This window comes from Pristiophorus japonicus, chromosome 14 (assembly GCF_044704955.1).
Source record: "Pristiophorus japonicus isolate sPriJap1 chromosome 14, sPriJap1.hap1, whole genome shotgun sequence".
In the NCBI taxonomy this organism is placed as follows: Eukaryota; Metazoa; Chordata; class Chondrichthyes; family Pristiophoridae; genus Pristiophorus; species Pristiophorus japonicus.
Genome location: NC_091990.1, coordinates 21,694,815 through 21,766,903, shown reverse-complemented (window position 1 = coordinate 21,766,903; position 72,089 = coordinate 21,694,815). Strand labels below are relative to the sequence as shown.

Sequence of the window (72,089 nt, the reverse complement as noted above, 5' to 3'; positions counted from 1 at the left end):
CCATGTTTTTATGGAATGTGCGAGGTTGCAGCCCCTATTCCTGATCTTTGGGCACTCTATGAGGAGGGGAGTGGGTAGATCCGAGGGCCTCCTCGTAGGACTGCTCCTGGGCACGGCCAAGGGTGCCATCAGCCGGTCCAGGCAGTGGGCGGTCGCGGGGGTCGTTCAGCCCGACCTCCTGCCTCTCTTCCGTAGTTACATCCGAGCTAGGGTGTCCCTGGAGATGGAGCACGCGGTGTCCACTGGTACACTCGCGGCCTTCCGCGAGAGGTGGGTGCCGGAGGGACTAGAGTGCATCATTACCCCGGCAACCAAATTTTAATTTGATTTTATATGTTTTAAAGTTTAATTTGTTTTAGTGCCGGGTTTTAGTGCCCCCCCCCCCCTTTTAGCCAGGGGGCACTTGTATAATTTGTGGTTTTAGTGCCTAAAAACCCCCCCAAAAAAAGCAAATAAAAGGCGCTTGAAAAGTGTTTGGAGTGTCCCCCTCCTTTAACCAGGGGGCACTTGAACTAATTGTTTAATTTGTTTCACAACAAAATAGTTGTAGAGCTGTTGGACAAAGGGGCACTTGTTTGAAAGTTTTTGGAGTGTCTCCCCCCCTTTAATTAGGAAGCACTTGATTTAATTGATTTATTGTTTTACAGCCAAAAAGAGCCATTGCTGCTCAAGCACGTGGGGCGATCTCGTCCGAACTGACCCCCATCCGGATGGAATTCCTCATCGGCGCCAAGCCCCGAAACCTCCCTCGGGAGCCGGCACCTCACAACTTAAGCCTCCTCCGGGAAATTCCCTCCGTGCCTTCCAGTTCTGCGCGGAGGAGTTTCCTGTACAGGCTGCTCTTGCACACTCTCCACCTTGCCATCCTCATCTGCCGTCCGGACACGCCATGGCGCACCATCTTGCCGTCCGGAGGAGGCGGGGGTCCCCAATGGAATGCTCTACGTGGAAATCTTCCCCTTATTTATTAGGGACTTGGCCTGGAGGGTGTTGCACGGAGCAGTCCCGTGCAATAAGTTTTTAGGTCGGTTCACGGGCTCCCAGGCCGCCTGCAATTTCTACGGTCTAGAGGAGTCCGTGCTCCATGTTTTTATGGAATGTGTGAGGTTGCAGCCCCTCTTCCAATATCTGAAGGGGCTGCTCCTCAAATTCTGGTTGCACTTCAGTCCCATACTCCTAATCTTTGGGCACCCTGTGCGGAGGGGAGCGGGCAGGTCGGAAGGCCTCCTCGTAGGACTGCTACTGGGCATGGCTGGGGGGGGGCCATCAGCCGGTCCAGGCAGCGGGCGGTCGAGGGGGTTGTTCAGCCTGACTGCCTGCCTCTCTTCCGCAGCTACACCCGAGCCAGGGTGTCCCTGGAGATGGAGCACGCGGTGTCCACCGGTATGCTCGTGGCCTTCTGTGAGAGGTGGGCGTCGGAGGGACTGGAGTGCATTATTGCCCTCGGCAACCAAATTTTAATTTAATCTTAATGTCTAAAGTTTAATTTGTTTAAGTTGTTGGTTTTAGTGCCCCACTCCCCTCCTCTCCCGCACCCGTTTTAGCCAGGGGGCACTTGTATAATTTGTGTTTTTAGTGCCCTCAAAAAAAACCAAGGGGGCACTTGAAAAGATTTTGGAGTGTGACCCCTGCCTTTAATCAGAGGGCACTTGATTACTGATACAACACAAAATAGTTGTAGAGCCATTGCTGCTCAAGCACGTGGGGAGATCCCGTCCGAACTGACCCCCGTCCGGACAGAATTCCTCATCGGCGCCAAGCCCGGAAACTTCCCTCGAGAGCCGGTGCCTCACAACTTGAGCCTCCTCCGGGAAATCCCCTCCGTGCCTTTCAGTTCTGCACGGAGGGGATTCCTGTACGGGCTGCTCTTGCACACTCTCCACTTTGCCATCCTCGTCTGCCGTTCGGACACGCCATGGCGCACCATCTTGCCGTCCGGAGGAGGCGGGGGTCCCCAATGGAGGGCTCCCTCCCCAGGAGTCCTCCCTCTATTTATTGGGGACTTGGCCTGGAGGGTGTTGCACGGAACAGTCCCTAATAGGTTTTTAAGTTGGTTCATGGACTCCCGGGCCGCTTGCAATTTCTGCGGTCTGGTGTTCCACGTCTATGTTGAATGTGTGAGGTTGTAGCCCTTCTTCTAATATTTGAAGGGGCTGCTCCTCAAATTCTAGTTGCATTTCAGTCCCACACTCCTGATCTTTGAGCACCCTGTGCGGAGGGGAGCGGGAAGGTTGGAAGGCATCCTCTTGGGACTGCTCCTCGGCATGGCTAAGGTGGCCATCAACCAGTCAAGGCAGCGGGCAGTCGAGGGGATCGTTCAGCCCGACCTGCCTGCCTCTCTTCCGCAGGTACATTTGAGCCGGGGTGTCCCTGGAGATGGAGCACGCGGTGTCCACCAGTACGTTCGCGGCCTTCCGCGAGAGGTGGGTACCGGAGGAACTGGAGTCCATCATCACCCCTGGCAACCAAATTTTAATCTGATTAAAGGTTTTCGTTAAAGTTTTAAATTGTTAATTTATGGGTTCTAGTGCCCTTGTCAAAAGGGGGCATTTGATTTAAGTATCAACAAAATAGTTGAAGAGCTGTTGCACTGTGAGTGACATAGCCAGTCATGTGATGTTCACAAGATTCAATAAAACCCCAGTTAATTGAGCTCAGGCTCCCCATGATGAGGTGGGCTGCTGTGAGCCTGGTGTATGAACTGGGAGTGTTCAGTTTCATTGTTAAATCTTTGCTATTAAACCAGCTAGTTCTTACAGCTAATGTGTAGCTATGAATTCTTAAGCAAAGAACCCATGAAGCAAATACAGTACACATACAACACTCAGATGCAAGGTAAAAAAATGGTTTATCTTAAAACAGCAGCCATCACGACGGTGCACTGCATCTCTGGTGCTATTTAAAAGAAAAGAAGGACTTGCATTTATATAGCACCTTTCATGACCACATGACATCTCAAAGCGCTTTACAGCCAATTAAGTACTTTTGAAGTGTAGTCACTGTTGTAATGCAGGAAATGCGGAAGCCAATTTGCGCACAAGAAAGCTCTCACAAACTGCAATGTGATATGACCAAATAATCTGTTTTAGTGATGTTGATTGAGTGATAAATATTGGCCAGGACACTGGGGATAACTACCCTGCTCTTCTTCGAAATAGTGCCACGGGATAAAAGTTGAAAACCTCAGTTTAACGTCTCATCTGAAAGACAGCACCTCCGACAGTGCACTACTCTCAGCACTGCACTGGAGTGTCAGGCTAGATTTTTGTGCACTGGAGTGGGACTATGAACACACCACCTTCTGACTCAGAGGCAAGGATGCCACCCACTGAGCCACAGCTGACAACTCTTTAACACCTAAATCCTTTTAGTAAAACAGATTAGAAGGCAGTGCCGCACCTACTAAAGGGAAGGCCTTTTTACAGCATTCTGGATAGTAAAGCAATGGAAATTGTTGAAACAAGGTGTGCACTGAATAGTTTCATTGCTAAGGCCAATTGGAACTTGCAGATAAAGGACACTGAGCCCTGTTTCTCTTTAGTTCCACTGGTTCTAAAATTCTGCCCCCATCTCACTTCTTGTCCCAACTCAGCCTCTCGCCCCCAGTATAAAAATAGCAGCTGCTATGCAAAATGTTGGATGCTTTGCAAAAATTCCTTTAGCGATCCCACATTAATTTTAAACAAGTGCTGACCTGACTGGCAAGTCCCTTTCTTGCACTTCCCACAGAATGTGCTGCCACCCACTTAAGCTCATTCCTTCCCGGCATTTAGAAACCGTGGAATTCCTCGCTCTCTCTGTCTGCTCTTCCTCCTACAAGGCTTGTAGAAACCCAACCTAATAATTGCAGCTTGATTTACCTCTCTCAACAGCAATTTGCTTTTACATTGGGGGGGCAATAGTCAATACTGAGGAGGACTGCAACAAATTACAAGAGCACATTAATAAAGTTGCAGAATGGGCATATAATTGGCAAATGAAGCTCAACAGAGATAAATGAAAGGTATTACATTTTGGTAGGAAGAATAGGGAGGTCACTTATTACTTGGAGGGTGTGAGTCTGGGTGGGGTAGAGGAACAAAGGGATCTCGGAGTACAAATACACAAATCACTAAAGAACATAAGAAACAGGAGCAGGAGTAAGCCATTCGGCCCCTCGAGCCTGCCCCGCCATTTAATAAAATCATGGACTCAGCTCCACTTCCCTGCCCGCTCCCCATACCCTTTATTCCCTTATCGCTCAAAAATCTGTCTATCTCCGCCTTAAATTTATTCAATGATCCAGCCTCCACAGCTGTTTAAACTGACTGAAGACCTGCAGTGTTGTTGCCAGCCCATCAGCTCGCTTTCTTAATTGAAAATGAAATTGAGTTATGTGGAGAGACTGGGGAAGCTGGAATTGTTCTCCTTACAGCAGAGAAGGTTAAGAGGATTTAATAGAGGTGGTCAAAATCTTGAAGGGTTTCGATAGAGTAGATAGGGAGAAACCGTTTCCAGTGGCAGGAGGGCCGGTAACCAGAGGACACAGATTTAAGATAATTGGCAAAAGGGGAGATGGGGAGAATTTTTTTTAAATGCGGGTTGTTAAAATCTACCTGAACATTGGTGATATTTGAAACTTTGCCGCTCTGGATTTTCCACTTCCCATTTACCTGAATAGAAAGCAAAATTAATTCCAAACTTCACTGACACGCACTTGTGCCTCTGCACGAATATGAATGAACCTCCAGTCAGTGTGTGATGAGCAAGCTGTGTTTACAGGTATTATGGACTCAGTAGGGAGTTTCCGAGCAGGCCCAGTTCTTGACAAGTTCACTGGCCTTCTGCCATATTGGGTAGTCGGCACGTTCATGCTACAGTGAAGTATTTCCACTTACGGGAAGTTATGTGAAACTTGTATAGGACCTTGGTTAGACTACGCTTGGAATACAGTTCTGGTCTTCATATTACAAAAAGGATATAGAGGCACTGGAGAAGGTGCAAAAAAGATTTGCAAGGATGATACCAGAACTGAGAGGTTATAACCAATGTCCCCTGTAATTCCTTTTCTTGGGTGTGCAGCCCCTTTAAGTGACTGTGCAGCCCACACTGTCAGCTATGGCTCAATGGGGAGCACTCTCACCTCTGAGTCAGAAGGTTATGAGTTCAAGTCCCACAGAGTGTGTGTGTGGGGGACTTGAGCACAAAAATCTCGGCTGACACTCCATCCAGTGCAGTGCTGAGGGAACACTACACTGTCAGAGGTGCTGTCTTTTGGATGAGACGTTAAACCAAGGCTCCGTCTGCCCTCTCAGGTGGATGTAAAAGATCCCATGGCACTATATCGAAGAGGAGCAGGGGAGTTATCTCCGGTGTCCTGGCCAATATTTATCCCTCAATCAACACAACAAAATCAGATTATCTGGTCATTATCACATTGCTGTTTGCTTGTGCGCAAATTGTGTCCACATTACAACTTCATTGGCTGTAAAGTGCTTTGAGACATCCGGTCGTCGTGAAAGGCGCTATATAAATGCAAGTCTTTTATTGAAATTTTCGCGCATGTGCGGTTATTCCAATTGAAAAGCGGGTGAGCCGGCTGAGCGAGATCTCAGACTGACACACAGCCGCGCGCCCACGCAGCTTAAAGGGAACATTGGTTCTAACTATCTGGAAAGACTGATAGGGCTGGGACTATTTTTTCTCTAGAAAAGAAGCCTGAGGGGTAACAATGGAGGTCTTTAGAATTATGAAGCATTTGATAGGGTCTGCTTTTGGATTAGTTCAAATCTATAGGCCATCAATATAAGATAGTTAATAATAAATCCAATAGGAGACACTTCTTTACCCAGGGAGTGGTTAGAATGTGGAACTCGCTGCCACATAGAATAGTTGAGGCGAATAGCGTAGGTGTATTTAATAAACACGCGAGAGAAAGGAATAGGTTATGTGACAGGGTCAGGTGAAGAGGGGTGGGAGGAGGTTTGTGTGGAGCACCGACATGGACCAGTTGGGCCGAAAGGCCTGTTTCTGTGCGGTAAATTCTATGTAATTTTTCCAAATTCAAATCCTCCCTCACTGTCTTCTTTTGAAGGCAGTAACTCTTGGCTGAGGTACAGATCTATAGGGGCCACTCACACTTGCTCGAGGCCCCGTCAGTGAGTATTATCAGACAATACAACTGACGCCAAATGCTATCCTCATCGCAAGCGCATTTTCTTTTATATTTATTCATGGTATTTGGGTGTCGCCGACAAGGCCAGCAATTATTGCCCATCCCTAATTGCCCTTGAGAAGGTGGTGGTGAGCTGCTTTCTTGAACCGTTGCAGTCCGTGTGGTGAAGGTGCTCCCACAGTGCTGTTAAGGAGGGAGTGCCAGGATTTCAAACCCAGCCACAATAAAGAAACGGTGATATATTTCCAAGTCAGGATGGTGTGTGACTTGGAGAGGAGCATGGAGGTGGTGGTGTTCCCTGCTGCCCTTGTCCTTCTAGGTGGTAGGGGTCACGGGTTTGGGAGGTGCTGGCAAAGAAGCCTTGGCAAGTTGCTGCAGTGCGTCTTGTAGATGGTACACACAGCAGACACAGTGTGCTGGTGGTGGAGGGAGTAAATATTTAAGGTGGCGATCAAGTGGGCTGCTTTGTCCTGGATTGATTTCCAGCAAGGGATCACTGAAAAGGCTATTTTTATTTTCTGTACCTTCCCTATCTCAGGGGCGCTGAACCAAGCAGCAGTACTCCAACCAATGGTCCAGCGCTGATTGGCTAACTCAGCACAAAGCATGGGGAACAGATCTGCTGGGCTCAGTAGCACACTGGCCGCTGAATTTTGACAATGAGCGATTGTGAGGCACTTATCTTTGTTGAAAGTACTTTTTTTAAAAAAAATGCAAATCTGTAGAGTTGAGGTAGAAGATCAGCCATGATCTTATTGGATGTCAGAGCAAGCTCGAGGGGTCATATGGCCTACTCCTTCTGTGTTAGTTTGAAAATTTGAATTCAGTTTTAAAATTCTGTGAAATAAAAAGTTGGTGAAAGTGACTATGGAGCTAACGATTGTCGTAAAAGAAATCCAACTGGTTCACTAGTGTTCTTTAGGGAAGGAAACCAGCCATCCTTACCCGGTCTGTGCCTATATGTGACTGGGAATCCCTCAGTGAGAATCATACCCCTAGACAAATGAGCTGCACAACAACCCAAGCACCTCACCCACCCATTCCTTCAACCACCACCTGCCTCACCTGTGGCAGAGACTGTAGACACCGTTCATTACCTCACCCAAGTGACCGTGTGTTGACCTAGCCAGCAGGCGTCAGGAGGTTATAGCAACATTAGGAACAGGAGGCCATTCAGGCCCTCGATCCTGTTCTGCCATTCTATTAGATTATGGCTGCTGTGTACCTCAACCCCATTTACCCACCGTTGTTCCATATCCTTTGATGCCCTTACCGGACAAAAATCTATCGATCTCAGTCTTGGAAAACTTCAGTTGACCCCATCTCCCTACATTACTCACAAGTGACTACACGTTCAAAGCACTTCATTGGCTGTAAATCGCTTTCGGACATGAGGTCATGAAAGAGGTCTTTCTTTTATACTCATTGGCCTGCATAGAGGGTCACTTTAACCTGCTCGTCTGGTGGGAAACGAACAGGATGGGATGGAGCTTAGATTTCCTACTCCCTAGTTTATCCTTTTTGAATTTTGTGAGTCTGGAGTTTTGTACAGGGCCGTTCTTAGTAAATCGTAAATCAGAACAATAAAATCTTGTGACAGATGGGAAATAAAAGGAATAAGAATTTAAACTTTATATGTGATCTCTGAGGCTCCATGCTACACACCTGTGTGAGCGAAGATGCAGCGGCCTGGGAGCAGCGTGGAGGCATGTCACTTCATGGAGCAGTGCGAGCTGGTGCAGGAGAGCGACGGCAGCGAAGAGTGACGTCATCAAGGTCCAGGTCGGAGATTGGAGCGTGGGCAGATACAGCAGGAGCAGCGAGAGATGGTGGAGGGATGTGATCAGGGCCCAGGAGAGGATTGAGTTCGGGGCCAGGGGCCCAGTGGCAGCACGGGCCAGCCCGCACTGTGATGTGTGCGCACTAAGTCCGTGCAGTAGAGCAGGTCTCCAGTCGTCTTGGATAACCCTTGCCACTGGACCAAGACCTAGCTCTGTCAAGCCCATGTGGTGGCTGGTGTGCAACGGCCACCACACGTTAAAAAAATCCATGCAAAGGCATCTTCCATCCTTCAGTAGTTCAGGACCTTGAATATTAGGTCCTGCATTGAAACACCTATGAACTCATCCTTTTTTGGCATGGAAGCAAGTCATCCTCGTTTTGAGGGACTGCCGATGATGACGATAAAGATAAAAATGTTCTCATAAATTCCTTGTTATAAATGGACAATGGGACTGGCCAAACCCGTCCTGTTACTATTGAATCTGCTTCCACCGCCCTTCCAGGCAGCGCATTCCAGATCACAACAACTCATTGCGTAAAAAAATATATTCTCTTCATCACCCCCTCTAGTTTTTTTATCATTTACCTTACATCTCTCCACTCTCCTTCAGATACTGGCTGACCTGCTAATATACAGGCTGTGTAACCTGGATAAAACAGACTAAGTGGACAACCAACCCAGTGCTGTTTGTGGGATGTCGCTGTGTGCAATTTGGCTGCCATGTTTACCTACATAACAATTACCGCATTCTAAAAATAGCAAGCCACTGAGATAGGTCGGGATACATACATTGGGTGATGTGGTAAGGTGTGATATAAATACATGCATTTCATTTTTTTCTTTTTCTTTTTATTTCAGGGCGAGGAATTTTTTGTTCTTCCTTTGTAGTGTATTTAAAGTTTCTTCTTGTGTCTATTCAGTCACCAGGGAGATCAGGGGAAACGTAAACAACAGAGCTGCCTCAGATCGCTAACAGCGCAATGCCTTTTTTTCAAGATGAAATACAGAGTGCGTGAGTGTTTTGTGATTACTGTGGCTGCCTTACTTCCTTGGTTACTGAATGGTGATGGCTGTTTATTAAGTAAATATACATGTGTGAAGTATATTGATCCGTGAGGATAAATACTTGAAGGGGGAAATTTGCAGGGCTATGGGGAAAGAGCAGGGGGAATGGGTCTCATTGGATAACTCTCTCAAAGCACCAGCACAAGCATGATGGGCCGAATGGCCTCCTTTTGTGCAGTGTCACTCTGTGATTCCAAGGCGTTTCCATTAAAATCCAAGCACACGGCTATTCATAGTGCTTCTATTCTGTATATTCCATTTCATTTATACTGTGTAATGTGTCTGAGGAAATGCCTGAATTTTCTTATTTTTTATATAGCTTAACTATTTTTCTATCTTTACTGAGAACGAATATATTTAGGCTAAAGCGCTGTCGCAGGGGCCCCACCTGGGGCAAGTCAGTGATGTCTATTGGACGACACTGTCCTAGCAGAATGATACACACTCTTCTCAATCTTCCTCACTGCAATGCTTCATCTCACCTCCAACAAGCTCCCCGCAGGAGTGGAGTTAATCTACAGGACAAGCGGGAAATTGTTGAACCTTCGTCGCCTCCAGTCCAGAACCAAGGTTGTTCCAACCTCTGTCATTGAATTACAGTATGCAGACGACACTTGCGTTTCTGCACACTCGGAGGCCGAACTCGATCAGCTCCGATGGACGGGCCACATTGTCCGCATGCCCGATACTAGACTCCCTGAGCAAGCACTCTACTCTGAGCTACGTCATGGCAAGCGAGTCCCAGGAGGGCAGAGAAAATGCTTCACGTTCACCCTCAAAGCCTCCTGGAAAAACTGTACCATCACCACCCACTCTTGGGAATCCCTGGCCCAAGACCGCTCAAAGCGGAGGAGAAGCATCCGAGAAGGCGTCCAACACTTTGAATCTCTTCGTCGGGAGCACGCGGAAGCCAAGTACAAACAGCGGAAGGAGTGTATGACAAATCAAGCACCCCACCCACCCGTCCCTTCAACCACTATCTGCCCCATCTGTGATAGAGACGGTAGATCCCGCATTAGTCTCATCCGTCACCTAAGAACTCATATTAGTGCGGAAGCAAATCATCCTGGACTCCGAGGGCCTGCCTAAGAGAGATATGTGACTCCAGTCCCACACCAATGTGATTGACTCTGACCTGCCCTCTGAGGTGGTCACTTAGTTGTATTAAATAGAAAAAGGCCCAGCACCACATTCTCAGAGCAACTAGGTGATGGGCAATAAAAGTCGGCCTGCGTAGCAATGCCCACATTCCGATAATGAATATTAAAAACTAGAATCATAGAATGTTTACAGCACAGAAGGAGGCCATTCGGCCCATTGAGCCTATGCCAACTCTCTGAAAGAGCACTTCAGCTAGTCCCACTCCCCCGCACATTCCCTGTAGCCCTGCAAATTGTTTCCTACAGGTATTTATCCAATTCCCTTTTGAAAACCACAATTAAGTCTGCCTCCACCATCCTTTCAGGAAATGCATTCCAGATCATAACCACTCAGTACGTAAAAAGGTTTTCCTCATGTCGCCTATGGTTCTTCTACCAATCATCTTAAATCTGTGTCTGCTGGTTCTCGACCCTTCCACCAATGGGAAGAGTTTCTCTCTATCAACTCTGTCTAGACACCTCTTTTGAACACCTCTGTCCAATCTCCTCTCAACCATCTCTGCTCTAAGGAGAACAAACCCAGCTTCTCTCATCTATCCACCTAACTGAAGTCCTTCATCCCTGTAATCATGCTTGTAAATCTTTTGTGCACCCTCCCTCTAAGGCCTTCACATCCTTCCTAAAGTGATGTGCCCAGAATTGGACATGATGCTCCAACTGAGGCCGATCCAGTGTTTTATAAAGGTCAATCACAACCTCCCTGCTTTTGCTTTCTGTGCCTCCATTTAAGAAGCACAGGATCGAGTATGCTTTTTTAAGTGCTTCCTCAACCTGCCCTGCTACCTTCAATGATTTGTGCACATATACCTCCAAGTCTCTCTGTTCCTGCACCTCCTTTAGAATTGTACCCTTCAGTTAATATTGCCTCTCCTCATTCTTCTTACCAAAATATATCACTTCGCACTTTTCTGCGTTAAATTTCATCTGTCACATGCCCGCTCATTCCACCAGCCTATGTCTTCCTGAAGCTTATCACTATCCTCCTCACTGTTCACAAGTTTTGTGTCATCGGCAAATGTTGAGATTGTGTCCTGTGCACCCAGCTAATAAGATATTGGGCTACATAGACAGGGAAAACCCAGCATTCAAATTGGCCTCAGCCCCATGGGCTAAGGAGAGGGAAAACCAGCCAAGCCTCCTGTCCCAATCACATTCCAGTGACTCCTTTGGAAACTGCACATGTGTGTGTGAACGTGGGCTGAGGGCAAGATTGGCTCGACTGTGATGCTCCATGCGGTCGAATAGCTCACCAGCCTCTCACTGCCGAGGCCCCCGCACAAGGAAGGGCCATTTTGGGCGAGGATCAAAACCGGAAAGCGCTGGAAACACTCAGCAGGTCAGGCAGCATCTGTAAAGAAAGGAAAATGTTGATATAACTCTTTCAGGTATAACTCTTCATGGTGTCAGCTGTGGCTCAGTGGATAGTACTCTTGCCTCTGGGTCTAGAAGGCTGTGGTTTCAAATCGTATTCCAGGGACTTAAAGATAAAATCTAGGCTGACACTTCAGTGGCAGTACTGATGGCACGCTGCACTGTCGGAGGTGCCGTTTTTTAGATGAGATGTTAAACCGAGGTCTCGTCTGTCCTCTCAGCTGGATGTAAACGGCATGGACTGGTTGGGCCGAATGGCCTGTTTCTGTGCTATATATCCTATATTTTATGCAAACGATCCCGTGACATTATTTCGAAGAAGTGCAGGGAAGTTCTCCCCTGTGTCCGGGGGCCAATATTTAACCCACAACCAACAACACTAAAACAGATGGTCCGATCATTATCACATTGCTGTTTGTGGGAGCTTGCTGTGCGCAAATTGACTGCCGCATTTCCCACATTACAGCAGTGACTACATGTCCAAACATATTTCATTGGTTGTAAAGTGATTTGGGATGTGCTGAGGTCGTGAAAGGTGCTGTAGAAATGCAAGTTCTGTTTTCCTTTTACAGCTGTAATTGTGATAGAACAATAAGGAACTGGACTAGACCGAACTATGTGAGCTTTGCACCTACTGCAGATCAGTGCAGCAGGAATAAGCCCTCCGCTCGCTCCCAAGACTGTAAATGAATTTAAGCAATGAACTTCAGCTGTATCTCCACCTCCATGGGAGACCCACGCTAACCCCAGGCTTTGCAAGCGGCATAATTCAATGCTGAGAGGCACGCAACTGGGTTGCCAAGAAATGTTACACTTGAGTCAGGACTTTGACACACAACGCGAGTGATTGTAATTGGTCCGTTGGAATTCTGTTTGGGTCAGGTATGCGATAATTCAGTCTCAGCTGGAAAGGGGAATTCTTTCGCATGAGCTTTCAAAGAGACCTTTTGTTTCAATTTCAACAATAGAAATAATGCAGCTAGTTTGTAGCCCTCTGGACTCCCCATTGGAACCTAGAAGGCATCTCTCGGTTTCCCTCTCATCTCCTCTTCTCTCACAAAGGCGTTATCTCTTGCTGGTGTTCAATGGTCACTAATACCTCACCGAAATGACCATCACTCATATTTAAGATGAGATGGAGGGAGTGCTGTTCGGCTATTCAACCATCGGAAGGGGATTACAGCCAAGTCCAACCCTGTCCTCATTTGACAGCCTCTTGTCAGTGCATAGCAATCAGGAGCTGGGACCCTAGCCTACTTTTGCTCTCGCTAGCCCCAGGGCACTGAGTCCAATTGCAGCAATCTGGATCAGCTAATTCAGCGCACACCAGGCACTGATCCCGGGACTTTATGGTCCTTATGGCTAAGTACTACGCTGAGAGGCTCCTTTAATTATCGGGCCATTGGAGACTATCTATTTTAAAAAATTCTTTCATGGGATGTGGGTGTCGCTGGCATGGCCAGCATTTAATTGCCTGTCGCAAATTGCCCTTGAGAGGTTGGTGTTGAGCCGCCGCCTTAAATACAACTGAGGGCAGAGGACAGTTAAGAGTCAACCACATTGCTATGGATCTGGAGTCACATATAGGCCAGACCAGGTAAGGATGGCAGGTTTCCTTCCCTAAAGTGAATCAAATGGGTTTTTAAGACAATCTGGTAGTTTCATGGCCACCATTACTGATAATAGCTATTTATTCCATATTTATTTAATTGAATTTAACTTCCACAGCTGCTATGGTGGGATTTGAACTCCTGTCACTGGATCATTAATCTAGGCCTCTGGATTACTGGTCCAGTAACATAACCACTGTGGTACCATACCCTTAAATATTAGTATTTATGTGTGGGGGTGGTCTTTCCTCAGACAGTTTCTGTAGGAGCAGTGCAGATACGTGATGATTCTCACACTAGAGGAATTTCGCACCCCCGGACAAGTTACAGGAAAAGCTTGCTCTCTGTCAGGGAATCCTCTTCTCAGTTACAGCCCCCAAAATCCCTCTGACCATCACAACCTCCATTGTCTCTCCTTTGAATTTTCCTCTCTTGTTCCTCCAAAGATATCGTCCTATACACTTGTTCTCTTCTGCATTCTCACTGCCTTAAAGTCAAGATTTATTACGTCCTCTCTAAATCTAATCCATTCTTTCTCAGGATCTCTAAATTGTGGAACTCCTTACCTTCTTCCTTCTAAACACCTGGCATTAACTTATCACTGCTCTTTTAAACCGTGGTAGTGTCGGCACTATGGGTCTGAGCCCTTCCTCTGGGCCTCTCAACTAAAGAAACGGCAAAAAATCCAGAGGCGAGATGAGGAGAATTTTTTTACGCAGCGAGTTGTTAGGACCAGGAATGCACGGCCTGAAAAGGCAGTGGAAGCAGATTCTATAGTAACTTTCAAAAGGAAATTGGATATGTACCTAAAAATAACTTGGGCAGGGTTATGGGGAAAGAGCAGGGGGTGGGGGGGGTGGTGAGGGGAGTGGAACTTTCAAAGAGCCGGCACAAATACAATGTGCCGAATGGCCTCCTTCTGTGCTGTATGATTCTAAGTGCTTCATGCCTCCGAACAAAAATGATCACCCTATTGTGAACGTTACAATAAACATCAGCTCCTAGTCCTGAAAGGGTTAATATAAAATCGCCACAGTTGAAGTCCAACAAAGATGACCAATCTCAGCTAGATCCTGTGAGAAGCAATTTCACCCACGTGAATGCACAAAGAGACTGGGGTAGAGCTCACTGAGTCAGCTTAAATAGTCTTGTGACACAGGAATTATTACAGGAATCTGCTGAACCCATTAAAATGAGCAACATTAATCCACAGCTCTAACCTTTATGTTTGTAAATAAAGAAAGTTAAAACTCATGCAATCCGTGAGCAAGTTGAATAGAGTCCCAGTTAAAGTGGTCGCTGTGTCAGTGAACACCTTCAACAAAGAGCTGGGTGAATCTTTCCTCCTTCCCCAAAGTCCTGCAAATTTCCCCCTTCACGTAGAAACATAGAAAATAGGAGCAGGAGTAGGCCATTCGGCCCTTCGAGCCTGCACCGCCATTCAATGAGTTCATGGCTGAACATGCAACCTTTTTATCGAATTCCCTTTTGAAAGTTGCAAATGAATCTGTTTCCAACAGCCTCTCAGGAAGTGCCTTCCAGACCATAACAGCTCGCTGCGTAATTTGTTTTTCCTCATGTCGCATCTGATTCTTTTGCCAATTATCTTAAATCTGTGTCCTCTGTTACCGGCCCTTCTGCCACTGGAAACAATTTCTTCTTATTTACTCTTATCAAAACCCTTCATCATTTTGAACGCCTCTGTTAAATCTCCCCTTAGCCTGCTCTGCTCTAAAGAGAACAACCCCAGCTTCTCTAGTCTCTCCACATAATGAGTCCCTCATCCCTGGCATCTTTACAGTAAATCTCTTCTGCACCTTCTCCAAGGCCTTAGCAGCCTTCCTAAAGTGTGGTGCCCAGAATTGGACACAGTACTCCAGCCTAGACCTGACCAGTGATTTATAAAGATTTAGCATAACTTCCTTGCTTTTGTGCTCTATTCCTCTATTTATAAAGCCCATTGTCCCCTTTAAAATGGTATCATTTAGTTTATATTGCCTTATATGGCAAGTTGAAACAAACTAAGAACAATTGATCAGCTCCAAGCTAGGTGTAAATGTAAGAAAGGTTACATTTCTTGAACAATGGGCCCAAATTGGCCGAAAACGCGCGGCATAATCGTAATTACTATGGCGCAGAAATTCCAGGAGGTTACAGTATGAGTGGCTTACGCCATTAATTACCCCTCACCATCATCTCCTGGGACCTTGCTGAATAAGTTCAACAGCTGATTAGCATAACTCCGCCCTCCATTGAAGTCAACGGTGAGGTAGAGTTTGCTGAATTAATGACTGATCACCACAGACACTTAAACCTTTACAGAATGGTCCTGGGTGGCTCAGAATCAGTAAAATATTCAATCGCTCAGTTGGATGCCTGAGGGTAACACTCTTACTGACTGGTTCTAGGTACGTCATTGAAATCTTAATGCTTAATTAATAAAATAATTTTTTTGACAGCCAGACATGTTCTGATTCTCCCTCCCCGAACTGCCTCTCAGCCCCACTGACTGATCTTATTTTTGTATTAAAAGTAATTGAGCTTGTGTGCTAAGCACAGATTTCAACTGGAATTGAAATATAGCACAGAATCGCACGCAGTCAGGGAGACACCTCTATGCAAGAGCAAAATACTGCGGATGTTGGAAATCTGAAATAAAAACAGATAATGCTCCAAACATTCAGCAGGTCAGGCAGCGTCTGTGGATAGAAACAGGGTTAACGTTTCAGGCTAATGACCTTTCATCAGACTGGAAAACAGTTAAAGATGTAACAGGTTTTAAGCAAATACAGAGACAGGGAAAGGAGGGAGGGGAGGAAAGAACAAAAGGGAAGGTCTGTGATAGGGTGGTAGGCAGAAGAGATTAAATGACAAAAGGGATAATGGGTGCAAGGCAAAAGGAGATGGTAATGGGACAAGTAAAGAAACAAAAGATGGGTCAAGAGAAGCTGAAAATGGCAACAGCAAAGTTATTACCAGCAACCGCTGTCTGATAAAATGAGGGCAGTGATTATGGTCTGAAATTGTTGAACTCGACGTTGAATCCAGAAGGCTGTAAAGTGCCTAATCGAAAGATGAGGTGTTGTCCCTCGAGCTTCTATTGAGCTTCATTGGAACAGTGTAGGAGACCGAGGACAGAGAGGGAGAGTGCGGCAGAGAATTAAAATGACAGGCGACCGGAAGCTTCGGGGTCACGCTTGCGGAATGAACAGAGATGTTCCGTCAATCTGCATTTGGTCCCCCAATGTAAAGGAGACCGCATCGTGAGCAGCGAATACAGTATACAGGTGCAACGTCCAGAGTTTCAGAATCCGGAATGTTCCGGAATCCAGACACCGGGCCAATCTGTGGCGGGGGACATCCGGAAACTGGAAAATGTTCCAAAATCTGGACTCTTCCGCCCCCCCCCTTCCGCGGCCCGACCTCCGGCCACCCGACCTCACCTCGGCCCGACTTCCCCCGGCCTCGACCCGACCTCTGGCCGCCCAACCTCTCATGGCCTCCGGCCGCCCGACTTCCTCCCGTCTCGGACTGACCGACATCACCAACTTCCGGCGGCCTGACTGACTTCCCCCGGCCTCGGCCCGACCGACCCCCCCACCCGGCCCGACTGACCCCCCCACCCGGCCCGACTGACCCCCCCACCCGGCCCGACCGACATGCCCTATCTACCTTCCTCAACCCAGGCAAAGAGGGTCCAAAATCCAGAAATACCTCGAATCCGGAGTGGCCTCGGTCCCGAGGTTTCCGGATTTCGGATGTCACACCAGTACTAAATTGAAAGATATACAAGTAAATCACTGACTTACACCCTGTGCATACGATTCCCTTAACATCGATTTTTTTCAGTACAACCACATCAATCAACGTAAATCCAGCCTGGACATTCTGTCCATATCGAATGCGACCCATCCCATCGTTAACAGATCAGAGTCATTGGCCCCTAAACATATCCCTGTTAAATAAGCTGTTGTTCTGATCTGTGCTGGTACATAGAAACATCGAAACATAGAAAATAAATGCAGGAGTAGGCCATTTGGCCCTTTGAGCCTGCACCGCCATTCAATATGATCATGGCTAATCATGCAACCTTAGTACCCCACCCCTGCCTTCTCTCCATACCCCTTGATCCCTTTAGCCATAAGGGCCACATCTAACTCCCTTTTAAATATGTCCAACGAACTGGACTCAACAACCTTCTGTGGCAGAGAATTCCACAGGTTCACAACTCTCTGGGTGAAAACGTTTCTCCTCATCTCGGTCCTATATGGCTTACCCGTTATCTTTAGACTGTGACCCCTGGTTCTGGATTTCCCCAACATCGGGAACATTCTTCCTGCATCTAACCTGTCCAGTCCCGTCAGAATTTTATATGTTTCCATGAGATCCCCTCTCATTCTTCTAAATTCCAGTGAGTATAAGCCTAACCGATCCAGTCTTTCCTCATATGTGAGTCCTGCCATCCCGGGAATCAGTCTGGTGAACCTCCGCTGCACTCCCTCAATAGCAAGAATGCCCTTCCTCAGATTAGGAGACCAAAACTGTACACAATATTCAAGGTGTGGTCTCACCAAGGCCCTTTACAACTGCAGTAGGACCTCCCTGGTCCTATACTTAAATCCCCTCGCTCTGAAGGCCAGCATGCCATTTGCTTTCTTTACTGCCTGCTGTACCTGCATGCCTCCTTTCAACGACTGATGTACCATGACACCCAGATCTCGTTGCACCTCCCCTTTTACTAATCTGTCACCATTCAGATAATATTCTGCCTTCCTGTTTTTGCCACCAAAGTGGATAACCTCACATTTATCCACATTATACTGCATCTGCCATGCATTTGCCCATTCACCTAACCTGTCCAAATCCCCCGCAGCCTCTTAGCATCCTCCTCGCAGCTCGCACTGCCACCCAGCTTAGTGTCATCTGCAAACTTGGAGAAATTACATTCAATTGCTTCGTCTAAATCATTAATGTATATTGTAAATAGCTGGGGTCCCAGCACTGAAGCCTGCGGCACCCCATAGTCACTGCCTGCCATTCTGAAAAGGACCCAGTACCTTGGCAACATATCAGACATTGCCCAGCCACTCCCAATCAACATCTACAATGGCTGTGGCATATTCTAATTATTTTGCCACTGTGCGATCGAGGAGCACAGTGGTCTAACTAATGCCGCCAGTAGGGTTGAATACAAGGAACAGCTAAAGAAAACGAAGACTGCTATTAGATCAGCAAAAAGGCTAATGGAAAAAAGGATTGTAGACAACTATGGCAGTAATGGGAAGAGCTTTTTTAGTTATGTAAAGAGTCAGAGGACTATCAAAGACTGTATTGGGCCACTGAAATGGTATTCAAGACAGGTTACAAAGGACTCACTGAGTATGGCGGAAATATTAAATGGGTACCTTGCATCAGTCTTCACCCTTGAAGATGATGCTCGGCTATTAGAATTTAATACTAGTTTTGTTCGTAGCATTATCATAGATAAGTATATTGTTTTAGAAAGAATTAAGAACTTGAAAATAGATAGAGCACCTGGACCGGATGATATCCACCCGAGGGTCCTCCGGGAGTTGGGACATGTGCTGTGCGAGCCCCTGGCCTATATTTTTAAATAGTTCACTGCACTCTGGAATGGTTCCTACAGATTGGAAGGAGGCTAATGTAGTCCCCATTTTAAAAAAAGGTGACAAGGCAGACCCGGGTAACTATAGGCCCATCAGTTAACATCAGTAATAGGTAAGATGCGTGAAAGAATTACAAGGGATATAATATATAAATACTTGGATAGGGAGGGACATATTAGGGACACTCAACGTGGCTTCATAAAAAGAGGTCATGCTTTTTGTAAAAGTTACAAAGTTGGTGGACGAGGGAAGCCCAGTAGACCTTGTCTACTTAGATTTCCAAAAAGCTTTTGACAAACTACCGCATAAGAGGCTTCTCTATACGATCGGAGCCTCTGGTATTAGTGGAAATATATTGAGTTGGATTCAGAACTAGCTGGCAGGACGCAGGCAAAGAGTAATTATAGATGGATTTGGATCTGTTGGAGATCGGTCACCAGGGGTGTCCCGCAGGGATCAGTGTTAGGACCGTGGCTTTTTACTATTTTTATTAATAATCTGGATTTTGGAGTTGGGGGCACAATTTGTAAATTTGCCGATGATACCAAGATCTGTGCGAGTGTTAGAACTGTGGAAGATGCTCGTCTGCTTCAGGCAGATCTTAATGTGTTGGGAGATTGGGCTCAAGACTGGAAAATGATGTATAACTTCAATAAGTGCAGTGTTATGCATGTGGGCAGGACAAATGCTCAACATTCATACACCCTCCAGGGAAAGGCATTAAAAATGGTGGAGGTAGAAAGAGATTTGGGCATTCAAGTGCACACATCCTTAAAAGATACATGAGCAATGCTGTGCAGAGATAGCTAGAGCAAATAGGATGTTGGGGTGTATCCATAGGACAATTGAGTACAAGACGAGGCGTACTGTTTTGTCCATGTACATGGATCTTAGTCAGGCCGCACTTGGAATACTGTGTTCAGTTTTGGTCTTCTCACATGGTGGGTGATATTGAGGCTCTGGAATGGGTGCAGAAGAGAGCCACTAGACTAATTCCAAGTCTAAAGTATCTTAGTTATCAAGATAGGCTAAAAGAGTTGGAAGTCTATACCTTAGAGCAGTGTAGACTTAGGGGGGATATGATTGAGGTCTATAAGATCATGAAGGGAATAGACGGTGTTCCAGCTGACAGTTTATTTCAATTAAATAGGCTAGGCAGGACCAGGGGTCACAAATTTAAGTTGTATAGGGCTAGATCTAGGTTAGATATCAGGAGGTGGTTCTTTTCCCAGAGAATAGTCGACCCCTGGAATAAGCTGCTGTTTCACGTGGTGGATGCAGACTCGCTGAATTCTTTCAAGCGAAAACTGGATTTGTTTCTGGCTGCGGCGGAGATCACCTCGTACAGAAGGTAGGTACTGCAGGGAATTTAATGGGCAGAGTGATCTTCTGGACTTGTTTCAATCAGCTAGATGGGTCAGAGAGGAATTTCCCAGATTTTCTTTTTCCCAAATTGGCCTGGGAATTTTATCTGTATTTTTGCCTTTCCCAGGAGATCACATGATGTCAGGTGGGGTGGAGTGTATATGTTGTGATACACAAGGTATCGCAATTGTGTAGGACAGGCTCGCTGGATTAGATGGTCGTTACCTGTCCGTCATTGTTCGTGTGTTCGTAATATCACCATTCCAGCAAATTCACCATTGATTTTTACATTAGAAAAATTAGACCTTTTACCTCCTGCACTCAGCTTTTTCTTACAGATGCGAAACAGTATAAAAGAAAGAACTTGCACTTCACATCCTCAGGATTTCTCAAAGTACTTCACAGCCAATTCATTACTTTTGAGATGTAGTCACCCTGGTGTTATGTAGGCAAACACAGCAGCCAATTTGGCCACAACAAGGTCCTAATAAAATAGTGAGATTAAGTGACTGGTTAATCTGTTTTGGCGGAGTTGGTTGAGGAATGAATGATATCTTAAAATGCCAAAGCTAAATACTGTGGATGCTGGAAATCTGAAATAAATCCAACATGTCCTGTTTTTATCTTGAAATGCTCCTTGTTTCACTTTTTTTCTCTGCAAGAAAATGCCAATATCTATAACTTCTTCATTAGATGATATTTTGGTTGAGGGATTAATATTGGCCAGGACACTGGGGAGAACTCCTCTGCTCTTCTTCAAATAGTTCCATGGGAACTTTTAAGTAAGGGCAGATGTCTAAAATCTAACGTCTGGCGGTTTTAACGTGTCAACCGAAAGACTGCACCTCCGACAGTGCCGCACTCTCTCAGTACTGACACTGAAGTGTCAGGCTAGATTTTGTGCGCAAGTCTCTGGAGATGGACATGAACCCTTGGCCCTCTGACTCAGAGGCAAGAGTGCTGCCACTGCTGCAATGCAGCAAGACCTGGACAGCATCCAGGCTTGGGCTGATAGGTGGCAAGTAACATTCAGGCCAGGGGCCGCGCAGACTGCTGGGCTAGGCTGCCATGCTGCTCCTTCCGCTCACCGGCCTGCTCCGATGGCAGAAGGAGCAGTGTGGCAGCATACCACTCCAGGAAGCAGCACAAGCTGGAGCAGGAGAGCAACGGCAGTGAAAAGGGAGGTCACCAAGATGCAGGTCGGTGATTGGAGCGTGGGCAGATACATCAGGAGCGGTGAGATCGGGGCGAAGGAGCGGCGAGAGACTGTAGAGGGACGTGATCGGGGCCCAGAACAGACGAGGGCCCAGGGGCAGCATGGGCCAGCCCACACTGCGATATATGTGCACACTAGGTCCGTGCAGCAGAGCAGGTCTCCAATCGTCTTGGTTAATCCTTGCTACTGGACCAAGATCTAGCTCTGTCAAGCCTGTGTGGCAGCTGGTGTGCAACGCCACCAAACGTTAAAGAAATCCACGCACAGGCATCTTTCACCCTTCAAGATTTAGTTCGGACCTGGAATTTTCAGTCCATCATTGAAACACCTGTGAGCTTTTTGACGTGGAAGCAAGTCATCCTCAATTCGAGGGATTGCCTATGATGAACATTCACACCACACAAGTGGCATGCAATGACCATCTCCAACAAGAGAGAGTCTAACCACCTCCCCTTGATATTCAATGGCATTTCCATCATTGAATCCCCCACCAGCAATATCTTGGGGTCACCATTGACCAGAAGCTTAACTGGACCAGCCACATAAATTCTGTGGCTACAAGAGCAGGTCAGAGGCTGGGTATTCTGCTGTGCGTGACTCACATCCTGACTCCCCAAAGCCTTTCCACCACCTACATGGCACAAGTCAGGAGTGTGAAGGAATAGTCTCCACTTACCTGGATGAGTGCAGCTCCAACAATGCTCAAGAAGCTCGACACCATCCAGTACAGCTTGATTGGGACCCTAGCCACCACCGTAAACATTCACTCTATGGCTGCAGTGGGTACCATCCACAAGATACGCTGCAGCAACTCGCCAAGGCTTCTTCGTCGCGACCTCTGCCACCTAGAAGGACCAGGTGCATGGGAACACCATCACCCCCAAGATCCCCTCCAAGTCACACACCATCCTGACTTGGTCATTTATCACCGTGTCTTCATCGTCGCTGGGTCAAACTCAATGTTCCCTCTAAGCTGCACAGTCACACAGCTCTTTGTCGGTTCGGCGCAGCCCTGAACCGGCTTTTCCAATGCAAGTTTCGCGCATCAGGACGGTAGTACAAACGAGAAAGAACATTGTTAATGTATAAACGGTGACCCTCAGACTGTGAGCTGCCAATGATTAAATACTTCGGATTAAATAGTTAGATTTTCTAAAGAGGTGCCAATTGTTCAACAGACACAGGCTGTCATGTCCTGGTAGCAGTTCCAGTGAGAATGAAATATTGTGCCAGGCAGTTACAGTGTGACCATGCAAGGAATTCCATGAAGTGACGCTATGTGAGCAGTGAGCTGTACAGGATGCTTCACTGAGGTTTGGATAATATCTTTTTTATTTCCTTGAATGAGTTTACAGTCCATTTAACACAGAAGGGCCCCTTGCATCATCGCTGTCCTACTTGTCACTGGCTCTCATTTAATTTGGAACCATGCTAGTTTTGAGAAAGACTTACATTGATACAATGTCTTATCACATCTCTCCGAAACTTCACAAAGCTGGTGAGTTACTTTTGACCCTGCAGTTACTGCCCCACTTCCCTATATTACAACAGTGACTCCACTTCAAAAGTACTTCATTGGCTGTAAAGCATTTGGGATGTCCCGAGGTCATGAAAGGAGCTATAGAAATTCAAGTTCTTTCTCTTATAGAATCATAGAATGATTAAGCACAGATGGAGGCCATTCGGCCCATTGTGCCTGTGCCAGCTCTTTGGTAGAGCTATCCAATTAATTCTACTCCCCTACTCTTTCCCCATAGCCCAGTTTATGTAGGCAAACATGGCAGCCATTTTGCACAAAGCAAGATCCCAGAAAAGAAACAGAAAATTTGGTAAATGAGCAATTAATTTCTCTTTGGTGGCATTAGTTGAGGGACGAATGTTGGCCCAGGATGAACCAGGGAGGCGTCAAGGGTCCTGCCCCGGTCTGTGCTAAGTTAGCTGATCTTAGCTAGGATGGAGAACAGGCACACAGTTCTTTTCAATACCCATGAGCTGGGGAGAGGAATCCCACTGATCAAAGTTCAGCTATTCCTACTGGAAAATGTACGTGTGCGACAGTCAGGCAAGATCAGAATCAGGCTCAGCCTAGTCTGTGTGGCTCACCAGCTCACCCATTAAACTCAGTCAGCCATCGAGTGGAGTCTATTGCTTGCTTTTATTCTAAAGGAGATTACTCACTTCAGTGAAATCAGAAAGCTGGTCGATGAAGAGTTATACCCCAATCGCAACTCCATCCTTTCTCTTGTCAGATGACAGAGCTGCTGTTTGCATGACTAGCACTCTCCATTGCCAGGTCATGCAGTTGCCCTTGCCGCATAATTTCCACCCTCCGAAAATTTGAGCTCATCCAAAACTCTGCTGCCCGTATCCTAACTCGCACCAAGTCCTGTTCACCTATCAACTCTGCGCTCGCTGACTTACATTGGCTCCTGGTCCGACAATGCCTCAATTTTAAAACTCCCATCCTTGTTTTCAAATTCTTCCATGGCCTCACACCCCCCACCTCCCCACTGCCCCCCTCCCTCTGTCTATACCCTTCTCTAGCCCTACAACTCTCTAAGATTTCTCGGCTCATCCAATTCTGGCCCTCTTGCACCTCGCCGATTTTAATCACTCCACTATTGGCGACTGTGTCTTCAGCTGCCTGGGCCCTAAGCTCTGGAATTCCCTCCCTAAACCTCTTCACCTCTCTCTCCTCCTTTAAGAGGCTCCTTGAAATCTACCTCTTTGACAAAGCTTTTGAATATCCGTTCTAATATCTCCTTATCTGACTCGGTGTTCTATTTTGTTTTATAAGGCTCCCATGAAGCGGCTTGGAATGTTTTATTACGTTAAAGATGCCATATAAATCACATAAAGAAGATCGGGGATGCACAAGACTCCAGAATTGGAGGAGTGCAGAGATCTCGTACGGTTGGAGGGTTAGAGGAAGTTACAGAATTAGGGAGGGGTGAGGCCATGGAGGGATTTGAACACAAAGGATGAGAATAGCCTGCTGGCACTCACAGCTGAGGCTCACGGATGAATATGGACAATTGGATGAAGTACCAGAATGCTCCTGGACATTGTACAAATCTTACCCCAGTGAAAGTTATGGGCTGGATTTTAGATTTTAAGTTTTTGGGGCAATAATGGCAGCGGGCCGGGAAAGTTAGCGGCCGGGAATAGTTTGCACTTTAGTAAGTAAGTTTGGGTATCTGGGCCCTGTGTCATGGGGTGCAGTGCTAAGGGAGGCGTTGTACACCTCTCTTGGCACAAGGATGGGAAACTCCCGAGCTAAAGAGCTGGGCCGGAGCACTCTGAGAGACGTCTGGGGGGCGGGGGGGGCGCGCTGAACCTAAACAAAAGACAAAAACATTCCCTGCAGGGAATCGCTGCAGGGCACAGAAGACCTCACCGCCGCCATTGCCAACGCTCTGGGGTGAAACCCAGAGCGCAAAAGACCGGAAAATCCAGCCCCGTACCTTTAGGATTGGAGGGATCCGATTTGTGCACAGCAAGCTCCCACAAACAACAATGAGATAAGCACACAGTTAATCTGTTTGTTGAGGGATAAATGTTGGCCCAGGACATCGCCTCGACCCTTCTTTGAATAGTGTCTTAGAATTTTTTACCTTGAACTAAACAGGCAGAAAGTTTAATGTCTCATCCAAAACATGGCACCCCCGACAGTGCAGTGCTCCCTCAGGACTTCATTGGAGTGTCTGTGGTCAAGACTCTGTTCTGGGGCTTGGACCCATGACCTTCAGACTCAGTGACGAGAGAGCTCAAACTGAGCCACAGCTGACGATGCTTTACGACCCTGGTCTCACAATATGGAGCACCAAAAGAATAGCAGACATCTGTGCACTTCAAAAGAAGCCACAAGCTAAGCCTTGACCTGCCCCAGTGGCCAGTCCCATTGAGGCAAAAGCCCTGTTCATTTCCTGATTGAAGTCATCCTTGGCTGGGGCTCGATGTGGTTTGGAATAAGCTCGGAGAAGCCAAAGGAGGAGCTGCATTACTCTGCAAGAAAAAACAACAGTGGCGCTAGTACTTAAGCAGCAGGTTAGTCTTCCACAAACAGCACATGTAGTTAAAACCAAAACCATGTACATTTATATAGCACCCTACTGCAATCTGAAACATTGCACGCCATATGCAATTAATTACTTCAAAGTGGAGTAATGTAGCGGAACACAGCAACCATTATACTCATAGAATTACATAGTATTTACAGCACAGAAATGGACCATTTGGCCCAACAGGTCAATGTCGGTGTTTTTGCTCCACACGAGCCTCCATCCACCCTTCTTCATCTAGCCCTATCAACATATATTTCTATTTCTTTCTCCCTCATGTATTTATCTAGCTTCCCCTTAAATGCATCTATGCTGTTCATCTCAACTACTCCGTATGTTAGCAAGTTACACATTCTCATCGCTCTCTTGGTAAAGAAGTTTCTCCTGAATTTTTTATTGGATTTATTAGTGACTATTTTATATTTATGGCCAAGACATAACAAGAATATGATAGTGTAGTGGTTATGTTACTGGTCTAGTAAGCCAAAGACCTGGCCTAATGAAAGGAGGACATGAGTTCAAATCCCACCATGGCAGCTAGGGAATTTTAATTCAGTTAATTAAATTTTAAAAATCTTAAATAGAAAGCTATTATCAGTAAGAACCATGAAACAACCAGATTGTCATTAAAAAAAACCCATCTGGTTCACTAATGTCCTTTAATGAAGGAAATCTTCTGCCCTTACCTGGTCTGACCATTATGTGACTCTAGACTGACTCTGAAATGGCCTAGTTGTATAAGGCGATTAGGAATGGGCAATCAATGCTGGTCTTGCCAGCGACAGCCACATCCCATGAACGAATAAAAACAAAAGAAACTGCAATGAGACAAATGGCCAATTAATGGGGGTGTTGGTTGTGGGAAGAATGTTGGCAAGGAAACCGGGACAGCTTCATGCCCTTCTTCAAGTACAAGAAGTTTACGCATAAAAATCTGGTATCAGTAAAAGTGATCATGAAGCTGTTGGATTGTCATAGAAACCCAATGAATTCATAAATGTCCTTTGGGGAAGGAAACCTGCTGACCTTACCTGGTCTGGGCGTATAAATGACTTTAGTCCAACACCAACATGGTTGCCTCTTACCTTTCCTTTGAATTTGCAGGGCTATGGAGAAAGAGGAGAACAGGGGGACTAATTGGATAGCTCTTCCAAAGAGCCCAAACAGGCACGATGGGCTGAATGGCTTCCTTTGTACTGTATCAATTTATGGGCTTGATTTTTCTGACCGGGTCGGGAGAGAGGTGGTCGACCTTAGGTGCGGATTCCAATCCCATTGGTTTCTCCATGCCGAGTTCCCCTATGACTTTCTCCCGATTGGGCATGTTAAGCCTGACTTGCGAGGTTCCCAGTCAATTAAAAGGAAGTGGGTCTGATGACGTCTTTGGATAATGCGTCATCAGCCAGTTTCCTTAAAGGGACCATGTCCACATTCATTTTGACACTTGTGCTGTCAGTGTTCTGCAGCATTGAGGTGCTACAAACACTGACAAGCACTGCACACAGGTGCACGGCTGCATCAAGGCTCTCCCATGGAGACATCCCCAGGACACCAATGCAGGCTGGTTGCACATTGCACAGGAGGACATAAGCAGGAATGTCATCAGGAGGACCTGGCTGCAGTGGCACAAACCTTTCAATGATCTCAGTAGCTCATGAAACGTCACTACAAAGCCACACTCAACCTGTGCCACTCATCACATCCCCATCATCTGCCTTCCCTACTCTACTTCTGCACATCCTTACTCACACCAACTTACCTTGCACCTCCACCCATCCCTCTCTACATTATCACATCCCCATCTCACTCACCACCCCTCACACTCACCCTCCATCTTTGTGCAATCGTACCAACTAACAACACACAAGGGTAGGCACTTGGGTCTTTTAGCCAATGTTCACGTCAAGTTTCTGTTAATATGTTGTGAAACATTGAAATCTTTATTTCCAACACTTTGCCTTTCTTGACAGATTTGTCTGCTCCTTTGGGAGTGGCTCAGTGAGTTGTAGTGAATGGTGAGGCATAACGATAACCCCCGCAATGGTGATGAATGTGAAAGGAATTGTTTGGACATTGTAGGGATGCTTTAAGGTGTTACTGTGGGTTGGTGCCGACTTGGCACATCATATGGCAGCCAGGGTGTACAGCATCAAGTGAAATAAATTTGGCCTCCCGGGCAGCAGTGTGGTCAGGTGCGGATGCCCTGTGTCCTGTCCAGCACCAGGTGATTGCGGAGAAGGTTGCTGTTGCTGTTGTTGTTGGTGTTGCTGGTGTGCCTGGTGATTTTGGTGTTGGGGCTGATCATGGTGGGATTCCGAGGACCAAGGTGATATGTTTTCAAAGGCACCGAGGCTGATGGAATAGATAGCAGCTGAAGTTGAGATGACAGAAGCGATCTGTCAATGGTGAGAGAGGTTGTTCCAAGGAGGTGACAGTGGATAGAGAGTTTACTCCAAACACTTCCAAACTTTATAAAACACAACCATGTCTTCTAAATCCTGAAGGCTTCGGCTTCTAACATTGGAACATGAACAGCTTTAATACCACTTTTCCAGCTGTCACCTATTCAGAGCAATGGAGAGTCACTGAAAACCTGACGTTTTTACCTGATGTGATCCCTGAGCGACGGGTACCTCGTGAAAAAGTTGGAAAAATGGTTAGTAGGTGGTAAAATGCTGTTCAACTACCTTTAAAGATCCTTTTAAGTATTTCAATTGGCTCACCTGCTGCTTAGTGCTGGATCTGCAAAGCACAGGCAGACCCGGCACTTGGGAAACTTACCCAGGGGCGGGTTCAGAGCAGGATACTGCTCCGCTGTCAATCTTTTAGATTTTGAGATCGGACCTGCCTCCGAACTCACCCTCCGAGTGCCGGCAAAATCCAGCCCCACAATTCCAAACCAAGGCCTGTCTGCCCTCAGAAGAAGAGCAGGGGAGTTCTCTCCTGTGCCCTGGCCAATATTTATCCCTCAACCAACATCAGTAAAAATAGATTAATTGCTCATTATCATGTTGCTGTTTGTGGGATCTTGATGTGCGCAAATTGGCTGCCACCTTTCCTATATTACAACAGTGACTACACTTCAAAACTACTTCACTGGTTGTAAAGTGTTTTGTGACACCCCGAGATTATGAAAGGCGCTGTACGAATTCAATTCTTGTTTTCCTTATCAGAGTTCCTGAGTTCTTTGCTGGTCATGACAGGAAGCAAAATCGTATGACACTGCAGCCTAAAATAGTGCCTGTTTAACCCTTGGGAACACACACAGTACCAATACTGACATCTACTTTAAAGACTGATATGATTTTGAAAGTAAGTCAGAACTAAATTCACGGATGATAGTAAAAAAAAGTACACTGCTCTGCTGGACAGTGAGATTCAGTTGAGTTGCAGAGTTGGTTTTTTATTCCGAGTCTCTGACATGTAATTTCCTGCCATCTTGGTTGGTTTCACAATATTTGCCGTGAACTGTAGCATAGTGGTTATGTTAATGGACCAATAATTTGGAGGCCTGGACTAATGATCCAGAGACATGAGTTCAAGTCACAGCAGCTGGGGAGTTTAAATTCAGTTAATTAATTAAATCTGGACTAAAAAGCTAGTATCAGTAATGGTGACCATGGGCTAGAACTGTCATGTATCCAACATGGCCACTGTTGGTACTATCACAAGGTGTGCCACCAGAGGGCACTGCAGTGGGAGACTTGTAGGTTACCTGTACAGGTGTGCCAGGCCTGGTATAAAAAGCAGGCCACCATGTGTGATCCTCACTCTGGAGTTACACTAAATGGACTAAAGTCACTACAGTTCAAACACAACACATTGTCTCGTGGAGTCATTATTAGAGCGTCTGAAGACGTAACAAGAACCTCCACTTTTCTTGCGTGCTTAACGCCCACTTAACGCCCATTTTACAACTGAAATGACGTATAACGCCCATATATCGGCCATTTTGGCACAAAATGGAAACTGACAGGCATTTTTAGGAAACTTATCATCGAGCATTATTTTCCCCATGTGCTTAACGCCAGGAAAAAATATTACTGCCCGCCCACTTTTTTTAGACGGAATCATCAGAATGGGCATAATCAATACCAATAAAATCACCCAACGTTACTTTCTGCACAGATTTAACCCTGAGGTTCAATATTAACACCCGCCCACTTTTTTTTGTCATAAAGAGCATGTTTACCGAAACTAGCGGCCATGAGATCGCCCAGCGTCACTTTCACCACCTCACACACATTTCGCCCACAATATCACTCGCCCAAAAAAACGCCCAAAAAAAGGTGTCATTAACTGGAACTAATCACAGCGTTATGGGCACCATGTTATATACATCACATGTCACGTTCTTTAAAAGGCTGCTGTGCTTCAACCTCGGCGGAGTTCGGATGTACTCTGCAGATCATTGGAGTTGATGTGAACATCTCTAAAGATATCTTGACCATACAGTGATCGATTGGAATTGACTAGGTGTCTTCGTCGGGACATTCCTTGTTTGTGACCAATCGGTGGAAAACAGAGAGCTACTGCAATGGCGCCTGTCCTTTCTCACCCTCTCTTGGTGAGCAATTACATGCAGCAGACTCGACATCGCCGAAGGAACGCTCCAATGTAAGACATGACAGACTGATGAGGAGGACCAGACGTTACACCCCCCCCTCCCCCCGAAAGTACAAGGAGGAGCATTCTTACCTCGACTTGCCCGACACCACCTGCCTTCGGAGACTGCGCTTCCACAAAGAGGTTATCACTGAGTTATGCCAACTGATAAGGGCAGATCTGCAGCCTGGCAGCACCATCAGTACTGCACTGTCTGTCGACCGCGGCACTGTCGTTCTATGCCTCGGGTTCTTTTCAGGCATAGCTGGAGACATTTGCAGACTTTCCCAGCATGCCACACATCGCTGCATTAGACAGGTCACTGAAGCCCTGTATGCATGCAGGAGGGGCTTGATCAGCTTCCCTATGACCAGGGAGGCACAGAGTGAGAGGGCTCTAGGATTCTCCAGAATTGCAAACTTCCCCAAGGTGCAGGGAGCAATAGACTGTACGCACATCGCGATGCGGGCACCTTTTCAGGATGCAGAGGTTTTCAGGAACTGCAAGGGATTCCACTCCCTGAATGAACAACTGGTTGTCGACCACCAGCAAATTATACTGGCAGTGAATGCTAAATTTCTGGGCAGCATCCATGATGCTCACATCCTGCGTGAGGGCACTCTATCTGACCTGTTTAACAATCAGCCACAAGGTCAATGCTGGATGCTTGGTGACAAAGGATATGGCCTCGCCATCTGGCTGATGACCCCCCCCCCCTGCATGACATCCACATTGAGGTCAAGAGGCGATACAACGAGAGCCACAGAGCAACTCGCAATATTGTGGAGAAAACCATTGGAGTGCTGAAGCAGCACTTTAGATGCCTGGAACACTCAGAAGGCGAGCTCCAAAACCACCCTGAGCAGGTAGCTCAATTCATGGTGGTGTGCTCCATGCTGCACAACTTGGCTATCAGGAGGGGAGAAGAATTGCCTGATGAGTCTGACAGTCCACCTCACCAGAGAGAGGAAGAGGAGAACGAGGAGGCGGATGCTGACATCGGCCCAATCAGGCTGATGCTGAAGCCATGGCCCTACCCCCCTGTAGACCGCATGAAAGGGCCCATGGTGGCATGATAGCTACAAGAGCCTTATGTCAGGAGCTCATCAATGATCGCTTTGCCTGAAAGAACATTGGTTTTATTTGCAAGGCTGACACACTGCTGGGTGTGCAGGTGATACATCAATGGTGGGCATCACCTTGGTGACAGTTAAAGTTTAAGTTGATTGAAGTTAAATGTCATTATACCCTTTGATGTTAAGGAATCACCAGCATGTAATGGTGCAGCTATCTGAGCCAATGCACTACAAGGTTTTGTTAAATAAAATACATTTAAACCGAACATTAGTCTGAAATCATCAGTATTTCTGTACAAACCAACCCTTCACCCCTTCACCGCCCACCCCCGGCCCTCGCTTCTCCTCCCCACCTCTACCCCTTCCCCTTCCCCTCCTGACTCCAAGCCGCCTGGCCGAGGAGCTCCTCAGGCGAATCTTCATTTTGTAGGGGGGGGGTTGGTGATGGCCGAACCGCTGCTTGGACGAATACGGGAGAAGACGGTCCCGAGGTGGGAACGTGTTCCAAGCCAGATGTTGCTGCTGGCTCTCATGTGTGGTTGGCAATGGGGGTGCGGCACGTTGGGGTGCAGTGCCGCGCTCCGGGACCACTGGGAGCCCTCTGACATCAGTGTTCCTGGCTACCAGCTCCAGGGCCTCCTCCATCCCTTCCATATTATATCTTATTTATTGGACAAAAACTCGGTGCCAAATATGTTCTGCGTGCTTAGTAGGCTTTTTGCTGCTGGCGAATCTCCCTTGTGCCTTCCACAACAGCCAGACAAGCACACACCATAGCCACACATGCTTTCAGTGCCTCTGAGCTCCCTCTCTCTCTGTCTCCTCTTCTGTGCATGTCATGATGACCCTTGACCTCTTGAATCGTGGGAATCGAGCGTTGCCATGTCGTTGCTAAGGACGGCCACACTTTATGGCAGAAGGTCAGCGAGATGTAACGCTACTGCCCAATTCATATCGCTCATGGTAACGCCCATTTTCAAAAATGGAGACTAGGCGCTTTGGGAATGGGCGAGAAGCCGGCGATCTGAAAAACCTTTTTACCGCCCATGCCGGAAATAACGCCCATTTTTAAGTGATAAGCACAAAAGTGGTAGGTTCTAGCCCCATGAAACTATCGGATTGTCGTAAAAACCCATCTGGTTCACTAATGTTCTTTAGGGAAGGGAATCTGCCATCCTTACCTGATCTGGCCTATAGGTGACTCCAGACCCACAGCAATGTGGTTTACTGTGCCCTCTGAAATGGCCACACAGTTGTAACTAACCACTATGAGAAACAATAATTAACAGCACCTTCACCACACGGACTGTAGTGTTTCAAGAAAGCGTCTCACCATCACCTTCTCAAGGGCAATTAGGGATGGTCAATAAATGCTGGCCTTGCCAGCGATGCCAACATCCCATGAATGAATTTTTAAAAAATTGATAGGAAAAAAAGTCTCAGTAATATATGTAAGTTGTAGTTGTAATTTCCAACCAATTACATACTGCTATTGTAACAATTCAGAGACAGACAGAAGCACAAGTCAGAGTAAAATAATAACTAATTAAATCTTGAGCATTTCCAAATGGGGGAAATTAGAAAATAAACTTGGAATGAGGGGGTGACAGAAGCAAGTCGTGTGCAGTCGGTTACTGTGCTAACTCGTGAAGCCGCAGGCAGGGCCACTGCCTGTCAAGTGAAGAGAATCCAAGAAGGAAGCGAGAGAGACCCTCAGCGCCATTGGAAGCAAGGAATCGAGGGACGGTGAAGACATTGTGCCAACATCCACAAGGACAAGTAGACACAAGACACCAAATAAGACATTAGGTCAAATAACGAAGAAGAACAGCCTGCGGAAGTCGCGAGAAATTAGGTGAGACAATTCGGGAAGAAAGAAAGGGAGAGAAAAAGAAAGAAAAAGAGAAAAGTAAAGTATATATAATGTCTGATCATTCCCTCAGGATGGCTCAAACCAACTTCATGAATTACTTTTGAACTAAAAAATAAATACATTTGTTCTCAGGGTACAGGTGTCGCTGGCAAGGCCAGCATTTATTATCTACCCCTTGTTTTGGTGAGCCTTCTCCTTGAACCGTTGCTGTCCTTGTGATTCCAGAATTCAGACCAAGTAACGATGAAAAAATGGAGGTTTATATCCAATCAGGGTGGTACATGCCTTGTAGGTGATGGCGTTCCCAAGATGTTGCTGTTCTAGTCCTCTAGGGTGGAGGTTGCAGGGGTGGGAGGTGTTGTTAAAGTAAGCATGGTTTTGGTGCTGTTGGTTGAGGCACACCAGTTGAACTCCCTTGCTCTTTTTGAAATAGTGCCATGGGATCTTTTACATACACTTGAGAGGGCAGACAGGGCTTTGGTTCAAAATGTCATCCGAAAGACGGCCCCTCCAACAGTGCAGCGCTCTGTAAGGATCCCAAAGAAACCCCGGTTCCGAATCATTTGACGTTGATCAGTATTGGTGACAGTGATTTAATTTTATTCAGCACAAGCAAGACTTAATGCATTACAGTATTAGAGCAGCAGTTTACCGAGTACAAGTGAGACTTATATTACCTCGTTGTGGCCTGGGTAGAAGCCGCAACCGTAAGATAAATTGATATGAAAAGGGAAAAGTTACCTGAAGTTTAAGGGGATAATCAAATTATAAAAGAAAAGAGTGGAGTGCACTCTAGGTGGCTCCTGGAAGAAAGTCTTTGGGGAAATACACTTGAATATTGACAAAACCTGACAGTCTAACAATACTGCTTTTGGATTTGGGATCATTTTGAACTGATAAAATGGACTCACGCATAGTATATCGGGTTATTTTGGGGAAATAAAAAGATCCTCTAAAATAAAGAATTCAACAAACAAAATGTGTTAATAACTTGGACCAGATGGGAATGCTTGATTTTTGTTTTAAAGATATTATGAGAATATTGTACTGGACAGTAAAGTTCCTCCAGGGCTCATGAATGAGATAGAATGGTAATTAATGGGATGCCCCATTTAGGATGGAAGATAGAAACAGGAAAATTACTAAAATCTTTTTCTTAGTTAAATTGGAATAAATCACCTGGGCACAATTCACTGATATCAATCTGGTATCAGTGTATATTCCACTGAAAGCCAGGAAAGTGTAGTTAAGAATAGTTAATTGATCATTTTCTCTTGGAGGTGTTTGTGTCCTTGCCTATGAACTTTTTAAGAAAACTCCATTTGATAGTCTGGACACTACCTGAGATATCGGGATCATGCAGGGGGAGATGAGCAAAGATCTCCAGACACCCCTCAATCTTTTGATAAGATCATCAGAAAGCCTAAGAATGGTGAGTACTGGATGTCACTGTGGCATGATATTGGGATACTGGTGTGTGTGTGTACAAAGGTGATTTGTTATGTGTAAAGCAACTAGTATGGCGAATTTGCACTGAAGAACGTGTCTCAGACATGCTCAGTTACTTAACAATAGCTCAATGTGAAATGGTTACTGTGGCTCAGGAGAGTGAGACAACTTTTCCAATAATCAAGGCACTGACACATACTCCATGGAGAAATCGACTTTGAAACACTCAGGATAGAGTTAAACACACTGGTACCTGTCAGAAGGATTAAAATTAAAATCAAAAAGTGACATAGAATTTGGATTAGGACAATTGAGGGCTAGGGAGATATAATACTTGGTAAGAATTATCCACAAGATGGATACGGGGAAAGGGAGAGTTGCAAAATCTTTTAAGTCAATGATTTATTGATGATATTGTAAACTGTAGCTTTCTATACAATGTATTATTATTACATTCTGAGATTTTTTTTCCTGTATTGTTTAACTTTAGTAATGTAAGCTTGCCAATTTTGTAGTGATGAAAAATATGTAAACTTCTAGAGAGAAATGATTGAGTGTATGTTCGAAAATTTCCCAACCTGCAATTCACAAAATGATTAATATGATGAATCCAACCATACATATACCATTAGTAATTAGCATTGTAGAGCTGGGAGAGCAGCTGGAAAATGTAAAAAAAGAGGAATAGCAGAAATGCTGGGATTAAGAGTCATGGGGGTATGATAGGAATAAACCAAATGGATAAATCAAAAATGGTGAGAGATTGGCAGAACAGTTAAAAGAGATCATGAAGGAGGAAAACAAGGACATCAAAGGTAGCTTACACGAGGGATGACAGGTCCTGCTTTCAATAAATGATTCTGCAGCCAACCAGAAGCAGATCCAGAATAGGGTTACCACTGCCCTTTTTATTTTGAGTATGGACATGTCACCTGTCCAGTGACCGATCCTTCTTTTTATATAACCCCTACTGAGATGGTTAAGATCAGAAACATGGAGGCGAAATTGGGTTCCTCTGTACCTCCTGTTAGTGCCCCCGCCAGGGCGATAATAGGGCGCAAATGGCTTTGTGACCAGGCGGGGCAAGATCAGCAACTCTCGCCATATTCGGCCGCAGTACGGCGTTGCGCCCTGATCTCCGTCGCCTGGAGGTGGTGACATCATCGCGTACGTATCGCCCCAGACACGAAAACGCTGACAGTCGCAGGAGGCATGGATCGGGCGGTCGGCCACTACCGGGGCATTGTTTAAAGGCAAGGTAAGTAAAAAAAACTTACCTTCTCTCGTGCAGCTGTTTTCGCGGGTTCCTGCCCCCAATCGATCCGTCCCCTACTCTGCATGAGTGCCAGGCTGATCGGGCAGGATCGCGGCTGCCGTCGTGGAGAAGGTAAGTTTGTTTTCCTTTGCAGAGTCTGCAGCGATGGCCCTTCCCTTTAAGGGAGGGAATGAGCTTTTCAACATGGCATCGCTGCTTATCCCAGTGTGCAGCGCTGCTGAACTCACTGCCTAGCCTGCTGCTGACTGCGCTTCCAGAAGGAAGTGGAGTGCTTGATTTAGCGCTCTGAGATCATACTCTGAGACTACGCCGTCATAACCACCACAAATTCTGGCCAAAGGCTCTGGATTTTCTGCTAACTGAAGATTCTGTGTGCACATTGATGGCATTAATACACTAGGAAAGTACACAGGGGAATTCAGAGTTGTCTTAGTTTATCTTTTATCGCTTTTCTCTGAATGTAGAAATGCACAGAGCTTTTGTAAATTGTTGAAACATAATTATACATCATTTGAACTAAATTTCATGCACTGAGCTTTGATACAGTTGAAATATATCCCAGGTTATTAAGAGAAGCAAAAGAGGAAATAGAGGCTCTGGCCATCATTTTCCAATCCTCTCTGGCTGCAGGTTATGTAATGCATTTGGGGAGGGCTAAGAAGGCAAGAGAATACACATTAAATGGTAGGACACTGCGAAGTGTAGAGGAACAAAGGGACCTTGGAGTACATGTCCACCGATCCCTGATAGCAGGCCAGGTAGATAAGGTAGTTAAGAAGGCATGCGGAATACTTGCCTTTATTAGCCGAGGCAAAGAATACAAGAGCAGGGAGGTTATGCTTGAACTGTATAAAACACTAGTTAGGCCACAGCTAGAGTACTGCGTGCAGTTATGGTCACACTCGAGAGGGTACAGAGGAGATTTACGAGGATGTTGCCTGGACTGGAGAATTTTATCGATGAGAAAAGATTGGATAGGCTGGGTTTGTTTTCTTTTAAACAGAGGAGGCGGAGGGGAGACCTTATTGAGGTGTATAAAATTATGACGGGCCTTGATAGAGTCGATAGGAAGGACCTATTTCCCTTAGCAGATGGATCAACAACCAGGGGAATAGGTTTAAAGTAATTGGTAGGAGGTTTAGAGGGGATTTGAGGGGAAATATTTTCACCCAATGGATGGTGGAGGTCTGGAACTCACTGCCTAAAAGAGTGGGAGAGGCAGAAACCCACATCACATTTTAAAAAGTACTTGGATGTGCACTTGAAGTGCCGTAACCTACAAGGCTACGGACCAAGAGCCGGAAAATGGGATTAAGCTGGATAGCTCTTTGTCGGCCAGTGTGGACTCAATGGGCCGAAATGGTCTCCTTCCGTGCTGTAAATTTCTATGATTCAGTTCGAACTCATTATCGTCAAGATCCTGGGATGCGTCACCACCATGGAAACAGAAACAAAGAACAGCAAAAGCTTGTACTAAGATTGTAGATGAGAAGGTGCAAGACCTGTGCCTGGAGACTGTGATTGGTTAGAATTGGGCTATGGCAGATACATGATTGGATAAATATTTATGTGGTTCTGGTTTGTGGGGTAAATCTTAGTGGGTTTGAGTCATTCTCAGCTTGGATGACTCCAGAAAAAACTTAAGTGGCACCCAGGAGATGGATCAGAAGCAAGAGGATGAGACGTTAAACCAACTAAGTGTCATATCAGGTGAATGTAAAAGATCCCATTGCACTATTCAAGGAATAACAAGGGAGATCTCCCTGGTGTCCCCTAAACTACAAAAGTACTACATTGGTTGTGAAGCGCTTTGGGACGTCCTGAAGTTGTGAAAGCTGTTATAGAAATGCAAGCTTTTTTGTTTCTTTCTTTAAACAGTAATTGTGAGTAATGAGCAGCTAAATCGACTTGTTTCGATGAACTGTTTAACAATTTAACTGAACCAAAGAAGGAGATATTAGGAGGGATGACCAAAATTGTGTTCAATGAGATAGGCTTTAAGAAGGGTCTTAAAGAAGGAGCGGGCGGGGACGGGGGAGTGAGTTCCAGAGCATGGAGCTTAGACAGTTGAGGACACAGCTACCAATGGTGAGGTGAAGGAAGGGGGTTGTACAAGAGGCCAGAAATGGAAGAACAGAGAGTTCTGGGGGGGGGGGGGGGGGGGGATTGTAGGGCTGGAGGAGGTTACAGAGGTGGGAAGGGGCGAAACTATAAACGGATTTAAATTTGAGGCATTGGGGGACCGGAAGCCAATGTAAGACAGCAAGGACTCCAAGGGCAACCTATAGATGAAGAAGAGAATGGGGCTGAAGATAGGAAGAGAATCCATTGCTGGAGATGTTCTGACTACAATCAATAGAGCTAAGAACATCCCTATCCAAACCTCCAAGTCCATCAAGCAGGAAAAATCAGTGACTAAGAAATATAAGGACAAATAGGACTGAGTTTCCTGGTATTGCCAGGGCTTGTGTTTCCTACAGGACAAAGCTCAAGCACTCAGTCCTGTTGCACATGCATGAATTATTGTCTTAGCTGAATGGAGCTTTTTGGAAGAGTTATTTGATAGCTAACAAGCTGAGACTGATCCTGACCCATAGCTACTAAATCACAGTATCATCTAGTACAGTACCGGTTTTTCAGGATTTTTTGCCAATGGGGATATTCGTGTGGAATGCACTTACAGACATGTCTACTCAAGGAGCATACTGAGACTGCTTTCCAAGAGTAAATATGGGATTGCCATTTTTAAAGGCTGCACATAGAGACACCACAAGTCCTGGTCAGTATGGAGCTGATTGGATAATTCCCCCATCAATCACGCCTGGGCACCACGCTGCTGAAAGTGACTGGGATTGATTTTACGTACATAATTTGTATTCTGTAACCAACCTCCACGCACTGTATTTTGCTGAAGAAATAATCCTGCTTTTAGCGGGAGACTTTGCTGTAGCTTCGATCATGAGTTCTGTTTACTATAGTTCGTGGGAACTCAAGTTAAATAGATTTGCTGTTTGCTGTAAAATAGATTCTGCTGTAAGACTTGACTCAACGCACTCCTGGCTGGCCTCCCACATTCTACCCTACGTAAACTAGAGGTGATCCAAAACTCGGCTGCCCATGTCCTAACTTGCACCAAGTCCTGCTCACCCATCACCCCTGTGCTCGCTGACCTACATTAAGCTACGCCTCGATTTCAAATCCTTCCATGGCCTCGCCCCTCCCCATCTCTGTAATCTCCTCCAGCCCTACATTGTTTGATAATGCTCCTGTTACGTGCGTAGGGGCGTTTTACTATGTTAAAGGTGCTATATAAATGCAAGTTGTTGTTGGTCAAACTCATCGGATTTTCCGGTCTTTTGCACTCCATTTTTTGCTCCGGAGCGGCGGCGATGGTGGTGAGGTCTTCTGGGTGGGCGGTCGGCCTCCAGCGCCCCGCGGGGATTTTCCGGGCTGGGTTTGCACCGGCATGGAGCAGCACCACCTGGAAGAGCTGCGCCAGTGTGCAACATCTCTGGTTTCGACCGACGCGCTTCTTGACTCCCGCCCGACCCATACACTCCACAGTGACTACCTGTAAATACGGGCAGTGCAACCTATACCGACTGCAGAGAGGTGAGTAAGGTAAGTGTGATTGTTTTTTTCTTTTAATGTTTTTTGCGATTTATGTTGTGGTTGCGTGGGCTATGTATTGGGAATGTTTTTGTGGGGTTTTGTTCTTCCCAGGCGTCTCTCCGAGCGCTCCCAGCTCGGCCCTTTAGCTCGTGAGTTTCCCACGCTAATGCCCAAGAGAGATGTACAACGCTTCCCTTAGCGCTGCACCCCACACTCAGGGCCCAGCTGCCCAATTTTGATGACTGAGGCGCAAACTGTTCCCAGGTGCTAACTTTACCGCTCACCACCATTAACGCCCCTAGATCATCAAAACCAAAAATCCAGCCCATGTAAAATCCTTACAGTTGATCGAGAAGGGGAGATGTCTATTTTGTTTCTCTGGGCTGTATTTGGAAAAAAAGAAGCATTTTATATTAAGATTGCGATACTGGGATTCCTGGAAAGCTCATTATACCATTTACTTGGCAGTACAACAGTATCAGTTGGCCAACTCAGCTTTCTTTCCCTCAGGAAATCCTCAAGCTGGTCACTGAGGACCAAAAAAGAAAGGAATGAGCTGATACTGAAATATAACAAGAAGTATTTACAATTATACTTTCATAGCTTCCATAACTAGATGATGCCAAACACTGTGATGCTATTACTATGATATATTAGAAAGAAAGACTTGCATTTAGATAGTGCCTTTCATAAACTCAGGACGCCCTAAAGCCCTTCACAGCCAATGAAGTACTTTCTGGAAGTGTAGTCAGTCTTCTAATGTAGGAAATGTGCCAGCCAATTAGCGCACAGGAAGCTCCCACAGACAATATGATAATGACCAGATAATCTGTTTTTAGTGATGTTGGTTGAGGGATAAATATTGGCCAGGACACCAGGGAGAACTCCCCTGCTTTTCTTCGAAATAGTGTCATGGGATCTTTTACATCCACCTGAGAGAACTGACGGGGCCTCGGTTTAACATCTCATTCGAAAGATGGCACCTCCGACAGTGCAACAATCCTTCAGCACTGCACTCGGAGTGTTGGCCTGGACTATGTGCTCAAGTCTGTGGATTGGGTCTTGAACCCACGACCTTCTGACTCAGAGGCAAGAGTGCTACCTATAAGTCATGCTTAACACTTAATATTGGGGGTAGGTTGTTTTGGGCCCTAAGATTGAAGTTGTGTTCATGAAGATTTCCTTCAGTTGGAAATTATAGACAAATTAGAATTCAGAATGCCAGAGCATTCCTTCCTTGTCAGTGGAATTTTGTGGACAGGAAGTAGAGTGAAGGGCAGGGTGCAATGTCACCAATAAATCCATTCTGTTATCTGTGCGTTAGTGTTGCTTAAAATGAATTTTTATTTCCAACTTTGATTGTTTTAATTACTTAACTTGCACAATCAGCGGAGTAACTGATTGGGAGTTGTGGGATACAATTCAGATCCCGGGTCGGCACCATAACCTGCTTGGACTTTGTCACTAATGATTAACTATTTCTGAGGCATGAACATTGAAACAGGATTTGTTTTCTCTGCCATATTGTTAATTTTCTTAATCCCAATTCCACACCCTTTCCTCATATCCCTTAATATCCTTACTTTACAAGCATGTGTCTATCTGCCTCAGCTCATTGGTAGCACTCTCACGTTGAGTCAGAAGGTCGTGAGTTTCAATCCCCACTCTAGAGATTTGAGCACATAATCTAGGCTCACACTCCCATTGCAGTGCTGCACTGTCGGAAGTGCCGTCCTTTGGATATGTTAAACGATGACAACATCTGTCTGTTCAGGTGGATGTAAATGTTCCCATGGCAATATTCAAAGAAGAGCAAGGTTATTCTCCTGATGTCCTTTGGAAGGCGGGCAGATGGGCAGCAGGACTTCGAGGTTTAGCGAGAGTATACTAGAGCCCTGGATCTGTGCAGATGCCACCATTTGCGCTGTCTCTAATTTGTTTTTTATATACTCAAAGACCAAATCACACTGAGTTCACTAACAGGTACTAATCTCTGAAGAGATGTTCTCCCCGGTGTGCTGAGCCAATATTTATCCCGCAATCAACATCACTCAAACAGATTATCTGGTCATTATCACATTGCTGTTTGTAGGACCTTGCTGTTTGCAAATTGGTTGCTGCTTTTACTTCATTACAACAGTGACTACACCTCAAAAGAATTTCATTGGCTTTGAAGTACTTTGGGACATCCTAAAATTGTGAAAGGCACAATAGAAATGCAAGGTCTTTCTTTAATTCATTATATCGGAATTTAGCATACCCTGAGAGATTAGATAAGATGTTATATAAATGCATCCTTCCATCTGATTTCCACATTTATAGACTTACCAGTGCTTACCTCTATGCCTGTTTATTAATAATACTTTTTTTTGTAAAGTGAACACTATTTTCACTTGTCTTTAAAGAAACAAATACGTGTAACAGATAATGTCAACAGCTCAAAAAGAGAAAAGACAGGATCATGTTTTGGGTTTGGTCTTTTATCGGTTCATCGTTGGTTTATTTTTCTTTTTTCATCTATTGCCCTTCAGAGTTTGCGCAGGTGATCCTGGGAATGTTTCAGTGATTACAACAGGATAACTTGCATTTACACTACAGCTTTAACATAGATAAAGGTCCCAAGGAGGGGTGGGGCGGGGGGAGAGGGAAGAAAGGAAGGAAGAAAGGGAGGAAGGGAAGGAGGGAGGAAGGAAATAAATATAATGTACTGGCATTTATATAAGTCCTTCATGACCACCGGATGTCCCAAAGCGCTTTACAGCCAATGAAGCACTATTTGAAGTGTATTCACTGTTGTAATGTAGGAAATGTAGCTGCTAAGTTGCATACAGCACGCTCCCACAAACAGCAATGTGATAATGATTAAATAATCTGTTTTTTAAAGATATTGATTAGGGGATAAATATTGGTTACGACACCGGGAGTAACTCCCCTGCCCTTCTTCAAAATAGTGCCATGGGATCTTTTTGACCACCTAAGAGGACAGACAGTGGCTCAGCTTATCATCCCATCTAAAAGTCAGCACCTCTGACACTGCAGCACTACCTGAATACTGCACTGGAGTGTCAGCCTAGATTTTTGTGCTCACATCTCTGGAGTGAGACTTGAACCCACAACCTTCTGACTCAGAGGTGAGGGTGCTACCCACTGAGCCACAGCTGACACAATGAGGTATTAGGACAATTGACCAAAAGCTTGGTCAAAGAATTCGGTTTTAAGCAGCGTCTTACAGAAGGAGAGAAGCAGAGAGGGGTTAAGAAGGGAATTCCAAAGCGTGGGCCTTTGCATTTGAAGGCACAGCCGCAATGGTGGAGTGATGAAAATCGGGGATGCGCGAGATGCCAGAATTAGAGGAGCAGAGAGATCTCGGAGAGTTGTAGGGCTGGAGGAGGTTACAAAGATAGGGAGGGGCGAGAGCATGGAGAGATTTGTAAACAACAATGAGAAATTTAAAATTGCAGCGTTGCTGGACTAGGAGCCAATGTAGGCCAGTGAGCACAGGGGTGATGGGTGAACGGGACGTACAAGAGATCCTGGGAGTATACCAGTGATCACAATGGATCCCAGTAATCTGTCAATGATTTCAGAGGATCCTGGGAATATGTCAGTGATTACAGGGAATCTTGGTAGTATGTTAGTAGTTACATGAGATCACAAGAATAATTACAAGGAACTCCCCAGGAGTGGGTCAATAATTATAGGGGATCCCCAGGAATGCATCATAATTACAAGGGAATCCTAGGAACACTTCAATTATCTTGCATGGGACTCCCATGCAAAAAAAAAGTTTGAAAACCAGCACTCTGATCAAATGAACTAATAAGTCGGACTAGCATTCTGCAGTGTCATTCACAACCTCAGGATGTCCCAAAGCGCGTTACAGTCAATAAAGTACTTTTGAAGTGAAGACACTAGGAAACACGGCAAGATCCCACAAACAGCAATGAGGCAATGATGTTGGTTGAGGGATAAATATTAGCTAGAACACCGGGGGAAACTCCCCTGCCTTTCTTCAAAATAGTGCCACGGGAACTTTTCATGTCCACCCAAGAGGCCTGGGTTTAAACATCTCATCCGAAAGACGGCACCCTCGATTGCGCAATTGACTCACAATGAGTCTCACATCGGTTATTCAATGGCTAATCTGGCTGCAGTATTATTCCTCTGGCTCATGCTGGGATACAGTTACCTTGGCCAACTGACCATTCTTTCCTGTGCGTGCCTCGAGAAAGGGATTGTTTGCTGGCTATTTGGTCACAGGATGGTTGGTTATCACCTAACAACTACAGCAGCCTGGGTGGAGGTGGTTATACATTAAGCAGGCTCAGGAAGATGGGAGGAAGAGGGAAGTTGATTCAAGAAAATAAATTGCAATTCCCTGCCATGAAGATTATCACATCGAGCAGAATAAAATAAATATCTCAATGCCCCACCCTTGCATCCAATGCCAGACCATTTTTTTCCCACTTGTTTTGTTACACAGTGACACCCACGTGGTACCAAGGAAGGGGCGGGGCCTCACTCCCCAACCCCCAACCCGCCACTCGCGGGGCCCGCTGATTGGTGGAGTGACGCAAGTGGAAGGCGGCCGATTGGCTGCGGCGGGGTGGCTGATTGACGGGCCGACGGGTTGATTGACAGAGTGTGCCCGGTACTCGGAGCCTGGTGTATCAGACCTCTAGCACGGGTATTTAACCGGCGGAGAAGTAGCGAGCGCGGATCTGCATCCAACGCAGGAGGTTCAGCCCGAAATCCCGCCGGACACGCCCTGCACGGTACCCAGGAATTCGATGCAAATGCTAAAATATATTTTAATGCCATTAATTTGTAATCCGCATTAAAAAGTTAGAAAAACTCTGAAATGTCCATTTTATTCCCCCAAGGATATGAATGATTCCAGAATTGTAGTTACATGCTCACACATCTGTTTAAACTGGCTGTTTGTTTTGTAAATTGCAGGTGAATGCATTCTCGGATACTCCCGGGGCGGCTTTCGGAGAAGGTGATGTTCAGACCGAGCCCCCGGTCTGGAAAGTGACAGGGTTTCCCATTAAACGGTGAGTGTCTCAGCATGCAGAAGTGCCTTTTCCGCCTGGTGATTTGCCATTGACTGGCTGTCGGGAGCTGCTCTCATCGTTTTTCAGCAGCGTCAGTTCACTGGGAGCATTGCTCCCTTGGTGGGAAGTGTTTGAGTCTCATCACCATGTCATTGGGAACCAGGTCTCTGGCAAAACCCATCGGCTGCCAACCCTTCCGAATTGTCCTGGTGGCTCCAGGAATTGGGCTCCGGGACCCGGCTGCCAGCATATCCGGGAGGAAAATCACAGGGGCATTTCAACAACAAAAAAATTGTGTTCATTTCCTTTTGAATGCTGAGTTTTTGACTGGGTGGGATGGTTGGAGTCTGGAGGTTATCTAATGAAATCTCCAGAAATACTCCAGAGTTAAAAAAGAGCTGGCATTTTACTGTCACCTCCCCAGGACGCTGCAAAGCGCTTCACAGCCAATGAGATACTTTGTTTGAAGCGTAGGCAACGCGACAGCCAATTTGCGCACAGCAAGCTCCCACAACCAGCAATGATAATGACCAGCGAATCTCTTTTCTCTTAGTGATGTTGGTCGATGAATAAATATTGGCCCCAAGGGCACCGGAGAGAACTCCCTTTGCTTTTCTTGGAAATGGTGCCATGGGACCTTGAGGCCAGGGAGGGAGGATGAGAATGTTTTAAAAAAAATGAGGCGTTGATAGATTTGAAGGCATGATCGCTAGACGTAGCTCTCCCACAATTAGATACTGTAATTTGGTGGTGGGGAGGGAACTGTTGGATTGCGGAGCTAAGATGGCCTTTATCAACTGTACTTTATGAAATGCACTTTTTCTGCATGTATCTTCCCCTTTAAGAAGTGGGTGGCTGACTCAAATGGTATGGAATTGCAACTATTTTTGTTGCCTCTTTTGGGAGCAGCATAGGTGGTGGCATTCCTTTTATGATGCTTCATTTGTTCCTCTGCCAAGAATTGAACTATACCCAACCTGTTGAAGCTGCTGTTTTCTGAGCCTGGGTGAGGGGGCGGGAGGGAAGGGCAGCAGAGCTCTCTCAAGGTGGTTCAGTCTTCGAATCGTACAGCACAGGAGGAGGTCATTCGGCCCATCGTGCCTGTGCTGGCTCTTTGAATCAGTCCCACTTCCCTGCTCTTTCCCCATAGCCCCTCAAATTTTCCCTTTTCAAGTATTTATCCCATTCCCTTTTGAAAGTTACTACTGAATCTGCTTCCACCGCCCTTACATTGCTGCTCCTGGCCCCGAACTCATGCCTCTCCTGGGCCCCATCACATCCCTCCACAGTCTCTCGCTGCTCCTGCTGTATCTGCCCACGCTCCAATCACTGACCTGGACCTTGATGACGTCACTCTTCGCTGCCGTCACCCTCCTGCACCAGCTCGCGCTGCACCCTAAAGTGGCATGCCTCCACGCTGCTCTCTGGCTGCCGCACCTCCGCTACTTTTATGGCCCCGACCTGCCGCTGGTGTTCTCACGCAGGTCGGGGCCTCCACGCTGCTCCCAGGCCAACGCACCTCCGCTCCGTGCGCACTAGGCCCGTGCAGCAGAGCAGGTCGCCAGTCGTCTTGGATAACCCTTGCCACTGGACCAAGACCTAGCTCTGTCAAACCCGCGTGGTGGCTGGTGTGCAACGGCCACCACACGTTAAAAAAAAAAAAAAATCCACACTCTGGCATCTTCCACCCTTCAGGTTCTAGTTCGTGTCCTTCATTGAAACACCTGTGAACTCATCCTTTTTTGGCATGGAAGCAAGTCATCCTCGTTTTGAGGGTCTGCCTATGATGATGATGATGATGATTTGTAGATCCTAACAACTTGCTGCGTAAAAATAAATAAATTTCTCTCATCTCCCCTCTGATTCATTTGCCAATTATCTTAAACCTGTGTCCTCCGGTTACTAACTCTCATGCCAGTGGAAACCGTTTCTCCTTATTTACTCCCTTCATAATTTTGAATGCGTCTATTAAATCTCCACTTGGCCTTCTCTACTCTAAGGAGAACAATCCCTCCACATAACTGAAGCTCCTCACCCCTGGTGTGCTGCAGCACGGAGATCAGGAGGTCTTGGGTGCTGTGTTTGATCATCTCAGCTGAGGGCGGCCATGGACACTAAATTAGCCTCTGCCTTTCGACAAGGGAATGGGGAAAAAACCAGCCAGGATTCCGCCTCCTATTTCCATTCAATGACTCTGGTTGGATATTGGGCAAAGAGAGACTTGTTTGTGATGCCCCCCACCCCCCCCTCCCCGGTAAGAGCTTGCAGAAGCGCCTAATCTCAGCTCACAGTCGAAGAATGGCCGCTTGGGGGAGATCATTGGCTGGGGGAGGGAGAAACTGGCGGTGCTTATTATACTAATGTATCAGGAGGAAGCAGTCCCTTCAGGATAGGAGGGTGAAAAATCAAGGATTATAAAAAAATCCACATGTTTTAAGTCACTTACCTGATGTTTACATATTGAAGTACCTCCATATAACCTTCTCCCCCCCCCCCCCCCCCCACCTGTATTTCAAGGTCCTCTGTACTAGCATTTATAATATCATCTTCACAGCCTTATAATTAAAATAATAACAAATAGGCAAAATTCAATCAAATCTTGGGGTGAAGAATGTGGTTTTCAGTTACTGTATTTGGCAGTGGATGAAAGGGGATTCAGAACGTTAAGGTGTTTGGTGAATGATTGGGACTTTTCAGATTCCACCGCCCCCTCTCTTAATTCACAGTATTTTGCACTGGATAACAGTCAGTGCTATAGTGTGTCACAACTTGCTGGGAATCTCATACAAGATGAGGCCTACATCAGGTCCAACTTTCAATGTCCTGGCTCATTGTCGACAAGCACCAGAGCAGCCTAACACCACCTTGTAATTCAGGGGTAACATGATGGACATCTGAAGCCTGGGAGTATCATACCTCAACTTTTCCCTCTCTCTCTCTTTCCCTTCTTCCCACCTCCCTCTTTATTCCATCACATGTCACCCCTCCTCGGGGCCATCCTAGGCTCAAAATCCTAATTTTTATTAGCAATAATTGAAGCATTGAATAAATGCCATTCTTTCTTAGACTTGATACAAACTGCATCATGCAACAGGTACAGAAAATAATCAAAAAGACTAATGGAATGCTGGCCTTTGTATCTAGAGGACTAGAATACCAAGGGGTAGAAATTATATTGCAGCTGACAAACCCCGGAGCAGTTCTGGGCACCACACCTTAGCAAGGATATATTGGCCTTGGAGGGAATGCAGTGTAGGTTTACCAGAATGATACCCGGATGTCAAGGATTAAGTTACAAAGAGTGATTACACAGATTAAGGTTGTATTCCCTAGAATTTAGACGGTTAAGGAATAATTTGATTGAAGTTTTCAGGATATTAAGGGGAACAGATAGGGTAGATAGAGAGAAACTATTTCTGCTGGTTGGGGAGTCTAGGACTAGGAGCATAGTCTAAAAATTAGAGCCAGATCTTTCAGGAGGGAAATCAGGAAACACTTTTACCCAAAGGGTGGTAGAAGTTTGGAAAACTCTTCCGCAAACGGCAATTGATGCTAGATCAATTGTTCATTTTAGATCTGTGATTGATAAAGTTTTGTTAAGTAATATGGGCCAAAGTGATATGGCGTTTGATCGCAGATCAGCCATGATCTTATTGAATGGTGGAACAGACTCAAGGGGCTACTCCAGTCCCTATGTTCTTCTGCTTGGAAAGTTACATTCCATAGACTGTAGCCAAAAAAGGTTGGGTTGGAGGGGAAGGGAGAGACATTGTAAGTATTAAGTGGTATAGATTAAGTGAACCCAGGCAAATCAGGCTACAAGGGCATGAACTTGTTAATAAAATAAATTCAAAATTTTTTTTTTTTTAAAGTTATAAAGGTTTGGAATAATGGAGTCAGACACACCAGGGGAGTTAAAATGTAATTTAAAGGACCTGAAAGGAGGCAGAGAGGTTCAGGGAGGAATTTCCAGAGAGTAGGGCATAGGCAGCTGAAGGAATGGGCTCTAATGGGGAGAAGAGAAACGGTTTCCAATGGCTGAAAGGTTGATAACCAGAGGACACAGCTTTAAGGTGATTGGCAAAAGAACCAGCGGCGAGATGAGGGAAAACTTTTTTGCGCAGCAAGTGGTTGGGATTTGGAATGCACTGCCCGATAAGGTTCAATAGTCGCTTTCAAAAGGGAATTGGATAAATATTTGGAGAAAAAATTTCAGGGCTGTGGGGAAAGAGCAGGGGAGTGGGACTAACTGGATTGCTCTTTGAAAGAGCCAGCACATACTCAATGGGCCGAATGGCCTACTTCTGTGCTGTACTATTCTATGATTCAGAGGAGAGGAGAGGAGAGGAGAGGAGAATGCCAGATGCAAGCTGCTGTCTGCTGTTTTTTTTTTTAAAAGCTCAGTTATGATTAAGTAAGAGATCTCTCGTCTTTTTAATAAATATAGGAAGACTGAGTATATGTAGCCTTCAGTGAAAGACAACTATTTACATGCCTGTCTGTAGACTAAGCATTTACGTCCGGTAAACATAGTTTTGTGACCTTGGTGACGACAATTAAATATTTTTCTTAACAGATTATGTGTCCTTATTTCATCATTCCTTGATGTAAACTCTTTGTTTGAGTCAGGTCTCTCTTTACACTTTACATTGCATGTCATTTCTGTCGTTCAAATATATTCCGACATCGGTAATCTGAAACATAACGCAAGTATGCTGATGGCCCAGAGCATTTACAAAAACATGAACGAACTTGCATTTATATTCTGCACATGACCAATGAATCACTTATGAAGTGTGGTTCTTGTTGGGTTTAATGGGACTAGTGTTAATTTTGAGAACATTGGGGCTTTTTCTTCTCCCTCCACACTTTTTTTTTCTTCTCCCTCGCTCTTTCTCACCACCACCCCCTCTTCCCTCCCCTGGAATGGCTCACTTGATCCATGCACTGCAAGGTACTAGTGGGACATCCAGAGCACCAAGATGCCAGGTTCAGTTGCTGCTTTGTGCTGTTAGTTGATCTCCAGTTTGATGTTAGAGGAGCTCAGTGTTCTGGAGATGGGAAAATAAGCCAAGGTTCCTGCTCCTGATCTCAATTCTCTCTCTCTGCCCCCCCCACCCCAATAAATAAATATAATGAACTTGCATTTATATAGCACCTTCATGACAACGGGATGTCCCAACGTGCTTTACAGCCAATGAAGTACTTTTTGAAACCACTTTTGTAATGTAGGAAATATAGCAGCCAATTTGCGCACAGCAAGCTCCCACAAACAGCAATGTGATAATGTTCAAATAATCTTTTTTTAAAAAGAGGTGTTGATTGAGGGATAAATATTGGCTAACTCCCCAACTCTTCTTTGAAATAGTGCCATGGGATTTTTTACGTCTACAGACGGGACCTCGGTTTAATGTCTCATCCAAAAGATGGCATCTTTGACAGTGCAGCACTCCCTCAGCACTGCACTGGAGTGTCAGCCTAGATTTTTTTTTTTTAATGCTGGGTCCCTGGAGTGGGATCTGAACCCACAACCTTCTCACTCGTGCTACCCACTGAACCACAACTGACACTGGGTGCGGAAAGGATGGGACTGGGGGGTCAAATAGCCTACCGAAGCTACTGAGCGGGCTTTCACATGGGGAATGGTGAAATGGGCAAGATACGGTAAGGCTGCCTGAATCCGTGGAGCCAAACTTCAGTGCTAGTCAATGTCCTCAGCAGAGCAGGTCTGGAGGTAAAAGGGGAAGGGCATGTAGAAAATTGGGCCGCCTTCGTTATTTGGGAATCGTAACTTTAAACAAAAAAAAAATCATTTTGAGTGGTTGCGATGTGCGGTCTCATTATCTGCAGAGACCGACCTTGTAATGGGCTCCAGTCAGACATGCCGAACTCCTTAACATTTATGCTGTAATGCGCTTGATAAGTTGCCTGCTGTGTAAGAGAATAAATTGAAGATTAACTGAGGACATGGTTTGCTGCAGTTCATTTAAAGTGCAGTAGCCTGCCAGTCTCGATGGCAACACCTCCCACTCATCTGTACCTTCTTGGAGTTAACCTTGAATGGGTGTGTCATGTGGATGGAATGCTGCAGCTACTGAATTGGCATTTGGTATCTGCCAAGCATGATGACGAGTCAGCAGATCCGAGTTAAGAAAAAAACTTGCATTTATATAGTGCCTTTCACGACCTCCAGATGTCCCAATGTGCTTTACAGCCAATGAAGTACTTTTGAAGTGTAGTCGCTGTTGCAATGTAGGAAACGCAGCAGCCAATTTGCGCATAGCAAGCTCCCACTAACCATGAAACAAAGGACCAGACAACCTGCTTTAGGTGTAGGTTGAGGGACAAATATTGGCCAGGATACCGGGTACAACTCCCCTGCTCTTTTTTGAAATAGTGCCACGGGATCTTTTACATCCATTTGAGGGGGCAGGCAAGGCCTCGGTTAATGTCTCATCTGAACGACAGCACCTCCATACTGTACTGGGAGTGTCAGCCTCTGTTATGTGCTCCAGTCTTTGTAGTGGGGACTTGAACCCACGACCTTCTGACTCCGGTGACAGTACTACCCACTGAGCCACGGCTGGTCTGAGCCTGTGCTTACACCCAACCACTCACGAGCCTGCCTGAGACCAAGGTGAGGCTTGTGGTTGAGTGACAATGTTGATGAAGAGTAGAACTAGGTCTTTTGAGTGTCCCAGTTGGAAACCCAGTATCGTGGTGACGTGACTACCTGGAAACCTGTCTCCTTACTCAAACGCTTGTGGAGGCCGTACTATCGGTGAAGCGAGGCAGAGTGCCAGAGATGCCAAATGTAAGTTACATGGAATCTACAGCACAGAAACAAGCCAGTTGGCCAGCTGGTGTTTATGCTGCACACGAGCCACATCACTTCATTTCACCCTGTCAGATAACCTCCTATTCCTTTCTTCCTCATACTCTTCTAGCTTCTCTTTAAATGCATCTGTGCTGTGCTATTTGCCTCAACTTGTCCATGTGGTAGTGAGTTCCACATTCTAACAAGTCTCTGGGTAAATTCCCTGACTGGGTTTATTAGTGACTATCTTACATTCATGGCCCTTAGTTCTGGACTCTGCCATAAGCAGAAACAATTTATCTACGCTATCAAACCCCTTCATAATTTTAAAGATCTCCATCGGGTCACCCCTCAACCTTCTCTTGTCTAGAGAAAAGATCCCTGGCCTGTTAAAGTTTCCACTGTCGAGGGCACAGTTTTATTCAGGCCTGAGTAGGCTGACCGGTTCTTTGGGGAAGACGCATGGGCAAGAAGGGAAATTGCAAATGTGGTATCGATGGAGCTGATTTGCTGTGACGGCAATAGGTTTACATTCCAGAACCAGTTTGTGTTGTGCCGAGCCAGTTCTGACTGTTGCTTTGTGGTGGGGGCGGTTGGTATTAGCACCATCAATACAGGTCTGTCTTCACCCAGTGGTTGCTTCATTGTTTGGGAATTCAACTAATGGGTGAGTCACGTGCACTGATCAATTTATTTTAACTGCGAGTGTGATTACTGGACTGATTAATTAGCTTACTTCGGTGAATAGCATCCACACTGCAGCAGCACAATGTTTTGATGAGGTCCTAAACCTTAATCTCCTGGACTGGTTTCGATTGCCTGAGGGGGTCGTAGAGGAATTTTCCAGAGTATTTTCCTCCTTATTTTCTCTAGGTTTTTTTTCTTTGTTTTCTTTTGCCTCTCCCAGGAGATTACACGGCTGCAGGGAGGGAGGGAAGGAAGGAAGAAGTGTCTAGTTATGATGCTCTCGACATCTCGAGTGTGGGGTAGGAATGATGGATCAGGTGGTCTTTTCCTGACCATCAATTTCATATGTAAACGTTACTGACTAAAGGAGACTATCCCAATGCTCTCTAGGTCGGTCCCTCATTCCTGGAACCATTCTTGTAAATCTTTTCTGCACCTTCTCCAAGGCCTGCACATCCTTCCTAAAGTGTGGTGCCCAGAATTGGACACACTGCTCCCGTTGGGGCTGAACCAGAGTTTTATAAAAGTTCATCATAACTTCCGCACTTTTGTACTCTATACCTCTATTTATGAAGCCCAGGATCCTTTCTCAACCTGCCCTGCCACCTTCAATGATTTATGCACACATACCCCCAGGTCTCTCTGTTAATGAATCCCCTTTACAATTGTACCATTTAGTTTATATGTCCTCTCCTCATTCTTTCTACTAAAATGCATCACTTCACACTTTTCTGTGTTAAATTTCATATGTCACGTGTCCACCCATTTCATCAACCTGTCTGTCTTCTGAAGTCTATTACACTCCTTCTCACTGTTCACTATGCTTCCAAGTTTTGTGTCGTCTTCAGATTTTGAAATTGTGCCCTGTACACCCACATCCAAGTCATTAATATATATCAAGAAAAGGTGTGGTCCTAGAACTGATCCCTGTGGAACACCACAGTATACTTCTCCAGTCTGAAAAACATCCGTCCACCACTACTCTGTTTCTTGTCACTTTGCCAATTTCGTATCCATGCTGCTGCTTTGTCCCTTTTATTCCATGGGCTTCAATTTTGCTGGCAAGGCTACTATGTGGCACTTTGTCGAACGCCTTTTGGAAATCCATGTTCACCACGTCAACCTCATTAACCCCATCAACCCTATCCGTTACCTCATCAGAAAAACTTGATCCAAGTTGGTTAAACACGATTTGCCCTTAACACATCCATGTTGGCTTTCCTTAATTAATCCACCCCTATCCAAGTGACTGTTAATTGTGTCCCTGATTACTGTTTCGAAAAGCTTCCCCACTACCAAGGTTAAACTGACTGGCCTGTAGTTACTGGGTTTATCTTTACTCTCTTTTTTGAACAAAGGTGCAGCATTTGCAATTCTCCAGTCTTCTGGCATCAGAGCGTATCTATGGAGGATTGGAATATTATGGCCAATACCTCCGCGATTTCCGCCCTCAATACCCTCAGCATCCTAGGATGCATCCCATTCTGTTCCTGGTGATTTATCTACTTTAAGTACAGCCATCCTCTTCCTTGGTGATGACAGATGCAAAGTGCTTTAGTACTGTAGCTACAGCTCTCCTTTTTGGTCCCTAACCAACCCCATCTCTCCTTGCTAACCTTTTACTATTTATATGCCTATAGAAGACTTTTGGATTCCCTTTTATGTTAGCTGCCATTCTATTCTCATACTCTCTCTCTCTTTGCCCCTCTTATTTTCCTTTTCACTTCCCCTCTGACCTTTGTATATATAACCTTATTCTCAGATGTATTTGCAACCTGACATCTGTCATACTCGCCCTTTTACTGCTTCATCATATTCTTTACCTGTTTCATCATCCAGGGAGCTCTGACTTTAATTGCCCTACCTTTCCCACTTGCGGGAATCCCCCTTCTTGTGGACATTGCGCTTGTCAAGATGAGGTGTCCCCACGTCGGGCCGTGGAGCTTCCACACATCAAGCACTGGGTATAGCACAGACAATTCAACGAAGAGCATTGGAGTTCTGGCTTCCTGGCCGACATTCCCCCTCAACCTACCCACCAAGAACTTTACTGTTCGTGCAGTGTGGATGGTTACCTGTACAAGTGCACGCAATTTATAAATACTTAATTGTGTGAAGCACTTTGGGACATCTCGAGTATGTGAAAGGTCTGATTATAAATGGAAGTTTTCTTGTCATTTTAAATACTGAGTTAAACACCCTCCATACTGTCCCATCAAACACCCCAGGGCAGGTACAGCGCGAGTTAGATACAGGGTAAAGCTCCCTCGACAGGGCCAGGACTCCTTGGTCCAGGCAATAAAGGTGAAGGTCACAGAGTGACTGTGTCTGCAGTACGATTATGTTTAAGAGTTAAGGACACAACACCTGGCGACGGGAAACGGGAATCACTGATCCCAGAGGATGGCCACCGGGAGCTCAGAGGAACGTTACTGTGTGGTTGAAAACTGGGACGATTTTGTGGAGAGACTCCAGCAGACCTTTGTCACGAAGGACTGGCTGGGAGAGGATGCGGCTGACAAGCGGAGGGCGCATCTACTAACAAGCTGCGAGACAAAAACGTATGCGCTGATGAAGGACCTGCTCGCAGCCCACAAACCGGCCAACAAGTCTTTTGAAGAGCTCAGCCAGGTGATCAGCGAACACTTAAAACCGGCGAGCAGCATACACATGGCCCGGCACCGGTTCTACACACACCGACGTCGGGAAGGGCAAAACATCTCGGACTTCGTGGCAGACTTGCGGCGCTTGGCCAGCCTCTAAGTTTTCAGATGCCTACAGAGGGGAGATGTTAAGGGATTTTTTCATTGAGGGCATTAGCCATGCCGGGATCTTCAGGAAGCTCATAAAGACCAAGGACGTAACTCTAGAAGGGGCAGCATTGATTGCTCAAACTTTCATAGTGGGCAAAGAAGAGACCAAGCTAATTTACGTGAGTAGTCCTGGGTCCAACGTGGCGACGGACCAAGGAATTAACGTGATAAACGCGGCTCAAGATCTCGCAGTCAGGCAAAGGCATTTTGTAACTGCCCAAGCTGAAACCGACACTAAGGTGGGCCCCCGACAGGGACAATGGAGAGGGGAGCGGCAATTCACGCCATCAAGGGGACCATTAACACCCATCATTAGAGTGTTTAGAAACAACCAAGGGAACAATCAGAGAGGAATGCCTGCTAACAGTTCTTTTGTGAACAACGATCTCAGCCAATGCTGGAGATGCAGGGGCAGACATTGTGCGAAAAGCTGCAAATTTCAGCAGTTCGTCTGTAGGAATTGTAATGCCAGAGGACATTTGGCTAGGGTTTGCAAACAACCGGTAGCGAGGCTAATCTATGAAACAGAGGAATCAGGCGAGGGGCTTGCAGTGCAGGACAATGCCTGGGGTAAAGCCATGGATGCTGAAGTTCAGCGGGTTCATGTGGCTGACGTCCACAGCTCATACACCAAAATGCCACCTATGATGATGAAAGTTTTATTGAATGGCATCCCGGTGCGCATGGAGCTGGACACTGGAGTTAGCCAGTCCCTCATGAGTGCACAACAATTTGAGAAACTATGGCCACACAGCTAGCAGGCCCAAACTGGAACGAATTAATACGCAGCTACGGACGTACACCCAAGAGATCATTCCAGTGCTAGACAGTGCAAACTTGGTGGTAACATACAATGGGTCACAGAACCCACTGCAAATCCGGATTGTTCCGGAAAATGGCCCCGTGCTTTTGGGAAGGAGATGGCTAGCTGAGATGAACTGGAAATGGGGGGATGTGCACGCCATTTCATCTGTGGAGCAAAGCTCATGCTCACAGGTACTATAAAAATTCAGGTCACTGTTTCAACCCGGTGTCGGAACGTTCAAGTGCACAAAAGTAGTTATACGCATCATCCTGGACACCAGACCAGTGCACCACAAAGCCAGAGCGGTGCTGTTCATGGTGCATGAGAAAATTGAAAGTGAACTGGACAGGCTGCTCAGAGGGCATAATTTCGCCCGTTGAATTCAGTGACTGGGCAAGTCCCATTGTTCCTGTCCTTAAAGCAGACTGCTCGGTTAGGATCTGCGGTGACCACAAAGCCACCATCAACCGGGTGTCCTTGCAGGACCAATACCCACTCCCGAGGGCGGAGGACCTTTTTGCCACGTTGGCAGGTGGCAAGCTGTTCACTAAATTGGACCTCACTTCGGCTTACATGACTCAGGAACTGGCTGAAGAATCCAAGCTTCTGACCACCATCATGATGCACAAGGTTTATTCATCTACAACAGGTGTCCTTTTGACATCCGTTCGGCAGCCGCCATCTTTCAGAGAAACATGGAAAGCTTGCTGAAATCCATTCCCGGCACAATCGTATTCCAGGACGACATCCTAATAACGGGTCGAGACACCGAGGAACACCTTCACAACCTGGAGGAGGTGCTACGCCGACTGGACCAGGTAGGCCTGCGACTGAAGAAGGCCAAGTGTGTTTTTGGCCTCAGAGGTCGAGTTTTTGGGCAGGAGGGTTGCCGCAGATGGGATCCGGCCCACTGAATCAAAAACTGAGGCGATTCACCGGGCGCCCAGGCCCGGCAACACGTCGGAGTTGCGATCATTACTGGGATTCTTGAACTATTTCGGGAACTTCCTGCCGAACTTAAGCACATTGTTGGAGCCGTTACACGTGCTCCTGCGTAAGGATTGCGAATGGTTTTGGGGGGACTGTCAAGAACGGGCTTTCAACAGGGCATGGAACCTGCTTTGTTATAACAAACTGTTGACGTATGACCCCTGTATATATAAAAAAAAAAAGTTTTAACATGCGATGCATCATACGGGGTTGGGTGTGTGTTGCAGCAGGGTAATGGAGACGGACAGCTCCAACCAGTGGCTTATGCCTCCAGGCCGCTCTCCCAGGCAGAGTGTGGGTACGGCATGGTCGGAAAGGAAACACTCGCTTGCGTTTATGGTGTGAAAAAAATGCACCAATACCTTTTCGGCAGACCGTTCGAGTTAGAAACGGAGCACAAGCCGTTAACGTCTCTGTTGTCCGACAGCAAGGCAGTCAATGCAAATGCGTCAGCTCGCATACAGCGATGGACTCTCTCGCTGGCTGCGTATGACTACACCATACGGCACTGGCCAGGCACCGAAAACTGCGCTGCCGCACTCAGCAGGCTTCCCCTTGCCACCACCGAGGGGGTGGCGGAGCAAAGCGCTGAGATGGTCATTGCCGATGAGGCTTTTGACACCGCAGGCTCCCCCTATCACAGCCTGCTAGATCAAACTCTGGACCAACAGGGACCCCCTCCTATCCATGATAAAGAAATGTGTCCTGACTGGGTGCCTCGAGGAGGTCAGACCATTTCAGAGACTGATGGATGAGCTCTCCATCCAAGCTGACTGCCTGCTATGGGGCAGCCGAGTGGTCATGCCCCAGAAGGAGAGGGAAGCATTCATCAGGGAACTCCACAGCGAGCACCCTGGCATCATGTTAATGAAGGCCATTGCCCGGTCACATTTATGGTGGCCGGGGATTGACTCGGACCTGGAACACTGGGTTCGCAGGTGCATGACGTGTGCCCAGCTGGGCAACGCCCCCAAGGAGGCCCTGCTCAGCCCGTGGCCCTGGCCCACCAAGCTTTGGTCACACCTTCACGTGGAAAAATGTTCTTGATAATTGTCGAAGCATACTCGAAATGGATCGAGTGCATCATATTAAACTCGTGCACGACATCCATCACCGTGGAGCGCCTGCACACGGTTTTCGCGACCCACTGCTTACCGGACATTCTGGTCAGCGACAATGGCCCGTGTTTCACCAGCCATGAATTCCAGGAGTTTGTCGGGTAATGGCATCAAACATGTCTGGACGCCGCGGTTCAAGCCGGCTTCCAATGGCCAGGCAGAATGTGCGGTCCAAGTCATAAAGCAAGGCATGCTCCGCATCCAAGGACCCTCTCTGCAGTATCGCCTATCACGCCTCCTGCTGGCCTATAGGTCCCGGCCGCACTCGCTTACGGGAGTACTCCTCATGAAACGTACGCTCAAAACGCGGCTGTCCCTCATCCACCCAATCCTGGCAGACATTGTTGAGGGCAAGCGCCAGTCCCAAACAGAGTGCCACGATCGTAACTCAAGGGAGAGGTGTATAGAAATGGATGATCCGGTATTTGTACTTAACCATGCATTGGGACCCAAGTGGCTGGAGGGCACCGTAATTGGTAGAGGGAAACAGGGTCATAGTGGTCAGACTCAATAATGGGCAGATATGCCGCAAACACTTGGACCAAGTAAAGAAAAGGTTCAGCATAGATAGCGATGAACATGAGATGTCAACCACATCACTGCCAGTGGACGAGCAACAAGGACAATCATCAGCATGCACAGTCCCCGCGGCCAGCCCGGAATCACCTCAGGTGACAAACGCATGCCAAGGCTCAGCCACCAGAGCCTCAACTGCGGCGCTCCACGAGAGAGCGTCGACCACCTGATAGACTTGACCTTTGAGTCAAAAAGACGTGAGGGGGAGGAGGTGATGTCATGTATGTAACCAGCATACTACTGTAACCCTTATACAATTGTAACCCTCATGTAACCACTACATACTGTACATACTTACTAGAAATGCACACCTTGACCACAGGGGGTGTACTTGTGGGAGACACTCCTTACCTGGAGATTCAGGTAAATAAGGGGAGGTCGCTCGCAGGGCCAGGACTCCTTGGTCCAGGTAATAAAGGTGAAGGTCACAGAGTGACTGTGTCTGCAGTATGTGCCTTGTGTGATTATGTTTAAGAGTTAAGGACTTAACATCTACTGTGTATGGTCTATGTCTCTGAGCCATACAGGAGGGCGGGTATTACTGCAGCCCTGTAGACCATGAGCTTGGTGGCAGATTTGAGGGCCTGATCTTCAAACACACTTTTCCTCAGGTGGCCGAAGGCTGCACTGGAGGTGATATTGAATCTTGTCGTCAATGTCTGCTCTTGTTGATAAGAGGCTCCCGAGGTATGGGAAATGCTCCACGTTGTCCAGGGCCATGCCGTGGATCTTGATGACTGGGGTCAGTGCTGAGTGGCGTGGTCAGGCTGGTGGAGGACCTTTGTCTTAACAGATGTTTAGCGTGACTTGGACACGTTAGGTGAGTGGGCAAACGCGTAGCAGATGCAGTATAATGTGGATAAATGTGAGGTTATCCACTTTGGTGGCAAAAACGTGAAAGCAGAATATTATCTGAATGGTGGCAGATTAGGAAAAGGGGAAGGTGCAACGAGACCTGGGTGTCATGGTACATCAGTCATTGAAAGTTGGAATGCAGGTACGGCAGGCGGTGAAGAAGGCAAATGGTATGTTTAAGAACATAAGAATTAGGAACAGGAGTAGGCCATCTAGCCCCTCAAACCTGCTCCGCCAATCAACAAGATCATGGCTGATCTGGCCGTGGACTCAGCTCCACTTACCCGCCCGCTCTCCATAACCCTTAATTCCCTTATTGCTTAAAAATCTATCTATCTGTGACTTGAATACATTCAATGAGCTAGCCTCAACTGCTTCCTTGGGCAGAGAATTCCACAGATTCACAACCCTCTCGGAGAAGAAATTCCTTCTCAACTCGGTTTTAAATTGGCACCCCTGTATTTTGAGGCTGTGCCCCCTAGTTCTAGTATCCCCGACCAGTGGAAACAACCTCTCTGCCTCTATCTTGTCTATCCCTTTCATTATTTTAAATGTTTCTATAAGATCACCCCTCATCCTTCTGAACTCCAATGAGTAAAGACCCAGTCTACTCAATCTATCATCATAAGGTAACCCCCTCATCTCCGGAATCAGCCTAGTGAATCGTCTCTGTACCCCCTCCAAAGCTAGTATATCCTTCCATAAGTAAAGTGACCAAAACTGCACGCAGTACTCCAGGTGCGGCCTCACCAATACCCTGTACAGTTGCAGCAGGACCTCCCTGCTTTTGTACTCCATCCCTCTCGCAATGAAGGCCAACATTCCATTTGCCTTCCTGATTACCTGCTGCACCTGCAAACTAACTTTTTTTGGGATTCCTGCACAAGGACCCCCAGGTCCCTCTGCTCCGCAGCATGTTGTAATTTCTCCCCATTCAAATAATATTCCCTTTTACTGTTTTTTTTCCCCAAGGTGGATGACCTCACATTTTCCGACATTGTATTCCATCTGCCAAACCTTAGCCCATTTGCTTAACGTATCTAAATCTCTTTGCAGCCTCTGTGTGTCCTCTACACAACCCGCTTTCCCACTAATCTTTGTGTCATCTGCAAATTGTGTTACACTACACTCTGTCCCCTCTTCCAGGTCATCTATGTATATTGTAAACAGTTATGGTCCCAGCACCGATCCCTGTGGCACACCACTAACCACCGATTTCCAACCTGAAAAGGACCCATTTATCCTGACACTCTGCTTTCTGTTCGCCAGCCAATTCTCGATCCATGCTAATACATTTCCTCTGACTCCGCATACCTTTATCTTCTGCAGTAACCTTTTGTGTGGCACCTTATCGAATGCCTTTTGAAAATCTAAATACACCACATCCATCGATACACCTCTATCCACCATGCTCGTTATATCAAAGAATTCTAGTAAATTAGTTAAACATGTTTTCCCCTTCATGAATCCAAGTTGCGTCTGCTTGATTGCACTATTCCTATCTAGATGGCCCGCTATTTCTTCCTTAATGATAGCTTCATTGTTGGCCTTCATAGCTAGGGGATTTGAGTATAGGAGCAGTAAGGTTTTACTGCAGTTGTACAGGGCCTTAGTGAGGCCTCACCTGGAATACTGTGTTCATTTTTGGTCTCCTAATCTGAGGAAGGACATTCTTGCTATTGAGGGAGTGCAGCGAAGGTTCACCAGACTGATTCCCGGGATTGCAGGACTGACATATGAGGAGAGACTGGATCGACTGGGCTTGTATTCACTGGAGTTTAGAAGGATGAGAGGGGATCTCCTAGAAACATGAAATTCTGACGGGATTGGACAGGTTAGATGCAGGAAGAATGTTCCCGATGTTGGGGAAGTCCAGAACCAGGGGACATAGTCCAAGGATAAGGGGTAAGCCATTTAGGACTGAGATGAGGAGAAACTTCTTCACTCAAAGTTGTTAACCTGTGGAATTCCCTACCGCAGAGAGTTGTTGAGGCTAGTTCATTGGATATATTCAAGAGGGAGTTGGATATGGCCCTTATGGCTAAAGGGATCAAGGGGTATGGAGAGAAAGCAGGAAAGGGGTACTGTGGTGCATGATCAGCCATGATCTTATTGAATGGTGGTGCAGGCTCGAAGGGCCGAATGGCCTACTCCTGCACCTATTTTCTATGTTTCTATGTAAGGACCTAAGGACCATGCTTTCGTACACCTCAGTAAAGACGTTGACTATGACTTGGAGTTCAGCCTCAGTATGTGCGCAGACGTAGGCATCGTCCGTGTACTGTAGCTCGACGAGAGGTTGGGGTGGTCTGGTTCTGTAGTTTAGTTGCAGTCCAGCGGGGAGCTTGCTGACTGAGTTGGAGCATGGCAGCGAGGTAGATTGAGAAGAGGGTTGGGACGATGACATAACCATGTTTGACCCTGGTCCGGACATGGATTGGGTCTGTAATGGATCTGTTGGTAAGGATCACATCCTGCCTGGTGTCGTGGAGTAGGCGGAGGATGGTGACGAACGTTTGGGGGCATCCGAAACAGAGGAGGACGCTCCATGGACCCTCGCAGTTGACAATGTCAAAGGCCTTTGTAAGGTCAAAGAAGGTCATGTATACGGGCTGGTGCTGCTCCCTGCATTTTCCCTGCAGCTGTCTCGCTGTAAAAATCATATCCGTTGAACCCCGTAAGAGACGAAATCCACACTGTGACTCCGGGAGGAGGTCCTCAGCCACAGGGAGAAGACGGTTGAGGAGGACTCTTAACGCCGTCTTTCCCAGTGGCTGATAATGGCTGATAACAGGCAGATTCCTCTGTAGTTGCTGCAGTCTGACTTGTCCCCTTTTTTTAAAGACATCAAACACTCCCAGGGCAGGTACAGCACGGGTTAGATACAGAGTAAAGCTCCCTCTACACTATCCCATCAAACACTCCCAGGGCAGGTACAGCACAGGGTTAGATACAGCTCCTTCTCTGCTTCCCCAACACTGTCTCAGTCCCAGCCTATGAAAAGCGGTCCCATTTGCACTGATGTGATATTTGTCCATTTCCCACATCAGCCAGATTGCCAGCTACTGGCAAGTTAGGGAAGTTGAGAATTGTGAGCCATGCTCAATAGGATCTGGATTGTCACTGCAAACTTATTTGATGTAGAATCATGAAACCTATGGGTGTTGTCTGTTGACCAAGTGCTCACAGATCTTGCTTTACTAAATCCTCTAAGCCTTGCTTTCATTATTTAAAAAATAAAAAAAGGGGTAATTTTCTCTCTTATAAACATGCATGTAAACACGTTCAATGTAATCAGAACAGAGAGTTATGCTCTGTTTATTTCATTGTTTAAGCAGTGAATGCTGATATAAGGAGGGATACTGGTTTGGAAGGTTAATGAGTTAGGCAGGGTAAGGGAAGTGAATTATCACATGCACATTGTGTCATTTCGTTCTTGGCAATAATGACTTGGCTCCACAACAGCTGGGATCAGTAACTCCAGCCAGTGTCTGTGTGGTGTCATCTGGACTTGCTGTTTCAACAGACTGACAGAAAACAAACACAGAAAAGGGATGTTGGTGTTGGTCATTGTAACTTGTTTAATTTTCTAACTGAGCCATGATAGAGAGGCTCCCGCTAACATCCTGGCATTGACCTGAAAATGTAAACTTCCACCATCTGGGCGGAAATACATTTCTGGGGCTCAGCACTTTGCAGGATCCTGGTGTCTAGGGGGGAGGGGGGGGGGAATGTATGTGCTGTAACTATGGGCCCAAGTTTCCACATGATTTTCGCCTGATTTTTAGGAGCAACTGGTGGAGAACGGACTATTTTAGAAATCGCAATTCTCCACATTTTTTTTTCTGCAGTTCTAGTCAGGTAGAACAGTTCTAGTTTAGAACAGAATTTTTTCTTCAAAAGGGGGCGTGTCCGGCCACTGACGCCTGATTTGAAAGTTTCCACAGTGAAAATGTACTCCAAACTAAAGTAGAATGGAGCTAGTGAAGATTTTTGTAGAACTGAAAAAATCTGTTCTACACATTAAAAAATCAGGCGCAGGTTACAAATTAGGCGTCCAGAACGAGGTGGGGGGCGGGGAGAGGGGAACTCATTAGATTCGACAATAAATCCTTATTTATACTTCTACAAATATTATACAAATAAATCCAACCTGAATAAACATTTATAAGCAAAGAAAAGATTAAATAAACCATCTTCCTACCTGTGTGAAAGTGCTTCAGCCAAGGAGAATTCTGCAGCCGTTCGTGCCGCTGAGCGGGGGGGGGGGGGGGGGGAAGAGAGAAAGCCGTTCGTGTCGCTGAGCAAGAGGGAGAGAGGGAGAGAGGGAGAGAGGGAGAGAGGGAGAGAGGGAGAGAGGGAGAGAGGGAGAGAGGGAGAGAGGGGAAGGGAGAGGTCAGGTCGGATCGGGTCCAGTTGGGGGGGGCGGGTCGGGTCAGTCGGGGGGGGAAGCGGGTCTCGGGTCGGGGCGGGGGGTGGGGGTGTGTCAGGTCGGGTGGGGGGAGCGAGGGTCGGGTCTGGTCGGCGGGGGGTGGGAGAGCGGGTGTCGGGTCTGGGGGGGGGGGGAAAGCGGGGATCGGGTCTGGTCGGCGGGGGGAGGGGGAGCGGTTGTCGGGGGCGGGGGGGAGCAGGAGCTGGCCGTGGGAGGAGCCTTATTCACGCAGCCCCAGTGAGGCCATTCAGCCAGGGCTAGGGGCTGTGTGCTTCGGGCCCCTCCCACACAGTTCGGCGCCTGGAACTACTGCACTTGCGTGCCGACTGTAGCGCGCATGTGCAGAGGTCCCGGCACTGTTTTCAGCGCAGGGACCTGGCTCCGCCCCCCTACAGCTCGTGCTGGCTGCGCCGAGGGCCAGAGGACCTGTAAGTAGGTGGAGAATACCGAGGATTTTTTTAGGCGCGAAAAACGGGCGCCCGTTTTTTTTCTTGTGGAAACTTGGGCCCTATGTGTCGTGCCTGGCACAGGATGAAGGGAATTGAAACATGTTCGAACCTTGAGCGCTCCGTGAAAGTTTCCCAGCTACAAAATCTCTCGAATATCTCAATCCCCTCGCTTAGATTCCAGCCTGTAAAACTCACTCCTGGTTTCCACCTCTTTCCCTTACCCCCTTATCCTTAAAGGAGAAAAAAGGCACACAAAAAATGATGCTTACCATGATTGGTAATTATTTAATCTTTAAAAGGAGTCCTGATGGTGTGGCTGTGTTATTTAACTGAACATCACTGATTCTTGTGGCCTGTCAACTCCAATTGAACCCTTCCAAGTCCATTTATTTATTTTTGTTGCCTTTTGATGCTAATCAGTTCTGACATTATTTCAGCTGTTTCCACCATGTCCAGAAGCAGCAAGTCTGAGTGTAATTATAGAAATCAAGAACTTTCAAGTCCCACTCCGAAGACTTGAGCACACACAATCTAGGCTGACACTCCCAGTGCGGTATTGAGGGGAGGTGCTGTCTTTCGGATGAGACATTAAACTGAGGCCCCGTCTGTGCTCTCAGGTGGATGTAAAAGATCCCATGGCACTATTTTGAAGAAGAGCAGTGGGAGTTTTCCCTGGTGTCCTGGGGCTTAATATTTATCCCTCCAGCAATATCATTAAAATAGATTATCTGGTCATTACTGCAGTGCTGTTTGTGGGAACTTGCTGTGTGCAAATTGGCTGTTGCATTTCCTGCATAAGTGTCTACACCTCTGAAGTATGTCATTGGCTGTAAAGTGCTTTCTGATGTCCTGAGGTCATGAAAGGTGCTATATAAATGCAAGTACTTTTTTTCGCCCTAGAGTGGGGTTGATGTTCAGCCTTAAGATGAGCGCCTATTGGCTTTGATTTCCCCCCCCCCACCCCAAGTTATGGTGACATTATTCTTTGTTAAACCTATTAAATTGACTTTTTTTTGTTTGTTTTAAAAATGCTATATAGGTACCGGTGCTCGTAACGTCCCCCTGCGTTACCATGGCAACCGTTGTGATGGAGCAGATCGGCAGACTCTTCATCAACATCCAGCAGATCCGTCAGATCCCGAGCCTGGTGGAGCAGTCCATGCCCAGCCTGCCGTGCACCGTGAAAGATTGCGAGGTACCGCGGATATTCCGGGAGCCTTACATCCACTCGGGCTACCGGCCCGTGAAGCAGAGCTGGCGCTACTACTTCTTCACCTTGTTCCAGCGGCACAACGAGTCCGTCAACGTCTGGTCCCACCTCATCGCCGCCCTGGTCGTCCTGCTCAAGCTGCAGGAGTTCTCCGAGACGGTGGACTTCCTGTCTGACCCCCACGCGCTGCCGCTGCTGATCCTGCTGCTGTCCGCCTTCAACTACCTGGCCTGCAGCTCCCTGGCGCATCTCCTGCACGCTCGCTCCGAGCTTGCCCACTACTCCTTCTTTTTCGTGGACTATGTCGGCGTGGCCATTTATCAGTACGGCAGCGCTTTGGTCCACTACTACTACTCCATCGAAGAGGAGTGGTACCACGTCATCAAAACGTTCTACCTCCCAATGGCCACCATGTTGGCTTGGCTGTCCTGCGTTGGATGCTGCTATGCAAAGTACAATGCCAAGGCGTTGCGTCCCTGGGCACGCAAACTCTACCAGGTAGTGCCAGCGGGGCTGGCCTACGTGCTGGACATTAGCCCCGTCGTGCACCGGATATACAACTGCTACTCCTCTGGCTGCACCGACTCCTCCATTTGGTACCACCAGTGCCAGATCTCCTTCTTCCTCATGAGCGCCCATTTCTTCTCTTGCCCTCATCCCGAGAAGTGGCTCGCGGGCAAGTGCGACATTTTCCTGCAGGGGCATCAGATTTTCCACGCCTTCATGGTCCTCTGCACCCTGGCCCAACTGGAGGCTGTACACTTGGATTACAAGCACAGGCAGCACTTCTACCAGGCCTGGCACAGCGACTCCACCTGGTCTGTAGTTGCCTGTTTTGCGCTGATCATCTTCTCTAGCATTGCCACGGCGGTTTACATGAGGCACCTTGTCAAAATCAAACTCGACCACAAGGAGAAATGAAGATGGCCGCTTCTCAATCCAGCATAATCTTCGTCTTGAGTACACCATCCATTGGGGGGAGAGGTGGGGAGAGGAAGGGGGAAAGGTAGCCCTATCTTTCAGTTGGCAGTTGACAGTGTGCCCAGGATACTTATTCATGGTTTAAACTTGGGATTAATGTTTTTGCAGTGGGACAGGCAACAATTTTAGAAACCATCAAGCAAATGCAAGGAACTGTCAATGCAAATGTGCCTAAGTGCTGAAGGTCTTGTATCTTGTGCAGAACACTGAATTTTAGATGTTGTGAATTCATTCAGTAGCACTGATTCAAACTTGAATATTCCATAGTAAATGGATTTGGTCAAGAACCGTTGCTGAGTAGAGTTTAGGTGATGAACGCCTGTTGATTTTGGGTATTCCTCAGTGTGCCAATGCTTAAACCAGAACACAGAACGTGATGGGACAAAGTTGACCCTTTAGCCCATCAACTCCCACCGACCACTCCTCAGCCTGTTCACTAAATTTGTCCAAATGCACTTCAATCCCATTTGTCTCCCTTTTTTTGCAGTCTTTTCCCCAAGATATGTTGACACTGTCCAGAGTTGAATATTCTGGCCGATGCTGGTTGACTAGCTCACTGGTCTAACGTGCACCAAAAGCCAACAGTTCAGAGTGTGCCAGAATGCCATACATTGCCATGTCACTGAGCTGGTGTTGACATGGGTGCAAGAGTTGCTGTGTACTGCCCAGTGGTGGAACAGCAGCAAAACAGCCCTGAGAGAATCCATGCATCTCCGCTCTGGACCTGAACATTTAGCTGTTTCTGTTCCACACCAGTGCATCTCATGCCACCCCTGGTTAGCTGTATTGGATTTGGATGTTTCTCAGTGGATGATGACGACATTGCAAGCTCGGTTGGCTTAATAGCAGCGCTGGAGAAAGAAAGGAGATTTCCCACTATAAGCCTTCAACTGTCCACCCAGTTGATTAGAAAATATTCAGAAAATAGGTGTGCAGTTTGCTAGACGCCGTTTAGAAAAGCTTGGGCTTCCAATTTTGACCATGGGTGCCAGATGCCTTTACAAAACGTGTTGCTTGGTTACACTGCTACAATATTTGAGGCACTTTAATGAAAGGGGAGGAGGAGAACAAAGAAAGAAACAAATTGCATTTATATAGTGCCTCTCACAACTCCATGATGTCCCAAAGTGCATTACAGCCAATGAAAAACCTCTTTTGAATTGTGGTCACTGTTGTAAAGTAGGAAACGCGACAGTCACTATGCTCCCAGCAAGGTCCCATGAACAAGCAGTGTGATAACGATCAGATAAGATAATCTGTTTAGTTATCTAAACAGTTTTTGATGCTGGTTGAGGGATCAATATTGGGCCAGGACATCGGAGAGAACTCCCCCACTCATCATATAGTGCCACAGGATTTTCTATGCCCACCTGAGAGGACAGCTTGATGAACAGTCTCACAAACCTAGAGCTCCACCAGTCTATCCAAAACCTCTTCTGTTGAGAAAGTTGGTGGGTGCTTTTGCGGTGTGTTACGTCTGTGTTTGTAATGATTTTCTACTGGAGACTTTCTGTAATTGTGTTGCACCAAGCTATCTCAAAACATTTTGGAAATGACATCTGTGCAATGTTGTGTTCACCAAATTATAATCAATTTCTGGAAAATTGTACGTTTTAAGGGTGCATGCAAAGCACCAGGCACTCTAGATTTAGGCACTCTGTCGTGTAACATTGGACATTTCAAGTCTAAGAGTTGACTGTCCTGCCAGCACTGAACAGTGCCAGAGGGAAATTCCTAACTGTAAGACTGAAGCTGCTAAAATAAGCTGATATTTCTGCTTCTACAGAAACACATTTGACCCAGGAAGGAGAGAAATATGAAGTGTAGTCACTGTTGCAATGGAGGAAAAATGGCAGCTAATTTATGCACATCACGATCCCACAGACAGCAATATGATTAATGGCCAGATAATCTGTTCTAGTGATGTTGATGGAGGGATGAATATTGGACAGGACACCAGGGAGAACTCCCCTGCATTTCTTCGCAATAATGCCATGGGATCTTTTACATCCACCTGAGAGCAGACGGGGCCGACCAGTTTAACATCTCAACTGAAAGATGGTACCTCCGACAGTGCAGCACTCCCTCAGTACAGAACTGGGAGCGTTGGCCTAGGACTTGAACCCACAACTTCTTGACTGGAGAAGTGAGAATGCCAGCCACTAAGCCGCAGTTGATGAGGGCAATCCACAAACCGGTCGAGGACCCAACAATGTTAGAACATAAGAAATCAGAGCAGGAGTAGGCCATATGTCCCCTCGAGCCTGCTCCGCCATTTAATAAGATCATGGCTGATCTGATCATGGACTCAGCTCCACTTCCCTGCCCGCTCCCCATAACCCCTTATCCCCTTATCGCTCAAAAATCTGTATCTCCGCCTTAAATATATTCAATGACCCAGCCTCCAGAGGTCTCAGGCAGGGAATTCCACAGATTTACAACCCTCTGAGAAGAAATTCCTCCTCATCTCAGTTTTAAGTGGGCGGTCCCTTATTCTGAGACTATGTCCCCTAGTTTAAGTTTCCCCAAAGAGGGGAAATATCCTCTTTGCATCCACCTTGTTGAGCCCCCTCATTATTTTATGTTTCGATAAGATCACCTCTCATGCTTAACTCCAATGTGTATAGGCTCAACCTACTTTTTGTGTTTCATGCACAAGGACCCCCAGGTCCCTCTGAACGGCAGCACTTTGCAATTTTTCTCCATTTAAATTATAATTTGCTTTCTATTTTATTCTGCCAAAGTCGATAACCTCACATTTTCCTACATTATATTCCATCTATTGGTTAATTCGTCCCTTACTGCTCCATTTTGCTGGTGTCCCCCCCTCTGCTGCTGGAAAGTGAGTTGAGCTGTGCGGTTGCACTCCTCCTCCAGCAGATGGGGCACTTTAGGGAGGGAGCAAGGTGGGGACAGATGGTGAGAGCATTGATCAAGTGCAGTAGAATTTTCAGCCTATCCACATTGCACACACTAAAATAAAAATTGTGCCCAATCTCTGTCTGTCTTAGAAATGTTTTGTGAAGTTCTCTCCCCTGTTTCAGTGAACAAACCTTGGTTTAAAAAAAAAACAAGTCATCGTAATGGAAGAATCAAACAATAGTAATCGCCCATGGGCTTTTCTGACTTTGAGGCAACCTGCCGAGGATATTGAGACAGAGTGGGGCCAACATCAATAATAATTGGCCTCTAATGGATCTCGGGACCTATTTAGACCACTTTGCCGCAGGGCGTACCTGAGCAGTGACCTTAACGTAGTTAGCTGACTGTTACAGTAATGTTTCAGTCACTGCACCGCCCTTAGCAGTGCCACAGCAGATCAGTTAGTTTTGATGTGAATGTATTGATCGCGCCTGACTCTTCAAAGTCTCAAAAAATGTATATTTAAAAACCCCCCAAAGACAAGTCGCTTCCTTTTTATTCTGTGGACCTGACCTCACTTTTTGTGGGCAGGTTTTACAATCCGCTACAGAAACTTCCTCCAGCAATTGGTCTCTCGGGGTCGCCCTCTGCAGACCGTCTCCCATGGCGAGTACCTGAGCTGCAGCCCTAAAGGGGAAGGCCATGGTAAGCATTGCTCTCTTTAGCAGTGAGACCCCGGCTCCTCAGTGCTCACCCCACCGTTAGACGGCACACGCGCTTCCTCCAGCTGCTCGTTGTGCTAACGTCTGGGGGGAGGTAACTTGGATCGAAGCAGCTTTCGGCACCTTCGTCGTGATTTGCACTATTCCCACATGGCTGCACTCGACCTGGTGCACACGGTATGAGGTAGGTGGCGGTGAAAGACTAATGAGATGGATGAAAGTGGATTGGCCGCCTGTATACGCCCCACCCGGAACAGGCGGCCAATCCGCGGGTGTATAATGTGTGGACGATCCAATAGCGCCTGTTTCTACCCCACTGGAGTTGAAAGTTCTGGCACATACGACAATAGCAATATCTGGTATTTTTTACACTAGCTTGTGTGAGGGGGCGGGGCAGTGAATGACAAGAAATAAACAACTATGCCGTAAAATAGGATTGTGAGGTGGAGGTGGGTATTTACATTCCTCTTGAGCATTTAGCCCTTTGAATGTTACATTCTTATTCCTATACCAACATTACAAAAGAAGGACTTATATTTATATAGCACCTTTCACGACCACCAGACATCTCGAAGCGTTTTACTGCCAATGTAGTCACTGTTGAAATGTGGGAAATGCGGCAGCCAATTTGCACACAGCAAGCTCCCACAAACAGCAATGTGATGACCAGATAATATGTTTTTGTTATGTTGATTGAGGGATAAATATTGGCCAGGACACTGGGGATAACTCCCCTGCTCGTCTTTGGAAATCGTGCCATGGGATCTTTTACATCCACCTGAGAGCAGATGGGGCCTTGGTTTAACATCTCATCCAAAAGATAGCATCTCTGACAGTGCAGCACTCCTTCAGCACTGCACTGGAGTGTCAGTCTAGATTTATGTGCTTGAACCCACAACATTCTGACTCTGAGGTGAGTGTACTACCCACTAAGCCACGGCTGACAGATTATACAAAAAGACACAATGTAAAATTGTTCCTGTTTAAGCTGGCGCCTGGGATGAGCTCATTTTCAGTACTACGCGGTAATGGAAGCTCCAAACTGAGCCCCTGCTGGACACTCACTGGGTGAACACACCACCTGGTATGGTACTGAGCCACACCCACCTGCGGACACTGGGTGCTGGCACTAGGAGCGCCCAGTGCGGGTGCTGGCTGCTGGCACTGGGAGCATGAAGTGCAGTGTTCCATTCGGCAGTGGAAAAGTTCTGGCAATGAGCTTTTTAAAAAAAAAAGGGTGAATATGCAGCCAACTTTGCACACTAAATTTCAGCTTATCCAAAACTCCCGTATCCTAACTCGCACCAAGTCCCATTCACCCATCACACTCCCAGTCTGGCAATGCCTCGATTTTTAAAATTCTCATCCACGTGTTTAAATCCCTCCGTGGCCTCGCCCTTCCCTATCTCTATAACCTCCTCCAGCACCACAACCCCCCCCCCCCCACTCCCGAGATCTCTGCGCTCCTCCAATTCTGGCCTCTTGTGCATCCCTGATTTCCATCGCTCCACCATTGGTGCCCGTGCCTTCAGCTGCCTAGGCCGTAAGCTCAGGAAATCCCTCCCTAAACCTCTCCTGCTTCTCCACCTCTCCTCCTTTTAAGATGCTCCTTAAAATCTACCTATTCAACCAACTTTTGGTCACCTGTCCTAATACCTCTCCACATGGATCGGTGTCAAATTGTGTTTGATAACGCTCCTGTGAAGTGCCTGGGGACGTTTTTACTACGTTGAAGGCGCTTTATAAATGCAAGTTGTTGTACAAGGTCCAGTATGTAGCAGAATGATTACAGAGATGCAGACTTTTTATGTGGAATGACTGGGGTTCTCCTTCGAGCCGAGCCAGTTATGGGGAGATTAAGTAGAGGTGTTCAAAATTATGAAAGGTTTTCATAGAATAAATAGGGAGAAAGTATTTCCAGTGGCAGGAGGGTCGGTAACCAGAGGACACAGATTTAAGATCAATGTCAAAAGGATCGGGGAAGATGAGAATTTTTTTTCCAGATTTAACAGAGAGTTATTGTGATCTGGGATGCGCTGCCTGAAAGAGCGGTGGAAACAGATTCAATAGTAACTTTCAAAAGGGAATTGGATAAATACTTTGAGGGGAAACTTGCAGGGCGATGGGGAAAGAGCAGGTGGAGTAGGACTAGTTGGATGGCTCTTTCATAGAACTGGCAGGGGCACGATGGGCCAAATGGCCTCTTTCTGTGCTCTATGATCCCACTCCCCGGAAGCTGTGTTTCCCAGCTCTTGACAATCAGCACAGAGCATGGTGACTCTGGGTGAGGCATGTGTTGCTTCATCTGCGAGCGTGCTTGGAATTTTGCCAGAAGCAACTCCCATTCCTATTGTGTTGAGAGATTCATTTCCAAGATATTAGTCACAGATTCAACATAAGGTCACCCGTGCG

The 72,089-nt window shown here is 46.6% G+C and overlaps 1 protein-coding gene across 1 annotated transcript; it reads left to right on the top strand.

The window, feature by feature from the left end:
* Positions 1-43,958: 43,958 nt before the first annotated feature.
* On the top strand, positions 43,959-69,137 carry paqr7b (progestin and adipoQ receptor family member VII, b). The gene is made up of 3 exons (XM_070898438.1): positions 43,959-44,078; positions 44,263-44,360; positions 64,942-69,137. Exon 3 carries the CDS (start codon positions 64,975-64,977, stop codon positions 66,031-66,033), a length of 1,059 nt encoding a protein of 352 aa, XP_070754539.1. The 5' UTR covers positions 43,959-44,078; positions 44,263-44,360; positions 64,942-64,974; the 3' UTR covers positions 66,034-69,137.
* Positions 69,138-72,089: the final 2,952 nt, after the last annotated feature.

Coding starts and splice junctions, on each gene's coding strand:
- paqr7b (XM_070898438.1), top strand. CDS start 64,975: ATGGCAACCGTTGTGATGGAGCAGATCGGCAGACTCTTCATCAACATC.